This window comes from Spermophilus citellus (genome assembly GCF_964194105.1).
Source record: "Spermophilus citellus genome assembly, chromosome: 7".
NCBI lineage: Eukaryota > Metazoa > Chordata > Mammalia > Rodentia > Sciuridae > Spermophilus > Spermophilus citellus.
Genome location: NC_138188.1, coordinates 82,812,581 through 82,877,841, shown reverse-complemented (window position 1 = coordinate 82,877,841; position 65,261 = coordinate 82,812,581). Strand labels below are relative to the sequence as shown.

General features: G+C 36.8%; 1 protein-coding gene across 1 annotated transcript; it reads left to right on the top strand.

Annotated features, from left to right (window-relative positions):
* Positions 1-11,512: 11,512 nt before the first annotated feature.
* Positions 11,513-56,546, top strand: GABRR3 (gamma-aminobutyric acid type A receptor subunit rho3; the record flags this gene model as incomplete). Its single annotated transcript, XM_081301948.1, has 9 exons — positions 11,513-11,637; positions 21,341-21,453; positions 28,485-28,552; positions 30,458-30,681; positions 34,368-34,450; positions 35,723-35,863; positions 41,065-41,217; positions 51,299-51,495; positions 56,244-56,546. 9 exons carry the CDS (start codon positions 11,513-11,515, stop codon positions 56,544-56,546), a joined length of 1,407 nt encoding a protein of 468 aa, XP_081158074.1.
* Positions 56,547-65,261: the final 8,715 nt, after the last annotated feature.

Here is a 65,261-nt window from a genome sequence, read left to right as displayed (position 1 = left end):
CTTCCACATGTATTGAGCTACCTGATCAACTGAACATGAGGACAAATGTATATTATCATCCTCAATTTACATGAAAGAAATTAAAATACTGTCCTTTTAAATTAGCATAAAACATTCTTTTTTTCTTATTGTATTAAAAGATTTACTGGAAGATATTGTGGTATCGTTCAACTGCAAATGAAATTTTATAAAATAACAATTCTTTCAAAAGAATAATGTAAATGAATCTGATGTCCTGTTCTCTTTATCAGACTGCCTCCCTTAGAATAAAATATATATATAAATTATATATAACATCATATATGTAAATTATATATAAAAATTATATAACTATGTATATAATTATATAATTCATGTTTTACATATAACATATATAATTTATATTATACATATAATATATAATTTATATTATGTAAGGATATATAATTTATATTATATGTGATATAAATTTTATATATATACATATATGTGTATATATATATATATATACATATATATATATATATCCTTCCTTTCATTTTTCCAAGCCTGATGATATGAATAAATGAGATAATTTAAGTGAACACACTCTAAAATCTTTGAAATAACACTAAATATGAGCAATATTTCTTACTTCAATTCAAAATCTAAAGAAATAGTGATGAATGCATGAATAATTTCAATAGTTTAGCTCTCAAAATGAGGGCCAGGACTTCTTGCCTCAGAATCACCTAGGATGCTTTTTGAAAACTGCAGAATTTATGTCCCGTCCATAATCTGCTATATTCAATACACATAGGCGCATATTTAAAGAAGCTTGAGAATGACAGAGTCATATGAAACCAACTCTATATCACTTACTTCTCTCCTACTTAACATACTAGTTGTAAATTTTGCCTAGACAATTTACTCAAAGTATGTGAGTTAACATAACAAACACTTTTAAGAACTCAAGATGTATCCAATGGATTGCTTTTACTACACTGTAGTAGGGATAAAATACAGAACTGTTCAACATAAATAAAATACCTGCCACAGTCTTGAACCCCAAGAAGGGAAGAGAAATATTTTTTAGAAAAGAATTTGATATAGTTTTGTTAATTATTTGAATATTCATAGCCAATTTCCCTAGACTTGCATCTGGTGATGAATTGGAAGAATTTGATATACTTCCAATTTTTTCATGAACATATTTGTTTTCAGACCTCAAACTCTAGGATTTTTTGTAGTACCACTTTAGACATTTTTTAATACCTTTATTTTATTTGTTTATTTTTATGTGGTGCTGAGGATTGAACCCAGCGTCTCGAATGTGCTAGATGAGCGCTCTACCGCTGAGCCATTACCCCAGCCCCTAGACAGTTGTTTTTAACCTACAAAAACAATAAATAATCAAGAATCATCTAAAACTTCTATTTTCCTTTTCAACCAGTATTTTTAAGACAGGAAGGAAGGAAGGAAGAAAACTATAGGTCAATATCCTCATAAGCATAAAGGCTGAAATCTTCAAGAAAATACAAGCAAAATGAATCCAAGAACACATCAAAAAGATTATTCACCATGTTCAAGTGGGAATCATCCCAGGGATTCAAGATGGCACAATATACATAAATCAATAAATATGATACATCATATCAACAGATTGAAGGGTAAAAACTATGTTTTCTCAATACACAAGAAAAGAATTTGACAAAATTCAATATTTCTTTAGGATAAAAGCTCTTAATAAATTAGGTGTGGAAGAAATGTTACTCAACACAATAAAAACTAAATATAAAAAGTCCATCTTACTGAACTGGGAAAAGCTGAAAGTTTTCTCTGTAAAATTTGGAAGAAAACGATGTTCACTTCCACCACTTTCATTTAACATACTACTAGAAGCTTGAACCAGAGCAATCAGATGAGAGAAAGAAGTACAATCAGGCTAGAGAAAGGAATACAGGTATCCAAATTGAAAAGGCAAATGTTGTGAAAGTTTTCATAAGCATGATCTTAAACAGAGAAAACACCAAAAAGTCCATCAAGATCTAATAAGAAATAATAATTTGTCAAAAATTTATAAATTTATTTTTTCTTTGTAGTGAATTTTCTGAAAAATAAATCAAGAAAGCAAGCACATTTATAATAACTACCAAGAAAATAAAATACCTAGGAATATATTTACCAAAAGAGGTAAAAATTTTCTACAATAAAACTATAAAGTATTGATTAAACATGTTGAAGAGAACACACACACACACACAAGATATCCCACATTCATGAACTGGAAGAATCAACATTATTAAATGTCCATACTACCCTAAATGATCTACAGACTCAGTGCAATAACTATCAAAATAACAATGACATTGATCATAAACTAGAAAAGCAATTCTGAAATTTATATTTTGTGACATATAGTCAATGCCATCTTGGTAAAAAGAATTAAGCAAGTGACATTGCACTACTTTACTTCAAAGTATACTAAAAAGCTATAGTGATCAAAACAATGTGGTATTGGCATGAAATCAGACACATAAGACCGGTGGAACAAAAAGGATAGCCCTATAAGTGAACTCACTCATCTGCAGTCAAGCAAGCTAAGAACATGTGCTGGGGAAAGGAGAATATCTTCAACAGACGCTTCTGAGAAAATTAAACATCCACATGCAGAAGAATAAAACTAAACCACTATCTCTCACCATATGCAAAGTCAACAAAAATGATTTAAGCTTTTAAATTAAGACCTTAATCTATGAAAGTACCAAAAGAAAATGAAAGGGAAATACTTTAAGACTTTGAAATGGCAAAGACTTTTTATCATTATTTAAATAGGACCCTGAAAGCACAGAAAACAAAAGCAAAAATTAGCAAATGGAATAACATAAAGCTACAAAAGTTTTGCACAGCAAATAATACAATCAACAGAGCAAAGGGAAAGCCTACAGAATGTGAAAAGACTTTTGCAAACTATAGATTTGACTAGGGGTCAATAACCAAAATATATAAGAAACACAATCAATAGTGAAAAAAAATCTGATTTTTTAAATGGGCAATAAATCTAATTAGATATTTCTCAAAAGAACAGTCACATGAAAAAGTGGTCAGCATCACTAATCATTGTCTAAATAGAAATCAAAACCGCAATTTAACCTCACTCTAATTAGAATGGCTATGATCAAAAAGGCTCCCCCAAAATACAAATTCTTATGAGAATGTATATAAAGGGGAAAACTTATGCACTGTTAGTTAATATGAAAATTAGTTGTGTCATTATGAAGCACAGTATGGAGGGTAATATGGTTTGGATATGAGGTGACCCCAAAACCTCCTGTTAATGCGGGAATAAATAATCAGAGATGAAATAATTGGATTAGAAGAGCTCTAATCAAATCAGTCCATCCTAGTTTGAATGGACTGACAGGGTGGTAACACTAGACAGGCAGTTGTAGCTAGAAGAGGTGGGTACTGTAGGCATACCCTGAGAGGGTTGTTCTTCCTATGGAATATCTCCCCCACCCCTTCCCTGCCCCCTCTCTTTCTCCTTCCTGGTTACACCATGAGCTAAGCATCTTTCTTCTGCTGGGTTCTTCCCTCGTGATATGCTGCTTCATCTTGGGCCCAGAGCAATGGAGTTGTTCATCTATGGACTGAAACCTCTGATACCATGAGCCTCAAATGAATTCTTCCTCCTGTAAGTTGTTCCTGTCAGGTGTTTTGGTCACAGTGATGCAAAAGTTAATTGAAACAGAAATTGGTACCCAGAGCAAGGTTATTCCTGTGAGTAACATGACCATGTGGTTCAGAGGCCTTTGGAATTTTTGGCAAGTTGGAAAAGTTTTAGAATGTTGTAAGCAGAAATTAATGGGTGATTCTTATAGGAGCTCAAGAGACCAGAATGCTGTAGTTATATCGACTGTGCTCATGAGGTTTCAGAGGGAAATGAGCACTCTAGTTGGAACCAGACTGTAGACCACTTGTGTTATATTCTGGCAAAGAACTTGGCTACATTTTGCCCAGCTCCTGAGATTTTATGTAAAGCTGAATTTAAAAGTAATGGACTAATTAAGCTGGCAGAGAAAATTTCAAGGCAGCACTCAGTCCGTGAAACGGATGTTGCTGGCAGGTTTTAGACAAATTAGTTATAGGAAATGGGAGCAGAAAATAGAATGAATTAAAGGATTTTAAAAACCTTCAGTTTGGCTGAGAAAGTCCATGTAAAGCTGGAGCCAAGCCAAAGCTTGTTGAAAAGATTACATCCCCAAAAGAGATATTCTGTACTTTTCACAGAGACAACAGGAAAGATGGCTTAAGGGCATCTCAGGAATTTGCCAGACCACATCCACCACAGGATCAAGAGTGCAGAATGAAAGCTCTTTTGAGACAAGATCATGGGGGTGCTCTTCTTGTATGGGGTTGGGGATTAGGAAGTTGTTTCACCATGCTGAACTGTGCAGAAACTCAGGCTGATGCAGCCATGATTTCAGAGGGACAAATATTGTGCTAGCTGATAGCAGAATTGGTGACAATCACATGGTGCTTATTCTGCAAGAATGCAGGATGCTTGGATGAAGGGGTCATGGAGGCTTTCACCAAGATTGAAAGGAAGGCCTTTTAAAGGAAGGCAAAGTGTGGCAATGCTGGTGTTCCTGGAGGCTGCCTAAGAGGACAATGTATGGAATCATGAAGATGAAGCCAAAGCTTGTTCAGGCTTTCTATTTCTCCTGACTTAGCCTTAGTCAGTTGTGTTGTATGTGTTTTCATTTCAATTTGACCTTAAGTGCAGGTCTACTGATAATAAATTCCTTTAGGTTTTGTTTGGGAAAGTTTTTGTCTTTCATTCACTTTTAAAGGATAATTTTGCTGGTTATAGTATCATTTCTTGGTAGTTTGCTTCTTTCAGTCCTTTCAATATGTCATTTCATTGTCCTGGCCCGCAAATTTTCTGCTGAGATATCCACCGATAGTATTACAGTTTTCCTCCTATGGAGTAAGTTGCTTTTCTACTGATGCTTTAAGTATTTTTATCCTTAAACTTTGACACATTGAATGTAATTTCCTTTAAGTTGATCTTTTTTTTTTTTTTGACCATGAATCTGGATTTATTTTCACAATACCAAAATATTTGAGAAGTTTCAGCCATTATTTCTTCAAATAAGCTTTCTGCCCCTTTATTTGTGTGTTCTCCTTAAAATCCATAATTATATTTTTTATTTCATGGTGTTCTATATTTCAAAGAAGGAGGAGGAGGAGGAGGAGGAGGAGGAGGAGGAGGAGGAGGAGGAGAAGTAGTAGTAGCAGTAGTTTTGAAGCAAAAAAACACAAAAGCAACCAGACATGGTGGCACACAGCCTATAATCTCAGATTTGGGAGGCTGAGACAGGAGGGGCTCAAATTCAAGGCCAGCCTTTGCAACTTAGCAAGGCCCTGAATAACTTACTGAGACCCTGTCTCAAAATAAAACAGCTAGGAGATTCAATCCGCAGTACAACACACACACACACACACACACACACACACACACACATACACACAAATACACAAGCAAGACTTGAAAAGCAAGGGATTAAAGATGACCTTAAACTTTAAAGATGAATGACATTGGTAGTTAAGATTGATCATTTTAATTATTGTATTTTCAATGTACCAGACTTATAGTCACATTAATTCTGACAATAATTGTGAGGTAAATCCTAATATTATCAATCTGATTGAGCTATAAAGTAACAGACTCAAAGAATAATATTAGGTCATCATCAATATTCACACAACTAATAAATGTAAGAATAAGAATTTTTCCCAGGATATTTAATATCAAAGATCAGATTCTTGACTAGTATGTTTTACTGCCTCCTCAAAGTTCTCAAAAATGACCTGTCTACCTGCTTAATGAATCAGAAAAGCAAGTTTTAAAAGCTTTCTAAAAATCCTACAGAAAGTGACACATCCTCTCTCAGAGCCAAGTTTCCTATAGCCTTACCAAATGCCATTAAAATATTACTTATATGGGTACTTTATTTGGATAGAAAGCTTATTTTTCCTGTTTTCACCTCTATCTCTTAGTATTCCAAGAAATAAAGGACATCTCTTAGGTCTACGTAAGAAACCAAAATTAAATATATACTTAATGTTCATAGAAACTGATAAACATCATTAGTCAGTCAAGATAAAGTTGCATTTTCCTCATAACAGCTGAAATTGTAGAGTCATAGAATATCAATATGGAAGGAGCTTTGGGTATCATTTAGACTAACCCCACTCCCATCCTTCTCTCTTTTATATACCATAATTTTTATTTCTTTCCTGGGCCATTTGGAATTACATAATTAATTTTTTTGTGTGTGTTGTTAATTACAAACAATTCATCATTCAATTTTTTTTTCCTTTCATAAGGAAGACAGTACTTTGACAACACTGAGATCTGTATGGAACTATGTAGCCTCTTCTTCCATCTAGTGGTGATAGTGTACTATTACCCTTTAAGTGGCCTCTGCTTCCATCTAGTGGTTATACTGCACTATTACACCACGAAGAAAATTGCTGGGCTTCAGTGCCATGCACTCACTTTCCTCTAAAAGGGAGCAAGATTCTTCCATGTACCCATGCCTATCACAGCGGATTCTCTATCTCAGGAATGGTGTGAAGGGAATGAAAATAGAATGATAGAATGGAGTGATGCTGTACTGGAGCTCCAGGAATGCTAGGAACCAGAAGAGAAAACAGGAGTGCTGTGTGAGGCGGTCTTTTGGGTGAATAGAGAATTCCCCCTACTGTATGTACTTGTCAGATTCAATTATATTTCCAACATACCAAAGGAAGTAAATTTTTTAAAAATCAAAGCAAATGGACTGATCACTTAATGTCTCTAAAGTCTTAGTTCATTCACACTGTTGGCCCTTCATATCCACAGCTTCCTTTCTATGGATTCAACCAACCCTAGATCCAAAATTTTCAGAAAACAATTGCATCTGTACTGAACATGTACAGACATTTTTTTCATCATTATTTCCTAAACATTACTGTATAACAACTATTTACATGTATACTTTACAGTGTATGTACATTGTACTGGGCCTTATAAGTAATCTAGGAATGATTTAAAGTATGTTAGGCTATGGGTGCAGATTATATGCAATTGCTATGAGGAGGAGAAGTAGTAGTAGTAGTTTTGAAGCAAAAACAAAACACACAAAAGCACCCAGACATGGTGGCACACAGCTTATAATGTGTGCTGTGTAAGCATCCTTGGATTTTAGCATCCTCAGTTGTCCTAGAAACTATTCTCCACTAATACCATGGATGGCAGATAAGAGATAGAAGGATGGGGGAAGGGTTAGTCTAAATGATTTCCAAAGTCCCTTCTATTTCAATATTTTATGACTACAATTTCAGCTCAATGTATTTTGCCTACATGACATCCTGAAGCCATATTGGGAAACTTCTGGGAGCTTGGGATTTGTTTAGATTAGACATATTTAAGAAAGGTTAAATAAAACTTCAGTTGTTTTGTTTCTTTCACTTCCCTTTTTAGGTATAATAATAACTACATATTCTGAAATGAATATCAAAACCATGCTATTCCAAGTTTTCTCTTTGGCTCCTTGCAAAAAAAAAAAATTCAAACTGCCTGACATCACCAGAGTGGAAGAAGAGTGAACAGGAGGCAATTTGTGCAAGGGAGAGTGTAAGCTATTACAAAATTCTCCAGGGATCCTATGACTCATGTTGTTTCCTGGTAGTTACCGCTTTCTAATTTTGACAGATGTGGTTTTCTGCTTTTTTCCTTAAGAAGCTTACTGGGCTTGCAAAGGAGAGTACTAACGGGATAAGGTTAAGGAGCCAACTCAGCAGCAACAGAGACAGATGCTTTGTTGTAATTGAACTAAAACTGTAAGACCATCTATGAGCCAACTCTTTCTAATTTAAGACATTGCCTTATTTTATTGTTACACAAATCATTTTCCACATAAAATTAATCACCAAAAACATAAACTGCTTTTGTTTCTTCCTTAATGCTAATATTCATATAAGTAGTTGGCACAGAAAATGTCATTCAATAAAAAGGTCAGAAAAATCCTCATCACTGATTTGTCTCTACTACGCATAAGGAGACACCCAGGACATCCTATCAGAATTGAAGTGAAGAGGCATATGATCTCTCGAATATTTCTGAAAACAATTGCCCCCAAAGCTCCACTGAGTTCTGTAATGCAGACAGCTACTACTTTAGAGGTTCGTTCTTTTAGGTGAAGCTGTTGCTTCTAGGAGTTCCTTCTTAATGTCTTGCTTATTCTTTATCAACTACTAATGTTTCATCAAAGATAGTTTTAAGATGGTAGGTTGTAGAATTTTGATGAGAAAGATATGTTAAGCACGGATTGACCTGTCAGTCAGAATTTCCCCAACTGGGTATTCTGAAGGAGCACTTCTGTAAAAATATTAGTAACTATTGTGAATTTTTTTCAAGGGGGATTTGAGGTAAAGTAAGTTAGAGAAACACAGAATTAAACAGGGTTTTTCCTATAGTCTTTACTATATTAACATTCATTCATTATTCAACAAATATTTATTAAACACTGACTTTATGCCAAAGATGGTTATAAGTGCTTGTGATACCCCAGAGAATAAAACAGACAAATATCATTTCCTTATAGAACTCACATTCTAGCAAGACGAGACAGACTGAACAATATATTTCATTTTACACATATACATATATTTTATTGTATATATAACATATATTTTACTGTATAGGTATACATATATTTTATTATATATGTTATATAGTAATATAAATGCATATATTATATATATACATATGTATTATATAAAACATGCTAAGTGAGGTCTAAAAGAGACTAGTAACACATGTTTGAGAAGGAAAAGAAGTATATTGATTTTTTCAAAGGGTGACCAGAATATGTTTCAAATAAATAAATGACATTTGAGCAAAGGTTCAAATTTGTTAGGGGAATTTATAATACAGATAATCTGGATGATAAGAGTTGGAATTTTGAGATAAGAGCCAAGACTAATGATATAAAACTGGGAACACTTGGTATTTAGATGATTTTGGTTTGGGTTTTCTAAGATGTGATTTCTTTACCATTCTTTTTCATTTGGATTTTATATTTAATTGGCCAAGAATTGTATGTGTGGCCTGCAATGTGATGTTTTGATAATTGCATCTATTGCAGAATGATTACAGGAAGCTAATATATATATCACCTCATGTTCTTAACCATTTTTGTAGTGAAAATATTTAAAATCTGCTCTTTTAGCAATTTTGAAATATGCAATACACTATAATTAACTACGGTTGCTGTGATGTGCAATATACTTTGTGAGCTTAATGTTCCTAACGGAAACTTTTAAGTCTATAAAGACTTGATGATCACTAAGGGATTGAGTTGCTAGACAAGACAAGCACCCAAGAGCTTATGGCCACTCCAGTGTTATAAGATCTGACATAAAAGGGAGAAATTGATAATCAGACTGAACGAAAATAATCAGAGAGGGAGGAAAACAAGAGTAGAGAATCCCAGAAGTCAGATGAAGAAAGCATTTCAAGATGTGGAGAGAGACTAGGTGTGTCAGTGGTCCCAAAAGATGGAGCAAGATAGGGATGGAGCATAGGTTTGTGAACTTACATCCTCCTTGTTACTAAAAAACAAGAGCACTTTCACTGTACCACATAATGAGAACTGTGCCTCTTTGATAGGGAAATAAAATGTATAGCACTCCACTAACTCATTTAGCACAGAACACTTTCCACACAACATCTCCAGGATAGCCAAGAACTTCTCTGGGAAGTGCTGGTACAGATCATGGGTACTCAGGGCAAACAGCAGATCTAAGTATTGGGGCCAAGGAGCCAGAGCCCCGGATCCCATCAGAATACTGAAGTGGAAGATATTGAAAACAAACTCTGAATGAGATGTTACCACAGTGTAATTCTCTATCCTCCAAAATGACAGTAGTTAAGACCAGCAACTGTTCTTATTGTCCTTCCATTGACCCAACAAAGAAGAAGAATGCTTACTGACAGAGAAATACATGAAAAATTGTCCAAAACTCTCTAGCTATTGAGGAAATTAAAATATTGAGCAAATAAATTCAACAGCCATTGGGGGGGGGGAACTACAACAACCATTGGATTGGTTAACATTTAAAAACCTGATAACGCCAATGTGGGGAAAAAAAGGGTTTTAAGAAATTTCATTTAGGCTTGGGTTGTGGCACAGAGGTAGAGTGCTCGCCTCACACGTGTGAGACCCTGGGTTTGATCCTCAGCACCACATAGAAATAAATAAGTGAAATAAAAGTATTGTGTCCAACTACAATTAAAAAATAAATATTTTTAAAAATTTTGAGAAATTCCTTCACAACACTGTATTCTGGGAAGAAAATGACATTCTTCCTAAATCCTAGTGAACAAGTCATTTATTACTTACACTGCTCACCTTGTGGTATTCCAGTTGGAGAAATTTAATTTTACTGACATATGCATTCACTGGTACTTTGCATTACATGCAGGGAATATTTCCAGAGAATATTTCTGCTTGATGTGGGCAAGTATCTTTAGAAATGCATACGTACATAAATTAATAGTAACAGTATGTGCTTTGCACACTGCTCAGGACTAAGTCATTTCTTATTTATTAGGTTGCTTACTATGCTGAACCTTAAATTGAACCACTTTTGGGGGGTAGGGTGCTGGGGATTAACTCAGACTCAGGGGTACTTACTCAACCACTGAGCCACATCCCCAGCCCCATTTTGTATTTTATTTAGAGATAGGGTCTCACTGAGTTGCTTAGCCCCTCACTTTTGCTGAGGCTGGCTTTGAACTCCCAATCCTCCTGACTCAGCCTTCTGAGCCACTGGGATTACAGATGTTCACCTCCATGCCTGGCTAAATTGAACCACTTTTGTTCTCAAATATTGAATAGGCCATCATCTTAAAATATGATTGTTTACCTGGCAAAAGTAATAATTTAATATTTTGTTTGTGCTACAGCAGTCTGTATGCTTTGGGGAAGAAAAGGATTCCTTTCTGGATTAAAATGAGTCATAGGGTTAAAAAAACAGTCTTGAAATGTGTAATTAAGATTAATGATCATATTTTTCTCATATTAAGCATATTACTTTACAGAGTCATTAAATTTATTCAAATGATATTGCATTGGATTAAGAGGATTAATGCCTACCCTCACTTCTTTGTCTACCCAGGACTGCAGCCCAGAGTTTATTGAATAGGGAAGGGATAAAGCATCTCACTAAGAACCCTCCCTGCAAAGAGGGACTAAAGGTTGTAAACCGAAAATGAAAAATCTGCCTTGTTTTCTTTAAATTTCAGATGATCTAGGCAGACATGAGCCTGTAAATGATGTGACTCTATCTAATCTACTGAAACTAGGACAGTATTGAAGGCAGTGGCTCCTTTTTTTTTTTTTTAACTTGGCATGCTATCTATTTTTTTAAAGACACATGAAGAAGAAATCTCAATAACAATACTAGCTGCATCCACCTGCATTCCTTTCTTCTGGAAGAGATGGTCCTCGCTTCCCAGTTGATCTTCTTCACCTGCATCTGGATCACATTGATATCAAATGCTTTTGCTGCTTCTCACACCAAGAAGACCTCCCACCAGTGTTCCACTTCAGGGAAACACACCCGGTAAGACTCCATAGTTTAGTCCATGCAAGTATTTTCTGGTTTTTCTTATCAGCTGCTTCAGGCCTATTGGAAATCCAGAAACATATCTTTAATGGAAATATATCTTTGTGGTAGTGTCTATCTCTGAAAATAGCATTCACTCATCCAAATAAGTCCCACCCCCCTGGTAGACATCAGAAAGAGAAAAATCCTGCATCTCTGCTGGAGTTTGTATGATTATTTATAACCAATTTTTGGAGAATATCATTAAATGGTTCATGTAGGGATCCTCTTTCAGAAAACGTATTTCTTCCATGAGTAATACATTTATTATTAATAATGACATTTAATGTTTCTTCAGATTTTTTTTTAGTAGAAAATAGTCTAAGTGGCAACTTCTTTTAATGTCAAGTACTATCATATAGAATCATATATTGAGATGGTATCAAAAGGCATTAAGGCCATGTGTTGTCTTTGGAGAATAGTTTCCACACATTAAAAATACCCTCCAAAATATCAACACATCACCATTGTTATTTTGCCATAAATAACTCCAAGAGTTTTCTGGATATGTGATGAGGAAGGTACTTATCTGTTCCGGTGACCAACCCATCACTCACTACTTGCTGGGACTTTGCAGATTTTAGCACTACAGTTCCAAGAATCCCTTCAGACTGGTACCTGAAAATATTGGTCACTCTATTACCCATACATGCTTAAAAACCAAGGAATGTCTTTGGGAAGGTCTCCCCTTTTTACAAAATTTTGAAAAAAGACCCAGAAGGAGAAAGTGAGGGAAGAAGAGGAGTAATATCCTCCAGTCAATTCTGGCAGTCAATGAAGTGACCAAAGTTTCAGCCAGATTGCCCTCACACCTTGAATATTTATAAAAAATATTCACCAGAAGATTAAGAAATAGAATACAGGATTGTAACACTTGTCTTCTGAAATTTTAATGGACCAACATTGAAAGGGAAGAGTGACTGGAGTCCTGACCTCCTGCTCTGCTCTTAAAAATCAAGGCCTTCCTCCCACATTTTCTTTCCATTCTCCCAGACTCCCGATTTGAAATGAGGTAAGGTCTTGTACAGTTTAACCACTTCAGAGCCTTCTCTGGGGGCAATTAGAAAAGAAAATATTTGGGAACTATAGTATTCTACCACCAAACTAAGCGGTTTTTTTTTTTTCCAGATTACTTATACAACTCATGTAGTATATTTTATCTAATTTTAAAATAAATGAAGACTGCTTAAATATCATGCGCCATTTAAACTGTGGGGGATTTGTCCAATCTGGAGAGTAAATGTTTAGACAAGAAGAAAGATTGTTACAGAAGCTAATCCACTGTCGTGGCCCACTGTCAATGGCAGAAACTAAGGACAGTATTGAAGGCAGTGTCTCTGCAGAAAAATCTGCTCACTGTCCTTTTTAGGTGTCTTTTAAGGACAGTAAGGGAACATAAATTCTCTGTGGCAGGGTGGAAATTTTTCTCTTCTGTTAAGTGCCTCGTTTTAGATCCCATTAAAAGGAAGAGAAAATTTTACAGACTATGCAAGCCAGATTTCCTCCAGAGGAACCCCCCACCTCCGGGTTTCTGCTACAAGAGGTCTAACATGTTTGTTTTCGCTTCTTTATATCCCGAATGAAATGCCCCTGTGAGCCACAAACTAGAATACAATTCATTAAAATTTATATCTGCTTCTTTTGTTCTTCAAAGAAAAATCCTGTAGGGCACTGGGGACTGAGTAAACCAGAAGTAGCCACTTAGAATGAAACCAGGCACTTTCCCTGAGTGAATAATTCAGCCAGCCAATTTCTGAGCTGTCACTCAGGATCTCTTGTGCAGATTCTAAAGCATTTGACAAAAAATACATAAATTACTATACAGGGTAGTTTCTAGAGAAAAGAGCCCAAGATTTATTATGTGAGGGTTTTTCCCCAACATCCAACCTGATTACCAACAAATAAGAAATGAATGAATTAATAATCTACCCCTTCATAATGCAAAGGAACTAACAGAGTGAACATGAAAGGAAGTCATGGTCTTCCTTTGAAAATTATGTAGTGCATTTTTATCCCTCACTTTGAATTTATACACATCATCTTGAACCTACTTTCATGCAATCTAGCCCTTAAGTGCTTTGTTATTAACTATTTTCATTCGGAATATAACCTTATTTGTTATATGAACATTCACTTTTTTTTAATTTTTTATTGATTATTTAAAGCATTACATAGCTCATGATATATCATCTTTCATACATTAGACTCAAATTGTGTTTTGAACTCCCATTTTCACCCCAAATATAGATTGCAGAATCACATCTGTTACATATTCACATTTTTACATAATGCCATATTAGTGTCTGTTGTATTCTGCTACCTTTCCTATCCCCTACTATCCCCCCTCCCCTCCCCTCCCCTCCCATCTTCCCTCTCTATCTCCCCTGCTGTTGTTCAATTCTCTCCCTTTTTTTTCCCTCCCCCTTGCCCCTCATAGCCTCTTATAATTTTATGTATCCTTGAAGGTCTCCTACCATTTCCATATGCTTTCCCTTCTCTCTCCGTTTCTCTCCCCCCATTCGTCTTTGTTTACTGTAGTCTTTTCCACATGCTCTTCCTTCCTGTTCTGTTCTTAGTTGTTCTCTTTATATCAAAGCAGACATTTGGCATTTGTTTTTTAGGGCTTGGCTAGCTTCACTTAGCATAATCTGCTCTAATGCCATCCATTTCCCTGCAAATTCTATGATTTTGTCATTTCTTAGTGCTGCATAATATTCCATTGTGTATAGATGCCACATTTTTTTTTATCCATTCACTTTTCTTAATCTAAAGATTTCTTTTAAAATCTTTGCTTCAAAAATGTCCTTTATTTCTTAAAAACAAAGCAGGGAAGAACGTGAACAAAGAAAGTTTTGGCAAACGAAAATGTCCCTCTTTTGCCTGAGGAGAAAATCTGGCTCCCTAGTAATGCAGAAAGGAGGAGATACATAGACTCATTGAATACATAGTCTTTCTTTCAACAATCTTATTGAGTGACATTCACATGAAGTGCTGCGTTGGGGTTGTGGATACCATGGGAATGACACACTGACCCTGGCCTTAAGAATAATCAGCAGAGCACTAGAATCTGTGCCACCAAGCTTGATAAATTTTCATAAAATTTGTATGTTGTTTAAAAAAATTATTAAAAATTAAGTTGTATAAATTTATAATTAAATAAGTTATTCTTAATTCAAAGGCAATAAATATTTAACTCACCACTTCCTAATTACTAAATTTGGCTATCATCTAAGGTCTTGAGATTATTTAGGCTTAGTATATCTCTATGGTAGAATTACTTCAATATGCCATACCATATCATCTTATGCCATACTGGATTAGTCTATAATATGCTAGTCCATAGTATTCCATGCCATATTGTTATGTATGTACTATAACAGGGGCAATCTCTGTCTTGAAGTTTAGTAATTTGTGGAAGTATTCTACTTCGTGGAAATAAAAAAAATCATTTGATGTAAATAAACACTACAAATCAAGGCTTTATTAAACCTGGAGAGACACTTGTTAAACAACTATCAACATCTTCCTAAACCCACTGTAAAAGTCAGTAAGGACCTAGAGATTGCAAATTCAAGTGCAACTGCAAGCAAGTAAGACTGAAGAGAGAAGCAGAAACTCCGATTGCAGGATATATGCTCTTCTGAGGTGTGTCTCATCAGGTTCAGGCTCCTCTTATAAGAGAATTTGAGCACAGTGTTACCAGATATTCTGATTTTTCAAAGGAAACAGGAGTCCCAGTTTTCATATGAGATTTTCTAATTTAATACATCATGGGAGATATCCAAAATATGTCTGCAGACTAGCTCTTAATCTGGTCCAATTTTCTCATTTTGCAAATAAGGAAACTGAGGCCTCACCACTGAACTTGTGAGCTGACAGAGACCTAAGGGAGATATAGGAACTGCTGTGTTTCAACTGGAGCATTTTTCCTGGTTGGCTCTTTCACATAAACATTCATCTGCATAGGTTTTTCCTTTTTAAAAAATTGACTATTACAAAGCTCATGACAAATCATATTTCATAGATTAGAATCAAAAAAAATAAATAAATGTAAATAAATGATTTTAAAAAATGGACTATTGAATAAAGTCAAGTATGTATTCTCAGAGTTCAGGTGTTCAGGAGCCCTTACATAAGGCCATAAGAGTCACTCTATTTAATGTGCCATGTCCTCTCTAAGGCACCTCACAAGCATCAGAGGCCTGGAAATAAACATTGGATCCATAATTATGAAGATTTTCTTAATCAAACATTGAACCAACTGATTTTTTCACTACTTTTACTTTATTCCTTGGATTTGCATCTATCACTCTAATAAACTTTTTTGTTATATTTTGTATTTTTCTAAAGAAAAATAATGTCTATAAAATTATTTTAAAGTTTGCCTATATGCTTACAACAATAAACTGCGCTTCAGTGTGCACTGGTTCATATCAAAGTGAGAAAAAATAACCATGTTAACAATAGGACATACTTCTAGAATGACAAGAAGAGTGATAAGGTAAGCGATTCTATAGAGAAGGTCCAACTTGGTCTACATCATTTATAAATCATTACACAAATAACACTATAACAGTAATGGGTTTTTGCATGGAAAAGTACCAAAATAATCTCCATATGCTTCTCTTTTCTAAATTGACGTTCAATCTTAATTCATATACCTGGTTAAAGTTACATCATAGAAAGTATTTTATATTTTCTTAAATTAAGCATTTTCCACATTGCTTCATAGATAATCTAATATTTTTCAATACTTCATATTACTAATTGGAATTAAAGAATGAGAATTAACTCCTTCAGTATTGAACATTTATTTTCAGCTTTGCACTGCTATAAGTAACAGCAATAAATATTTGCACTCATGTTTTTATTTCCTCTACTAATAAAAATTATAATTTTTCTGGAATTGAATTACTGAGTCAAAGCATATAAAATATCTTTATGGCTTCTGAGATTAAATTCTAAAAGAGTTTTCCAATAATTATCCTCCCACCTTCAAGGTTTAAATACTCCCATTTCATCATATCCTCATCAGTATAGGGCACTAACATTATTTTTTGTCTTCTATGCATTAGTAAGTATAAAATAGTAGTTGTAGTTTTAATTGGTGTCTCACTGTTAACCTTTTCAATTAAACTTTTAAATATACTTGTTAATTACAACCTCCCTTGGGTAAATAGTCTATTCATGTGAGGCCTAGTTGTTTTTAAGTTCTGATTCTAGTGGACTAATCAAATATACAGGTCTCCAAACTCTTGGGAAAACAGTTCTGTAAAGCATCCAACAAAGTGTGACTCAATTAATATGAGATTTTTTTCCTTTCATTAATGAGACTCTAAAGCATCAGAATGAGTTAGGTGTTTTTGTTTTCTGTCAACCAATTCCAGTACTTTAAAAATATTTCCCTAGTATGTCTTCTTCAAAGACCTTCTTAGTTCCCCTGAGACTTAACACTAAGTCCTAAGTCAGAGGAAAACCTCAACTATTACCAAGATGTACACCTCTGTCTCTCTAACAATGTTCACAGCACTTTGTGGGCTAAGGCAAAGACTAAGAATGCTGATGTACCCATCTTCCATCAATTGAGATTTCTTTGTTTGATCCCCTCAGGACTTCTGGAAGAGCCTTTTCTCAGACAGAAGTTATTCAATAGCTTTCTCTCAGTAACTATGAAAACTGAAGTCATTTCTTCTAGAATGGGGAAGAGGTCAGAAGGTACACAGAATGGTTTAAAATATTGCATACCTGGAATAAGACTAGAAAGTTCTGGGCTGAACCTTATGCTCTGCACATATAAGTAACAGAAATAAATATTTGCTGTTCAGTAAACATATTTGCTTCTTTTTTGTTTTGTTTCTTTCTTTATTTCATTAACTTTTTAATGTATTTTGATAAGCCAGAGGCCTTTAAACCAGGCATCTATATTCCTGAGGTTTATCTCTATGGGAGCATGCAGGCTACCTGAGAGACAGGTGGACATGCATAGTTTTTAAACAGTTTAACTTTCTTTTGACCTTTTTGCTAAAACTCCACCTGAAAACTCAGCTGTCTTTAGTGATTACTCTGTCCAACTTTAAAAAGTTAAAGTGTACCTCTCTCTCTTCCTAGATCCTACTCTGTGCATTGCCCAAGTGTGTAATAACTTCCTGGGTTAAAGAGACATTCCCCCCATCCAAAAAGTAAAGGGATGACTGTATGATGCATCCTTTTCCAAACTAGATGATTTACAATTTTTTTGCTTTCAACAAAACTAGAGAGAAAGAACCTAATTAATTTGTTAGTTAAAACCCATTAAAAATGACTGTTGATATTTAATACAATGTGAATTTGAAAAACATGTCAGAAGAAATTTAAATAATTGTTACATTGCTAAGACAACATTTAAAATATTAAATTCCATATACTTACATATATATGAACAAATGTTTTCAAAATTTCATCTATTAAAAATAAAAAATAGAAACAAAATTCTTGATAAACCCAGTTTCATTCTAGCAATAAGTAACATCTATTTACTTATACATAAAATAATTAGGAAAAAATATACCATCATTTCATAAACAAATGTGTTTCCACTAAAATTTCGTTCTTAATTTTAATAAGAATCGATATTTACTTCAGCCATGCTTTGCTTCGTTTTTGATGGTTATAGAAAACAAAATAAAACAAAAAGCTAATTTCAATCTACACACAGTTTTCTTAAGAAGACATATTATGGGGCGGTTAAAATTCTATGGAGAAGCCGGGTACAATGACACATACCTATAATTCCAGCAGATCAGAAGGCAGAAGCAGAAGGATCTCAAGTTCAAAGCCATCCTCAAAAACTTAGGGAGGCTCTAAGCAACTTAGTGAGACCCTGTCTCAAAAAGGGGGACTTGGGGCTGAGGGTGTGACTCAGTGATAAAGTGCCCTGGGTTTCATAAAGCCCCCTGTGTTCAATCTCTGGTATTTACATACGTACATACATACATAAATAAATTTCTACGGGGGAAATAAGATGGAAAGACAAGTTTGAAGAAAAGAAAGAGTAATCACTAATTATAGAAACACTATAAAATTTCTAATATTTTAAATAAGAGTTTGCTTATATATTTTTAAGTATTTCAAATTCATTGGCTACATTTAAATGATGAATATAAGTTTTCTCTTATTCATAAATATTTAAGTAATTTTAAAACTTATGACAGAAAAACTGAAGAGGTCTATTTAAGTATATGTGGAGAAGCAGGTAATCTCCAAAATTCCTTTAGAGGGTAGGTATACAAGCACCAAATTCCTTTTTGGGAAATAGATGAGATTTAAAAAATGGTAAAAATAGATAAAAATAGATAAATATGGAACATATTTATCAGAAGAGCCCTTAGGTCAAAAACAGATGCCTGTGTTTTCAAGTGTTGCCAAGAGAGCATTTCACAACAGTCTCTGTGTTCAGTGTTCTTGGAATTCTTAATTAAAATTTATCCTTTTCAATCTCATGGAGAGATAAGTTTTATAAAAGGTACATTAGTGACATGTCATTTAATAGTATTATTAAAATATTATTAGCAAAGGAGTAATTTTCTTAAGTTGACAAAGTTACATTTCCATTTTTCTTAAAATAATAGCAAATAAGTAGCTTTTATTAAATGTTCACTATTTTCTAGGGCAGTGGCTCTCCTGAGAAATTGCTATAATGCAAATTCTCATATTCAAAAGCTATTGAATCAAAAACTGTGGGCATCAGGCCCAGGAAACCAGATGTTTTGGATGCATGCCAAAGAAGATAATATTTACAAAACATCTGCCATGATGCCTTGAACATAGTAGGCATTTAATAAAACCCAGCTGCTATTACTTTTTAAATAAATAGTTCATTTTAGCTCCCTAGAAGATTTTTTCTAGTTTAGCTTCTTGAAAGAAATAGTTCTATGTGTTCCATTATTCATAAGATAAAATGTCTTGACATATTTAGAGTCAAACTTAATGCCTTCTACCAACATCAGATTTTTTTCCTCCCAGTTTCTTTATTCCTATCATTAGAAAAAGTATGTCTGTAGACCTCAGAGGTTTCCAGAAATTGCCCCATTGAAAGACCACACTGGATGATCTCAGGAGGCCACATGCCCAGACACATCTCTTCAACTGCTCACAAACTGAAATTCTCCCCCATCAAAGTAATTTTACTGAGTTAGAAAATTGTCTCCAGCTGGGCATGGTGGCGCAGGCCTGGAATTCCAGCCTTTCAGGAGGCTGAGGCAGGAGGATTCCAAGTTTGAAGCCAGCCTCAACAACTTAGCAAGACCTTGTCTGTAAATAAAAATAAAAAGAGCTGGGGGTATAGCTCAGTGTTGAACACCCTGGTTTCAATTACAGGCACAAAAAAAATTTTAAATCCCCAGTACCCCCCAAAATAAATAAATAAATAAATTGCCTCTAGCAGTCTAGAGTCAAAATTGACCTTGATTGCTTAAAGAAGATATCTGTTTATCCAGATGGATATTGGTAATTCAGAGTAACTAGATTCACCCAGAAGTCCCATGAGAGTCTTGCCTTACTGTGGCTGCAGACCACCATGATATTTTCTAGAAGGGGAATCTGAGGAGGGTCTCCTGCACAAGAAGACTGCAGCTCACAGAGGAGCTGGGCTCTCCCAGACACTGCCTCCACACTCACAGTGTCGCTGGGAAGCAGGTATCTCGGGGCAAAAGTGAGTCTGAGAATCCAGCAGTGTGCCCAAGTTCACAGACCCAGGGAGACAGGACTTTGTTCCCACATCAGGACACTTTCAGAGAGGCCATCGTCACCTTGCCTTTGCCCTAGAGAACTATGGTTAAAAATACACTTTATATCCTTAACAGTTTGGCTTGCATGGGTCCACGCATTACCATCCCTGTGTCCTAGAACCTCTGCAAGTCATTCTGCCAGGATTTCAGCCTGCTCCCAAATTTTTTTTTAATTTTGTCTTTGTAAAACATTTTTCTCATCAGTTTACAATTTTGCAATGCTTTTATTTTTTTTTTCACTGTTTTAATACAGAGACTGTTCAACTTCAGTAATCCCCAAAATTATGTAGTGACTTGGTTGTTTCCATGAAAGCCGATTTAGTTGTTCTGGGATGGGGGTCCATGAATATGAATGTGAATGTGAATTTTGACCACCTTCATCCAAGTAATTGAGATATCCCAAGACTATCAACCAGATTGTGAGAAACGTTGCCTATTTGGACATGAAATTTATAATCACTGTGTCATTTCAAGTGCTCCAAAATTTGGTTTATCATACCTGCTCCATCCTTACATAATAAAGAGTAAATATTGCTATTTGCATAATATGAACTCAGGAAATGAGATTTTATGTAATTATTTCAGAACAGGCTATGTTGAGCACAGATGGATAACACAAACAAAAATATCCAGAAGTTAGCCAGACGCAGTGGTACACCATTATGATCCCAGTGACTTGGGAGGTAGAGGCAGGAGCATCTCAAGTTCCAGGTCAGCCTCAGAAACTTAGTGAGAACCTCTGCAACTTAGCAAGACCCTGTCTCAAGAGAAAAAATAAAAAGGACTAGGAGATATAGCTCAACAGTAAAGTACCCCTGAGTTCAAGCTCTAATACCCCCACCAAATTCAAAAGCGTATATATCTCAAAAGTATTCTTTTTCTTTTGGGGGGGACAGCAAACAAGAAGCTAGAATGAGGAAGGATGACAGTACCAAAGTGAGGCCCCTGATATATAAGCAACTCCTCCACATAGAGGACCATGATTTTGCAATAAGACCTGGATTTGGAGGTGAGTATTATCTTTATAAAACTCATGTTAAAACTCATTGTACTGCTAAAATGGAGTTAAAAATTAGAAGCAATTAAGATCAAACATAAGACAATCAGTTAAAAAAATTACAATGACTTCTTTTGAATGAGAACAATTAGAAACTTATCCATTTTCACTTGAATGAAATCGACACAGGTCATTAAAATGGTTTGGAAATCATAGTCTAGAACATACTGTGTAATTTATTATCATTAATAACATTAATGATAGTAATAATGAGAATTACTAATCATATATTTATTACTTTTCTCAAAATAATAGGATTATAAAAAATATTTCAAAGTTACCATAAATGGTATATTTGTTGTTCGGTTTCAGTTTGGGGGGTGGGGGGAGAAGGGTACTGGGGATTGAAACCAGGAGCTTTACCACTGAGCTATACACCTAGCCCTTTTTCTTTCTTTCTTTATTTTTATTTTGAGACAGGCTCTCACTAAGTTGCTTAAGGCCTTGCTGAGATGTTGAGGCTGGCCTTGAACTTGCAATCCCCCTGTCTCAGTCTCCCAAGTGGCTGAGATTACAGTCACATGCCACCATGCCTGGCTCAATTTCAGTTTTCTAGGTGGGCCAAAAGCAGGACCTAATGGGGTAATTCAGTCCCCATAAGTGCTTTCTACTGTGCACACCATTGTAAATAAAATGTGTTTAATAAACAATGAATAAATACGTCTTGCCTCAATACCAGCTTACTTCTTTATGCACAATGTATAAATTCAATAACATGATGTTAATTATGAAATCTTGTTCAATATTCTTGTGAGCTAGAATGCCTGACTTTCATGGAAGAACTATAGTATATCAAATGCCATGGCTCCCTATGAACCAATTTTGCTGAACTATTGTTGCTGTTTGTCACTTTTAATGATTAAAATTGATAACTGAAAAAAAATAGGTAGTATGTTAAGCCCTGAAATGCACTGTTACTTCACTGTCACTGTGATCCTATGGAATAGGCACTATCATAACTCTTAATAATCCAGTGTGGAAACTGTGGCTTAGAGAGTTTGGGAGATTTGCTCAAGACCGTGGAAGTAGTAAGTGGTGGAAAAGATGCAGTGACAAGTCAGGGGAATGGGAGGAGGCCCTGGGAGAGGTGTGTGCTTGGATCAAACTGTATTCCCTTCAGATTCTTCCACATCACTGAGGGCACCAAGTTTTCCAGTAATGTGCAGGGTGTGGTGAAATCAACCAGTTAAAATTGAACTCTCGGAACCCAACTGATTCCCTTTTCATTGACCCAAAGACTCCACTCCAAAAATTCCTGAACTGACAACTTTCCAGACTCCTGGAAATCTGCAGCTAGAGCAGTGTAGATGAGGGGGAGAAGCAAGGTCCTCTGGCAGTAGAACAGAATAACTTTTGATGAATAACTAATAACTCACCATTCAAGTGGGGTAGAGGACATTTCATCCTCCTGTCATATTGTGTTTATGGCCAACAGACATGTAAATGCCCTTGATATATAATTTGTTAACAGGAATTTTTTTTAAGTATGTTAGGTAGTTGTATGTTGAGGGCTATTTTGTCATGTTTTGATTTTTTAAAAAAATTTTCTGGAATCCATTGGGTTGCAACACTAAGGACTTGAACTTAACTCCTTACATTGGAGACTCAAACTTTCCTGAACATCAGAATCCCATGAAGGGTCCTTACCATGCCCCACCCACAGCACTTCTGAAGCACTGGAACTGGGTGACTCCAACAATTTGCATTTCTAAAAAGTTGCTTGATGAGGCTGATTCTGCTGGTATGTGAATCACATTTTGAGAACCACTGCGTTAGATTATCAGCATCACATTAAATGTTAGTGAGTTTAATTTTTTTGTGTTTTGTTTTCTGTTCGTTTCTGACACTTATTAAATCCTAATTTAAGATTGTATAGGACTTGAAATTCACAAACTTAGAACTGTGTTCATTTTCTTTCCTCCTAGTATCTCTATCTCTATCTGTATCTATATCTCTTCCCCCTCCCCTCCTCCTTCCTTCCCTTATCCGTCTCCCTCTGCCTCTCTTTCTCTCCTTCACTATTTCTTAAATATATCATCTTTACCAAATTCCAAAGATATTTGAATTTTCCACTGTTCTCGATGGACTGTTTCTCACCCCATCAAATTTTCCCAAAGTTTGTATACTATGCCCTATAACTACCATTCAGGTGTTCTCTTCCTTGGTCTGTATGATTTTACGAAAACTTTGTGAAATATTTCTTCTATCATCACCAGAAACTCAGTTAAACTTGCCGGCTACTGGTCTCATTAGCCACTAGAGGGCGCCAGTGGCACGGGAATGGTTGCAACTGTCTCAGGCGCCACAGCTGGAAGCTCGACACGGTGGAAACGCCAATTCCAAAAGCTGCCCTAATTCCTAACAGGTAGTTCCTCAGTCAAATTACTTTCTATTCTAGAGGAAAGAGTTTCTGAAGGGATTACTTTAGGCCGCTGAAAGTCAGAGTCAGTGACAGAATCACTGTCCTTGAATGTGAACCTTGAAATAAGCAGCCCACAGACACCTGTCTCTCAAACTGGTACAAGGATCAGCTGTAGAATCACTCGGGAGTTCTCCTAAGTGCAGAAGCTCAGGCCCCAATTCAGGACTCCTGAATCAAAACTTGCATTGTAACAGGATCCCCTGGTGATTCACCTATGCTTGACAGTTTGAGACCTGCTGCTAGAGATTATTAAATGCCTAACCACCACTTTTATCTCAAAACATATGCCTTTACTCTCCATCACCTGTATCATCCCCAGCCCACAGAACAACATAAAATTAACCCTAAAGTTCCCCTTTGTTTGATCTGTTAAGATATTTTTAAGTGATAATGTATTTTTGAAATATTCTTTTCCTAAGGCTACTTTGCAAGGTTATTAAAAATGCAATCGAAATCTGCTACTTAGGGACAGGTGGCAAATCATCTGACAATTAAGAAATTTTTCTGACAATCATAGACTGGGGCTAAATGATGCTCAAATGGCTTATGTATTCAGTCAGTTCAGGCATAAAAAAATTCATAATTTTGGTCAGAAGCGTCAGTCTAGAAGCTCTGTGAAATACAGTTCTTAACTTTCTCTTGCCTCTGTTCCTCTTAACAGCTCCTTATACCAGTGACCCATTTCCATGTTCCCATATGATTGCCTTCCGTGGGGAAATCAGACTGCAGGATATAAAAGATGATCTTTAATTTCTCTTCTCTTTCTTTATACTTGTCCATAACACCAACACATGAACATACTTCTTCCCTCTTGATCTAAATGTAACTTCAGCACTTCCCTTGCCTTAATGTGTTTTCCTAATTAGCTTTAACATCAAAACCAGCTGCTGCAGCAGTGTTTTTTTTTTTTTACTTTTATAAAGCATTAGAAGATTAATTGACTCATTATGTGGAAACAGGAGGATATAAATTTAGGGGAGCTTTTTGTTTAACTTGGGTTATAAATTGCAGCTCATTTTCTTTATTTATGTTTTCCCTACCCATTACATCTCCCATAATTAAGGGTTTCTGTTTTAGTCTTCTAGATGACGATTTCTTTGTTTCCTCAAAGTGAAATCAATGCAGTCTCTAGATATTGGCTACTGAGTTGAAACAAAAGCAAACATTAAAAGCTGCCTGTATGGTCTCTGCCTGTCACGTAAGAGGACTGAGAGTCAGAAGGACTTGGTAATATCCCTGTCATTAACCAGCTTTGGTTTCAGGCAGGGTTGTAGGTGGCCTCTTAGTATAAGGTCCCTCATATGCCAAGTGGAGCTAAAAATGTTGCTATAATAACATGAGATAATATGTGACATAATGTATTTTAAATGAACCATGCAAATGAGATGTATTTAACCTGCGTTATTCCAGCCTGCATAAAAAGAAACAGATTGATTTTATAGCTTTATGTATATAAAAAGGTTTATAAATGTGTGTGTACCTAGTTAGTGATCCCAGGCAAGCAACGTCAGAATCAGAAAACTTGATATTTTTTCATTTTTATTATATTTTACATATAGGCTTAATAAAACTGCTTATAAAATTATCATTATTAATGCTGTTACATTTATCACTGATCTAAGAGTGAAAAGTTGTTTAAGCCATTTGGATGGGGATGCTAAGGAATTGACATGCATTTCTTCATGGAGTCTCACAACAACAGGCATATAAGGTATATATTTTTCCCTATTTTACAGATTAGTAAAACTGATATCTGCGGTATTAAGGGATTCACAGAAGTTTTGTTTAGCTTAGGCTTATTTGGCTACAACCCTCATTTGAATACATCTTTTACTGCCACTTTCTCTCTTCACTCAGCTGCATACCTGTAAAAGGAAGGATCTTGGGAATTTTATGTGGATCCAAAGTTCTATGTTTCTGCCTCTGGCCTTCACATCCCCCGACCCTCCATTTGGTCCTCAGGGAGCCAGAGCATAGATCTTAGACCAAGAAGTGAGTTGTCACTGGACATGGAGCTCATGGGAGATAGAAATGAGGGCAGGCAGTTCTGAGGACATGCATCTGCCTCAGAATTCTTCCCCAGGAGAACAGTGTAAATCTGGAGGGAGGAAAGAATAAACTATTCAGGAACTCATCTCTAATGGACAAGCCATGCCTTAGCTCCACTGTCAAACCAGCCTTCCAACAACCCAAGGACCCAATGCTTCACCCACACAGGCTTGTCTGTGTCCTTGAAGGCAGCTCAAACATTGTTCCCCGTTTGCATAAATAGTCATCAGCAGTGCTTTCATCATCTTTCTTGTGGCTGTGACCAAAGCATCTGACAAGAAAAACTTAGAGGATGAAAAGATTATTTGGAGCTCATGATTTCAGAGGTCTCAGGTCATAGAGGGCCAACTCCATCACTCTGGGCCAGAGGTTTGGCAACTCATACTGGGGGAGGGGCTCAGTAAAGGAAAGCTGCTCAGCTCATGGTAGGGTCGAGAAGCACAGAGAGAGGCCTCAGATGAGATTCTACAGTGATCATTACTCCTCAGGTTTTATAGGTGAGGAAACCAAGTTTAGAGATGTCACTTACTATATATCACATAACAATAGTGGAGCTAGGTTCAGATTCAAGTCTATGTGGCTTCAGTGCTGGATTTTTATCTAGGACATGCTGCTGCTTTCTAAGACCTTTCCAAATATTTCATTCCCTTGGAGTATTAGAATTAGTGGGAAGATTTACTTACTATGAAATACCAAGCAGAGCCAGAGACAAGATATTTTTATGAATTTTTATTCTGATACTCTACTAATTTGATAAAAAAGGTAAAAAAAAAGCCACCAAATCTGAATCCTATAAAGGAATAATATTCAGCTGTTTCCAAGTTAATACTCAATCCAAACTGACAAGTAAACAACATTATTTAGAGTTACCACTCGTATTATAAGAAATGATTGATTCAATCTAGCAGGAAGAAGTTGGAGGTTAAGATGCAAGTAAGGTATTCCTGAAGGTAGAGGCAAGAAGAGATTTCAGTGGCAGAGAAGTGGCTGGCATGCTGAAACCCTTCTAAGTGAGGAATGATAGTGGTTTTATGGATATATAAAACAAAAAAGCAAATATAGTGTCCATATAGTGAAGGTAACATTAGTCAATTACTAGGGGAGTCACAGAAGAGTGACATAAACTAGCAAGACAGCTTGTTTTACACAGTGGTATGTATTTAAAAGGCCATTGAATTTATGCATTCATACATCACATGTAGCACTTCCAAGTATTATTTAGCCTAGTAAGAAAGTTTCTTAGGCCTGATTTCTATTTTTTTTATTATTTATATATGAGAGAAAAATACATTACAATTCTTATTACACATATAGAGCACAATTTTTCGTATCTATGGTTGTATACAAAGTATATTCACACCAATTTGTGTCTTCATGCATGTACTTTGGATAATAATGATCATCACATTTGGCCATCATTTATAATCCCATGCCCCCTCCCTTCCCCTCCAACCCCTCTGCCTGATTTCTCCAAATCCCAGAACATTGACTAAAACAGCTAGCTGGGATTTCTCTATGCAGGATTTGTATTTTTCATCAATTATTTAAAGTGTTTTTAAACTCAAGACTATATAGGCAATAAGGTCGACAGTAGGTCATTACGAAAACAAAGTATATGAAGATTATATGTTTAAGTATAAAATTTGTGTTAACATATATATGCATCAAATTTCATACTTAAACCCAAATGATAAAGCTATTAGCATCAATGTTCCCTCACACAGAAAGTTAATTAATGCCAGAGTATCACCCAGTCTGGACTGTGTTATCCTTCAGTCTTTCTGTGCCCATGAACCTGACGCTAGGTGATCCCACTGCAACCAAGTCTCAGCAGTTCCCTGTACATAATTGCTGCAGTTCTGACTTTTGGTACAGTCTCTTCAAATGCATTCCGAGGATGTCTTCTTCTCCCCAGGTGCAGCCTTTTGTTGCTGATGATCTGTGAAGGGATCGATGTGTCTGAATCCACGGTGTCTATGCATAGCTTGGCACTGCCATCTGTGTGCTTCTAGTTTGCCAACCACTGTACAAGTAAAAGAGGCTGAGTTTTTCAGAAGGAGAGAAAAAACTTCAACACTGCCCAGAGTCAGTTACTCTACGATACTCCCTGGTTGTAAGATATGACCATGACCTTATAAAATGCATAATTTTTCATATGTTTTCAAAACATCAACCTTTCCACTACTAGCTAAAAATAAATAAATAAATAAATAAAATGAAAAATAAAACTGGGGACATCACTTCTATACTACAAAAGAAAAATATTGAGAGGTTCCCAAGCAAATGACAAAGGATTATTGGAATAACATTTGTTTGCTCGTATGCTTTTATTGTTATAATCGAATGTATAGTAATTCATTCAATAGAAAATGGGAAAAATTTTTGTTTCAAGAAACTCAAAAAATAATGTTGTTCATTTGCAACATATAAACAGTGTACACTCTCTGTTTTGACAGTTTCCAAAATGATTGGCATGCATTTCTCAACATTTTACCCATTGTTTTTTCTGTAGGGTCCCCAGTGCCAGTAGGTATAGATGTCCAGGTTGAAAGCATTGACAGCATTTCAGAAGTTAACATGGTAAGTTTCTGAAAGTATGAGATCAATAGTAGCAAAATCATTGGTGTTTTAATAAATCATTTGAGTTATACATACATTAATCTTTCCTACTCTGCTCAATAATAATAGGGTTGTAGTTATTTTGTCTGCTTCTACTCAGTTCTTTCTGCCTTTGATTACAATTCCCATTCCTTTCCTACTCTTCTTTTTCCTTCTAGTAGTTTTTCAGCAGTGAGGCACTGCAGAACATCATAATGTATTTAGTTATATAATATGAACTTGGAGCAATTTATTAGAAGGATAACCACGATGTATGTGCACTATGTCATCACAAAGGTGTGAGTTTACCCATAGAAAGACTACTGAACCAAGCTTCATAGGCTGCTTCCAGAAGTTTCAACTGATATTAATTTTGCTTATCTGTAAACAACAAAGGATTTTTTGACTCAGGAAACTAAAAAATTAAGAAAAGTGCTTCTATTTCCTTGTATTTCCTAGAAATACAGGAGAGATTATCACAATTTTATTTTGCAATGAAACAACCATATTATTTTCATGGAGTACTCTCTACCCACCACTGTCTCTAAAACTTGACACAGATCACTTGCTAATCTCAACCACCTTCCCTGTAGCCTCTCTCTGTCTCCTACACCGCTTGGCAGGCTTACTTTTTAAATCTTTGCCTCCCTTACTCCTGGTTTTCTCATTTTAGCCATTTTTAATGTTTTAATATCCTCTACTGTAATTTTTCCATTTTATTTTCCCTATTCCCAACTTAGAATTACCTTCCTTATCTACATAATGACAAGAATTATCTTCCTTATCTACATAATGACAAGAGCCATTTTTGTTTATATAGTTTTCAGGGTTTTACTCCAAGAACCCTCGTGACTTGGCGGCTAACTTCCATGCACAGGCCTACACTCCTTTTCCTCTTCTGTTTGTGTGTTAATGTAGTCTCAGGGTTTTGTTTAGCCCCTTTTTGTTTACTTATCTATGCTAAATGAAGAAATATTTGTAGTTGTAAACCTTCAGCCTCCATTTCTCTATTCTCACCTAATTGCTGGACTTCCTTATATCTGAATCATACTTTCCATTTCATTTATTTCTCCTCAGTTCCACTGCCTTTTCCACCATGCCCTATTGGTGCATTTCTTTTGTTTCTAGCAAGTGCAAGTGTATGACAAGGTCTCCACCAGGTACCCTAGTACGTAGTAAGATGCAGCTTCTAGCTATGCTTTGCATATAGTTTGCATTTTAATGTTGATCCTCCTGGACCTTAAGTATTAAGAAATTTCATTTTAAATGTCTTTAGATGGAGGCTGTTCCCTCTCATTGGCCCTGGAAACCAGGCCATGCTTTTCCCTGAATTCAGCCAGTCTTTGCCGAGGACCTCTGATAACTTGCTTTCCACTAGCTCTAATAGAGACTGTACCCAGGTTTTTGCACGACTATAGTTTATTCAATTTGGGAGATCTGCTTTATCAGAAATAACACAAAATTAGGAATACTAAAACAATTTGAAAAGTGGATATTTAGAATAAGCAATAAAATAATAAACAAAATAAGAAATCACAATAAAATAATAGACAAAATATTGAAGTTTTAGGTCCCTTTCATTTTCAGTCTCTTCAGGGGATTAGTCAGAATGCTCACATAAAATTGCTTCCCATTGATAACATGGTTTCCCTTCCCAGCATGAATACTCTATCACTCCAGGAACTCTCAGCATTCACTGAAGTCCATGTGAAGGAGAAGCTCACAAAACAAGCTCATTAGCTTCATCCTAAACCTACCTGAAAATATAATATATGTCAGTCGCCTTCAAGTCATCAACACCCATGGCAATCACTCCTGGAACCAAGAGTATGGATCCTGAGCCCCATTTCTACTGTTTTTGATTGGTCTCCTTTTCTCTCTGCCTAGGACTTTACAATGACTTTTTACCTGAGGCATTACTGGAAAGATGAGAGGCTCTCCTTTCCTAGCAAAACAAATAAAAGCATGACCTTTGACCACAGATTGATCAAAAAGATTTGGGTGCCTGACATCTTTTTCGTCCATTCTAAAAGATCCTTCATCCATGATACGACTGTGGAGAACTTCATGCTGCGCGTCGACCCTGATGGAAACGTCCTCTTCAGTGTCAGGTAAGGAGGGCTCTCAGTTGCCTTTGCTTCCCTGGACCACAGGCATCCACACGGAAGCTGGTGGGCCTCACTTCTGACTACACTGACCACACTGCTGTCGGTTTAATGGTGATGAGGCACAAGAGAAGGTGCCATGTTCTCTGGTTCTAACACCCAGATTTTAAAAGATCAGTTTCCTATTCTAACTATAGCCATTCCGGGTATATGGGTATATGTTGATTGTACAAATAGACTGAAACTGACCTTTAGAAATACTTAAAAATCTGGTTTACAATTTTCTAGGTATGCAAATCTGCTATTTCTCTTCACCAGCTTCACCCCACCTCTCTACACCAAACGGTGTTTGAATCTCGAGCTAGTTAAATAATTGTGTTCTTCATTTTTCGCGAGAAGGCATAGTCATCATCCAAGTTAATATTAATTTGTTTATTTCCTTTTCCTCTTTTTTATTTACTTTAGTTTCCTCTTTTTTGTTCTACTACTATGTATTCATAGCCCTCCACCTTTAATGTTCCATATGTTTTTTAACCAAATGAGTCCTCTACATACTGAGTGAAGTATTCTAAAAATGTTTAGTAAATCTGTGCCATTCAACTTTTTTAAAAGTCCTAGAAGTCTCAGAAGTTTCTGTAGTAGCCTGGAAAAGTGACATCCTAAAAGATTTCCATCTCTTTATTTCTGGAACCTGTGAAGGTTACCTTTTATGGCAAACACACACACACACACACACACACACACACACACACACACACACCCTTGTAGATGTGATTAAATTAAAGATCTTAAAACAGGAAGATTATCCTGGATTGTCTGGTTGGCACTTGAATGCAACCATAAGTATCTTTAAAATAGAAAGGCGGAGAAAAGTTGATAGACTCAGGAAAGCTGCAAACAAGATGACCACAGCCAGGGAATACAGATGGCTCCCAGAAGTTGTTAGATGAATGGATTTCTCCCCCAGAACTTCTAAGGGAACAAGAATTTTCTGATACCTTAATTTTGGCCTAGTGGTACTGACCTCAGACTTCTGGCCTCAAGAAGTGTGACAGAATAAATTTCTATTGTTTTAAACCACCAAGTGTGTTTTAATTTCGTACAGTAGCAACAGAAAACTATTATAGGTTCTCTTGCCTATTAAAAAATCTTGTACAAAGGAACTGTTGCTTGCCATTTTATAAAGGTTGTCAATGTTTTTCTAAGTGAAATTAATGAAAAGTACTATTTTTGATGGGACTTTTAAATCAGGAGTAACAGAAGACTTAGGTTCATGCCTATGATCACATGTCTGTGATCCCAGCCATTTGGGAGGCTGAGGCAGGAAGATCACAAGTTCAAACCCAGCCTCAGCAACTTAATGAAGCCCTAAGCAATGCACTGAGACCCTGTCTCAAAATAAAACAAAAAGGGCTGGGAATATGGCTCAGTGGTAAAGCACCCCTGAGTTCAATCCCTAGAACCAAAAAAAAAAAAAGACTCAAAAATGTTAAAGTCAGTTCTCACTAGGAATTGAAGGCAGAACAACAATATTTGGTCAAAGAATCAAGTGTCTTAATTTGTTTTGATGAGGGGACGACTGGTAAATGATTAACTCACTGGATTTTTCTTACCTTTCATATTCTAAGCAAAGATTTGGCTCTTGACTATCTCCTGCAAGGTAATCTCTAATCCCTTGGAATATTTTACCGGATAAAAGTATTTTTTTTGTTGTTTAGCTATAGTCTGTGGGTCAAGTCAGATAATCCTACACTCACAATGTGACTTGTGGGGGTTCTGAGGGATATATGGTATCTGTGTATCCTCTGGTGGGCTAGAGACTAAAGTCAGCCATGTAGGTAGTTAACCATGGCTCTATGACCAACTCTCAATTAAAACTATGGACACTGTATTAGTCATTTAGCATCACTGTGACCAAAATACCAGACAAGAATGACTTAGAGGAGGAAAAGGCTATCTGGCTCAGTTCAGTCCATGGTGAGCCGACTCCATTGCTATGGGCCCAAGGTGAGGCAGAACATTATATAGAGGAAGGGCCTGCTGAGGAGGCTGCTCCAGGCACAGTGGCCAGGAAGCAGAAAGAGCAGGGGGAAAGGGCTGCAGGAAAGATGATTCCTTCCAGTGTACATCCCCTGTGACCCTTCCCCTCCGTTCTATAGTTCCCCAGCTGCCTACAGTTACCACCCAGTTAGTCTATTCAAACTAGGATGGATTGATTAGGTTACAGCTCTCGTAATTCAATCTTTTCACCTCTGAACTTTACTGCATTAACATAATTGGGGAAACACCTAGTATCCAAACCATAATAGACACAGGCTCAGATGACCTTCCCTGGTTTGTCACACACCATTGCTGAGGGAATGAAGACCTGTCTACATGACTCCACTAGAAGAGAACAACTGGAAACTTGCTCCTGATTTCCCCTGGACCCTGCCCTGTGCTCATTTCCTATTGTTTATTTTAATTCTTTGATCGTAGTAAAGGGAACCATGAGCACAAGAACTTTGCTGAGTTCTGTGAGTCTAATGAGTGGTTGACCTTGAGGGTGGTCTTGGATATCCCCAAACTCAGGAAGACTTAAAATTGTTGTTGGCACAGCTCTTCCAGCCAAGAACAGAGCCAATCCAAGCTCAGAGTCCGATTACCTGGTTCCAGGCTTGGTTCTGACATTGCCTAGCCACCTTAAATCCTTGCTCATTAATTTCTTTATGTGTACTATGTAGGAGATGGACGGGAAGACCTCACAGGTCCCTTCCAGCTTTAAAACACTGGGAATGCACCAGAATGAATGTATTTCACTTACATAAAGCTGTCCAGCTCTTCCCTAGCTTGGTGTTTTGGTGTATGACTTTGACAGTAGAATTCAGCCACAGAAGATAAAATAATTCTACTCCTCTGATTATCTCAGGAGCACCCTGGGTGGGAGCATCTGTTGCCCTTTGTTTTTTGTTTTTTTGTTTGTTTGTTTGTTTGTTTGTTTTTTGCAGACTTGCTTGGAGGCCTTTATGAACCTCTGATCTGCTATTCTGGGTAGCAAAGTTTCTACTTTGAGGCAAGATCATAGTACAGCAGCTTCTGCCTGAAGCCAGGAAAATCTAGGAGGATACAAAAATTGAAAAAAATAAACCTCATCAGCATGCAAGCCTTTTTGCTTAATAGCACCTGAATTATGCATTGTGCATATAGATCTATGACTAAACATGCTCCAGGCTTTTCCCCTCACTACTGGAAAGAGAATGTCCTCAACTACATTTGCTTTGTGAAGGAAACCTTTACCTGTAGATTTGTTGTTACTACTATTCCAACCCTTTACGACTAGAGACTACTTAAGTTTTGGTCTTTCAAAGAGCAGAAAATATTTAAATCTATTTAGAAATGTCTCACTTTGAAGTGTATTTTTCTGAAAACATCAGCACCAGAAAACACTGAGGGGGATGACCAGGAGATGATGAAATCAGAAGCAGTTGTGAGAGCAGGAACACACTCATCAATCCGTGTCTTAAGCAATTATCATCCATCCTCCTGGTTTGCTTCCTTGTGCATTATTTGGACAAAAGATAGTAACGCCCATTTTCCATTATTCTTGAAAGGCACACAAAACAGGCGAACTATAAGGAAGCTTCAATGTTGCGTGCTAATTTGACCATATGGTTAAATGATCTGCAGTTCTCTTTTTCTCATTCCTTTTATAGGATAACAGTTTCGGCCATGTGCTTAATGGATTTCAGCAGGTTTCCTCTTGACACTCAAAATTGTTCTCTTGAACTGGAAAGCTGTAAGTCTTATTTCCTGATACAGTGAGGCCATATCATCTGAACACAACATCACATGCTTGCACAGAAATAAGTATGGTTTTAGCAAGCGTTTAAACATCTTGGTGTGTTTTTCCAAAGTGGTGGGAATTTTGTTTTGTTTTGTTTTGCTTTTGCTTTTACTAGCAATGATGGCAGTTTATCTTTCAAATGAGAAGATTCAGAGGAAAAAAATGCTTTCATCATTACTTGTTTGTTGCAGTTTCCACAATGCTTATAAAGCTTCCTAAAAAGGTATATTCTTCTAACATTATTATGTAGGATGACACACACTTTCCACATCTGGAAAGCTCTGGAATTTTATTCTTAAATCTAGTCACAATCCTCCATTAAGTGTACGGGTTTCCCCAGGAAAACCCCACTCTAGACGTAGACCTCTAATCAAAGTTCTGTAAAAGGAATGCTTATCCAGCTCCTTGTCATTTACTTTGACCCAACAGCTATTTTTGATAAGACATCTTAAAAATTGACTGCAATTTTTCATAATGTGACCAAAATACTGGGATAGACAATGTATGTCTCCTACATATACATTCTTTCCCAGATCTATTAGAAAACTTTCTATAACAAAATGTGATTCTAGAAGAAAATTTCTTATAGGCTATGTTTATTTTTTAATTTCTTTTTTTTTAATGGTACCAGGAATTGAACCTAGGGGTGCTTAATCACTGAGCCACATCTTCCACCCTTTTTTATATTTTTCTAGAGACAGGGTCTCACTGAGTTTCTTAGGGCCAAGTTGCTGAGGTTGGCTTTGAACTTGCAATTCTCCCGCCTCAGCTTCCTGAGCCGCTGGTGTTACAGGCGTGTACCACTGGGCCCTGCTCATTTTAGAATTTCATCCATGAGAGGTGCAGAATTAAAAAATCATGAGATCCTGGATCAACCCTGACACTGTGAAGCAATGCTATGGTGTCTATCTGAGGTGACATCTGGCTTCATTTTGTGAGAGAAGGCACCTAATGGGGGAGCAGCTATTTGGAGAGTTTTAACCAGACAAGCTTGTGGGCATCAGACAAGCTTCCACACACTACTATTCATCAAGTTCTAATTTTTCAAGGATTCTTTTTTCTTTTTAGAGGAGTGGCTATGATCAGTCTATTAGCAAATGCTTGTCTACACCTAAAATATATATGTCATTGGACCAGGCACTCGTGTAACAAAACATGATTATAGGCCTCGCATAACTTCTAAGAGCTTTTTGCAGTTACAGGAATGGTATTGTCTTGTTTCAGATGCCTACAGTGAGGAGGATCTAATGCTCTACTGGAGATATGGGAACAAGTCCTTAAATACTGAAGGGCATATTTCCCTTTCTCAGTTCTTCATTGAGGAGTTCAGCACATCCAGTGGATTAGCTTTCTATAGCAGCACAGGTACAGCATTTTATGTGACCAATTCATCAGCATTTATTGAGCCCCTATTCTTTGCTAAGTACCACAACATATGAAGAAACCTGAATCCAAGCAAATGTCCTATTTGGCCAAAAATATCACCCAGCTGACTGCCTCTACTGTTCTAATACACCATTTCTCACCCCTCATTCAGACACCTCTAACCTCATGCCTTGCTTCCTCTCTGCCACCTCCATTCTATTCTCAGTACAGCAGAGTGATCTTTTGAAACATAAAGATCATAGTTCTTTCCTGCTCAAAAACTTCAGTGTTTTTCATCACATTTAAAAACCAGATTCAAGCTTCTCAACATGGTCTACCTCCTGCCTGCTGCTCTGACCTCACCCAATGTCAAAACAGTGAATAGAATATTGCAATATTTCATGCTAAAAATGTGATATATATAAAGTATAAAAATCCATTTATATTATTTCCTGCACTGTGTAGATAGATATAGATATAACATATATAATAATGGTAATGATATTTCTTAAGATTTGAAGCAAAAGTATCCACAAATATAATCCAGCTCTTCTCTTTAAAAGAAAAGGTTAAATTTCACTTCCATATTCTAACTCCCCCCTGCCCCACCAAGATACTCCATTGACTCTACTATCCCTCTATTTGTACTTGTTAACCTTTTGAGCCTTGCCAGGTAGGCTCAACACTAGTTGATTTTTTTTTTTTTCCTTCTGGTCATGTTTTGGAGTCTGTCAAAATTCAGACAAACTACTTACACTGGAAATTTTACTTCTTACAAAGATGCTTTGAAGTGTTTTAAAATAAATTAAAAATTCTTAACATTCAAGAAATAGAATTTTGGTTCCTCAGAAAATTGAGAAACAATAGAATTAGGGTTGAATGTACAGTTGTACGTGGCATGAGATGGAGAATTATTCATAATCAATTTTTAAAAATTCAAAAAGCGTTTTACAAAAGACTATATACATGTAATGCATTCTCATGTTTGTTATTGAAGAAAGGATTAAGCACATGTGTGTGCTTGTATATGTGTGTATTTTAAATGTCTACAGATTTAATCAAAGATATATCTGAGGAGTGGGTATAGATTGGGGAGATTTTTTAATTTTATTTTAGCACTTTGTATTTTTTCATTTTGCTAATATGTACACATTTTAATGAGAAGGATTAAAATGGATTCTAAGGGTCAGAAAAGATACAAGAGTAAGCATTTTGGAAGTTATATTCAAATATTAAATTAATAATCATAACTGAGTTCCCTTCATCAAAACTATTCCCGAGGTTTCAGAAAGATCATATTTAGACATTTATTTCAGTTCACAAATATGTGATAATTCTGACTCATATTATCTATGAATTTTTTAACACGGTCTCCTGAAAGTCAAACTCAAGTGTCATTCCCAGATTAGTATCCTGTCTAAATATATAAGCTTCATCAAAAATATTTTTGACACTTTTTTTCATTTCTATCATTTACAACCATCAACTGTACCCACTACTCTCAAATCATCTATACAGAAAAACTCTGGTTAGAAGAGCTAGAATTATAGTTATGGAATCTTAGTTTACATTTTACAGCTGAACCACAGGGTCCTCACTTTTTTCCTTGGCTTCACTTTCAATGCTCTCATTGCCACTATACAAAAAAAAAAAAAAAAAAAATACTATCTGGCAACATTAACAAGTGGATGAGGGCTTCTGCCCCTCAGCTCTTTCGATGTGCCTGCAGATGATGTACTCTGGATAGACAAAGAAAAAAGAAATGGCACCTGCCCCAATGGATTAATTTTCATAGCATAATGCATTTGCTGAAAGTGTCTGTACTGAGCAGAGGCTACCCAAGCTCAAACCCCAAGCACTTATTAGCAATGTGACCTTGGATGAGTTGCTTCATCTCTCTAACCCTCAATTTCCTCATCTCTAAATGGGTTTCATAATACTCTCTACCTCATAAGGTTGTGAGGATACATGAATTTATACACCGAAACAACTTGGAGTACTATTTATTTCTGAGATGGTGAATTCTCAATAAATATTAGTCAGCAGGCAATATCACCTCACTATCTTCATCAACATCATGATCTTTTGAATACAGTCTAGGGCTTTAGTGTCAAAGGCCATTGAAGGTAATAGTTTTCTGGGTATAAAAACTTGCTTTGTCTTGGTATTTACTTACTCCTCCAATACTGCCTCTCTGTTTCATTTTCCTGGCTGCCAATTCTCCAGCCATTTTCTCTTTTTCTCTAATTTCTTTTTTTCTACAGTGTGGCAGTTGAATGGACCCCCACACACAATCCAAAATTTGGTTCAGATGTCAAACTGATGATGCCATGCATGTTATAAATGATATGAAAAAAATTCTTATTCACATAATGGATTTTCTAGAAAGAGCAGCACAGGCTCCCAAGCAGGTCTAAAAATGTGTTGAGAGAACAGAGAGGCATGGCTGGGTTTTATGGAGGTTTGGGAGTAGAGCTAAGCAGGGGTTCCCTTTCATGTGTCAGGACTGCGTGTTTGAACTTCTCAAAGATACACACAAAGAGTGCACTTGGGCTTTTTTTTTTTTCATTAGGAAGTAGAAGTAGGGCTTCAGAGCTCTCAGCACTCCAACATCAACCTGGAGTCAGACTCTATTACATTACTCAAAATGATGGCTCCACACTGTTTCAAGGTAGCACTACTTTTCCTGGTAGGTAAAGGAATTTCTACTGGTCTAGATTTAACCACAATACCATTTCCAATCTTCTACAAGACAAAGTAGCATTTCTCCTTTCTGGTTACACCCACCCCAATCTCAGAAACTAGATAATCATTCTCCAGAAAAGTATGAATAAAGGAATGATACAAGATGGGGATATAGTTCAGCGATAGAGCACTTCCTCTGCATGCACAAGGCCCTGGGTTCAGTCCATAACTTCAGAAAGATTGCAGTTTCCTAAATTTATTTCAAGACTTAATAATAAACTGCCAACCACTTAGTTGGTCTCTGTGTCTGTGGGTTCTATCTTAATGGATTTAACCCACCTTAGGTAGCAAATATTTTATAAAGGACTTCTATGCTGAACCTATACAGAATTTTTGTCATTGTTATTCTATAAACAATACAATATAACAACTATTTATATAGTACTTAAATTATTAGGCATCACAAATAATTTAGATATGATTTAAAGCACACTGCAGCATGTGCATAGGTTATCACAATTTTATGTGAGGGACTTGAGCTTCCAGAGATTTTTATGTCCCAGGGGGTCTTGGAACCAAGGACAGATGATTGCAGATGTTTATATTCCCAAGGAATGATTATACAGTTATTATGACTTTCTTTATGAATTACTTTAATAGGTATTCCTTATTGCTTTTAACCTCACAGTAATTATATGAAATTATCAGGGTAAATGTGATGTTATTGTACTCTACAGTCACAATTTAAACTCTCAATTGCACACAATAATAAAGTGAGGGACGCATATGAGATAATGTATAGCTCCAAAAAATGTATATTTTAACCTTATAATGAACTGAGAGTATCTTTCATTACCCCTGGAAATGAAATTGTTTGGTGTTCTTGAATCGTATGTTTCTTCTTTTTTTCCAAGAAGGAAACTTTATTAGGTTGGCACCTTCTAGAATATCAGGCTTATTTCTCTTTTCTATATTCAAAGACAAACTCAATCAAATATCCATCTTTAGGTTACAGATACTTTAAATAAAAAATATTGATAATCATATGTTTCTTAAAGCATATACATCAACTGACAATGAAAGTGAAAAATAGAATGTGGTTGAGAAAGAGAGAGAGAGAGAGTTAGAGAGAAAAGGATAATGAGCACTTAAGGATAGGAGACTAGGAGAAGAGCCTGCCAATTCCGTGTGGGTTAGTTTGGTCTATATTTTAGACCTCATACCTAAATGTTTGTCAGATCGGTCCAAAAGGTGCCATCTTGAGTTTTCTACAAAAATCATTACTAAAACTAGTAGAAAGGTTCTCTAACTTTTCAATACCTCTGATTTTGTTTTATAATTTATAACCTATAGCCTCTGTTTTTAATAATTTCAATGGAAATAAACTGCATTTATCATAGAAAAACTAATCTTACCGCTTATTCATAGCAAGTGTATTTTCATGCTTATTCACTTCATCATTCATTGCTTTGTTTTTAGTAAAGATTAAAAGGTTGGCATCACAGTTATTGTGAAATAAAGCAAGGTAATATAAGCTGGAAACATGTGAGTGAGAAAGAAAAAAGCAAAGCAAGGTAAAGAATTGAATAAAATCTGATGTGTGGTCATGTAAGAATGGTGCTCAGAGAAGTCCTACATATGATTCCCCCCACACACAAAAGAAATGGCTCTATACTTCCTTCTGATCTGTGTGAAAAGGGAAACCTGAACAAAATATTTGTGTGGATATGACAACAATTTGTTCTGTTAATCAGACCAATAACAAATACTACCAATAGAGTCTATAACTTCAACAACATGAAAAGAACATTATCTTTTGGTTTATTTTTTGCAGATTTATCACAGTCACATTATGGTGTCCATGAGTCTTTAAAGTAATGAAAATAACTTAGAGATGGCCTTCTCTCTCCTATTTTAATTTCTAGATGTCTAGATTCCAAGTTAGAATGCAATGACCTAGTACCTACTGTGAAGTTTTTCTTTTAGATAAAATGTTCTCTTCATTTGTTATAGCTAATGAAGAGTTTGGTGACTATTACATGCAAGCATCAATCATGCGTTGAAGACTGTCCTTCTTGTAAAAACACAGCAAGTATAATATATTATCTTTAAAGGCCACCTCACATAATATAATTACCATTCATCCCTGAACTGCAGAGACAAATAATTAAGCATGCTGGGACTGGGATTGTGACTCTGGTAGAGTGCTCATCTAGCACGTGTGAGGCACTGGGTTCGATCCTCAGCACCACATAAAAATAAATTAAATAAAGGTATTGTGCCCACTTACAAATAAAAAATAATAATAATTAAGCATGCTGAAGTTTAGGTCATGGAACAAACATTAGTGGAGTGCTAGGCTCACTCAGGTTCCAGCTAGGGCTGGAAAAAGAGTTGCACTTATCCAGCTTCATATCCTCTAAGAGCTTTGAGTTTCGAGAAGCAGATCACATCACCAAGTGTAGTGTGGCCAGAAGGAAGCCTGTTCTAATGGAAACTTTGGCTCTTTTTTGTAGGTTGGTACTATAGACTTTTCATCAACTTTGTGCTAAGGAGGCACATTTTCTTCTTTGTGCTAAAAACCTATTTTCCAGCCATGTTGATGGTGATGCTTTCCTGGGTTTCATTCTGGATTGACCGAAGAGCTGTTCCTGCAAGAGTGTCCCTGGGTAAATAAAGCTTTCCACATCTTGTAAAATGCTAGTAAGGGAGAAAGGCCAGGAGGTAAATATAAACAGTACTGCATGGAGGGGGAAGAGAATGGTGGTTTAGTGGGGATGCTTAGCTATGCACATTAAGATTACAGTATTTACTTTGCCAGCATCTAGTGCAAATTGAAATTATAATTGGGCTCCTTTCTTGGGAACAGAGACTTTAGGGATGAAGCCTGTGCTGTTGATCCATCTCTGAATAATGGTAAGGAAAGAAGGTGAATTATGAATCATAAACAGTCTTACTTCAAAAGGCTCTCTTTTCCCTTCAAAGAATCCCTCTCCCTTACCTGTGGTCATTTAGCTTTGCATGAAAAACCCTTACATCATAAAAGAAAGAAACTTTAAGCTAATTCACATTATGTTGTTAGTATCTTAAAAATTTTCTGGGGGAGGTGCAGAGAATGCTTGAAGTTGGGAATGTGAGTGCTGATTAGAAATATGGGCTTAACTCAAAGGCCAAAGTCAGAAGCATCCACAGTGGAATAATAGGTGCTGTAGCACACTAGTTGGCATGAGATCTCAGGTGGAGAGACAGTGCCAGCCTCATTAAGTCACCACACAGGGGTGATTATCTACTCCATCTAGTATTTTATATGCCCCTGTCACACACACTGATTTATGGGAACGATTTCAGACCCACTTAGCGGTTATAGAGTCCTTACAAAGTGGAAGGTGCCAAGCTAAGCACTTAGATGACATGTTACTTAATGAGAACTGGAGTGAATCCCACTTGCTTTCTTGACTGGTTCAGGGCAGAGCTCCCTCATTTCATCTAATTTTGTTCTTTCACCTGTAATGCTCTATCTAGAGGGAAGACTGTGGTAAGTGCTTCACAATCATTGCAATTATCACACAATTCATTCCAGAAAGGATGGTTTTGAAGTTAATGTTCACAAATTATATGCATACTTCCAAAGATCATTTGAAAGACATAAATTATTAATATTAATAATTTGTTCACCTCTTTCCCTTATTAAAAGCTTCAATCTGCAAGCATTTGAGGTTTGCATATCTGCAAGGAAAACATAACATCTGAATGAGTAATTGAATTATTTTGACTCTGTCTTCACATCAGAGCATCTGTGTCCTGACCTCAGTACTGCAGCAGGGCAGCATAAACCCAAACAGGAGATGAGGGGCACATTTCTAGCCCTAAAGCCAGGATGAAAAAGGCACTCTGAAAGGTTAAGAACATGATTTTCAGTGAGATTCCTCAAGTTGACTCCTGATCTTAACACTATGAGAATGACAGCTATAAGAGCCAGTTCTGGGGCAGGTTGAAATGAATGGAGAACATGGACACACTACTTTTAAGTTGTTCTAGAAATTCTATGCTTTTTACATCCACATCTGACCACTTAGAATTAGAAAATTCTATGCAGATTTATGTAAAATAGTATACAAATAAAAATGTACCCCGCCCTTATTAAAATAGAACAGGCATTCCTATAATACTGCATCTTCTCCAGGCTTAAGATTCTTACCACCCTAAATTTTTTCTCAGCGATATTTTGCCCTGTGTTTTACTCTGTCTTCCAAATGCTCTGACACTCAATGCCCTGAAAGTCCCCGAGACTACCTCTGCCCACTCCACTTGCCTTTTCTCAGCTGGTTCACCGTCTCTGCAAAATTTGACTTTATTAAACATTCTTTCCAAGTCCAGAACCAAGGACAGTGGTCAAGAGTTCGGCCTCATCTTTTTCATCTGCAAAATGAGATTATTATTAATACTTCCAAAGGTCACTCAGATAATTTAAATGGGAGAATTAGTATCAACTGTCTAGCTTGATGCCTGGTCCTTTGTATTGGATGAAAATTACCAGGCAAACAATACATTTGTTTTCCGTGCTCTGGTTTTTCTCCTCCTGCAGATATATTTCTCTTTCCTACTTTTTACTTCTTCCTTTTACTCCTTAATTGTGAGTAACTCTCTCTCAAAGATTTGCTCATTTTGGAGTTTCCTATCAAATCCTTTTGGTCCCCAATTACTACCCTTATGAATGTAAATTACAAATCTGTGTCCTTGTGTCAGATCTTTCTCTCAAGTTCCAGATGAGTATTTCCAAGTTCCTGCTGGATTTCACCTTCAGGTTCAAAGGGAGCTCAGCATCTTCAGAAATGAACAAACTACTGCCTCTTCCCACCTCATTTTCATTTCCTTTCTTTTCTTTTCATTCTGTCAAGGGGCCCACAATTCACTGAGTCTTTTATCTTTGAAGCCTCAATTTCCTTCTTAGTCTTCAGCAATGGTTCTCAAACTCTGGTGTTAGGACTTAATTTATACTCTTAAAAATTCTTGAATACCCAAGAGAATTATATCTAACATTCTTAGCCATAATAGATTTAAAAACAGAAATATACATACATATATATATACACATACATATATGTATAAATTTATACATGCATATGTATAAATTTAAGGATAGCAATAATAAAGTCATTACAAGTTAACATGATAAAATATTGTATAAAAATAATTTTTAAACAAAAAAAATAGTGTAGCATTGTTTTATATTTTTGCAAACATTTAACATCTGGCTCTAGGGCAACTGAATTCTTATCCTTGCTTCTGTTGCAGGACTGGAGCCTTCAGGAAACTGAGCTAGTGCAAAAGACTCCCCTTGGAATTTTGATTCTTGTGATCATGTCAGGAAGATTTTAGATGTGTCACTCAGAGTAACAGGCAATGAGTTTATTGAAGGGATAGAAAAAAGTAAAGGGATACTCTGAAGGAAGAGAATGGGTCCTCTCAGAGAAGAGACAACAGTGTACCTCTCCTGCTCTCCAGTTTTATTGTGGATCTCAGATAATTTTCCAGAAAGTCTCACCCAGGTTCTTGACTGACAGCAGAATGACATCAGACTTTCAAGTCCCTACTACCCTGACAACTCTCAGTGACTTTAGCCCATGCTGACTGGTTCTAGTTGGATTCTTAGCCATACATTCTTACAGATTTATGGTTAGAAGAATTTATCTTTATCTCCCTGAGTTACAGGATCTAATCTCTGAAAAGGATCACAAACTCACATATATTTCCCCCTTCAGGTTAACTTGGATTTTTGTTTTTGTTTTTGTTTGTTTGTTTTTATAGTAACAGGCATGAGTTTATTAGAAGGAACTGGAAAGGGGAAAAGAGGGCACTCTCAAGAGAGAGAAGTGGCTCCTCTTAGAGTGGCAAACTCCACTGCATCTCTCCTGTCCTTCAGTTTTATTGGGATTCCTAGGGAAGTTTCCAAAGAGTCCCACCAAGTTTCACCTCTTGACTTAACTGAAAGCATAGAAATTGCATGGATCACCTCAAAGAGGATGGTATGGTGCTCAGAGTTGGGAGGTTTAAGGAAATTGGGTCCCCTGTTTTATTTTATAATTTGAACAGCCCTCAGCAAGCTTTCTTTGTGAGAGTTTAGATTTTTTTTGAGAGAGAGAGAGAGATTTTTAATATTTATTTATTTTTTTTAGTTTTCAGTGGACACAACATCTTTATTTGTATGTGGTGCTGAGGATCGAACCCGGGCCACACGCATGCCAGGCAAGCGCGCTACCGCTTGAGCCACATCCCCAGCCCAAGAGAGTTTAGATATTTTGATTGTCAGAATGCTTGGGAGTTGTGATAACTTTGGTGATAAAGGAGGGTCCAGGCCACCTCGTAGAGTGGGACATGATCTTGAAACAATATTTTTCTTAAGTGGATGTAATTTTGACTGAGGGAGATTTTAACACCCCTGGGCCCATTTTCCAGGTGTTTGCCTTATTCTTAAGGCTCCCCATGGATTTTAGTCACCCTTCATTGTCCTTTCCTTGCTTACCCACTCATGGCTGATGAGCTACTTAACATTACTCCCCTAGAGGACTCAAATTCCTAAATTCTTTTACAGTGTTTAGGTGTTGATTGGATCAAGCTATTTCCTGCTGGGACAGGGTAAAGTTGGGAGGGAAGTGACCCTAAATTCTAGTTCTCTATCAGTGGGGCATAAACATTAAGAGTATTTAGCACTAAGGCAGTCCAAAAGTCCAAGCTGGTAGCAGGTGAATAACTGGACAAAGCATACATAGGGCAGAGCTCATGCTTAGAGGTGAATTAGAGTTCCCACCAATGTGAGTCTTGAGTGAGGTCCCAGGATGTTCTACTCATCTGGAGATAAAGATGAGAGACTAAGAGGAAGAAAAAAAATATCTCCTCACCCTAATGGGCATTGAGGTTCAAAATCTTATAATTGCTGGCCTTCATATTCTACAAAAGCATCCCCTTTGCCAAGAACCTTTACAGTTGCCAGTGGGTAAGATTTGCCTGCACCCCCCTCCCCAAAAAGACCAAGGGTAAAAGCCTCAATTCTTAAACCTAAGGGCTATGACATCTGAGTTTCAATCAAGAAATCTTTTGGTCCTCACTAGAGTGTGCTGTAGCCAAAAATAAATAAATAAATAATGTCAAGATGTTTCTGATAGTCACTAAGAATCTGAAGCGGAAAATACAGGTTCAGAAGAGACTAATGAAGAGGGTAGCCAGGAAATAATCAGCGTAATACGCAATAACCAGGCAGCAAACACCAAACATTACACTAGTGCAAACACCGAATGCACAAAGCTGAGACAGTTGAGGAGGGCCCTTCTTCATCCTGATTCTTGCTATCATGCCAGAAAGATTTCAGGTGTGCCTTTCAGAGTAGAGGCATGAGTTTATTAGAAGGGATGAGTAAGGGGAAAGGGGGACATTCTCAAGAGAGAGAGTGGGTCCTCTCAGAAGAAGGAACCAGCTTTCATTTTAGTATACATAATTATTTCACATATATTTCTTGTTTCATCAACCAGACTGTTTTACAGTGTGCATTCAAGAGCCATAATTTAATAAAATTAACTCTTTTTGCTGTGAGTGCTGGGAGGTGGAAAATACAGTGACAACTGGGTCAGCTTGGTGCTGCAGACTTGGTTCACACTGAGGCAACCAGCTGTGTTACTCCCACAGATCCTGCACCATCAGTGCAAATGTCAACCTAGGGAAAACAGCAAACAGTGTCTTGGTGATATTGTCATATTCATTTTTACTAACCAGAGTCCCTGAAAAAGTCTTGGAAACCCCAAGGGGTCAACAGAACTGTAGCTCTGAAGTGTCTAAACCTTTGTGGTTTTCAAATCAGCTTAGCATCTGTTTTCTGTTTATCCTGTTTTAACCAGTGCTGTGACCTTTGCTGACTTCCCCCTGGAATGTTCCAACAGAGGACTTCCTGCCTAGGGTCATCTTTCAAGAGAATAAGGAGGAGGAGAAATCCAGCCCTTGCTCTTTGAGACACATGGGGATTAGTGTGCTCTGGAGGAAAGGACACCTTTTACTAATTTACACTAAGCTGTAGCATAGGCCTCCTAATTGCCTATATTATTTCACCTCCTGTTCTTCTTGATCCAGGTCAAACCTCCTACCAGAATAATATCTCCAAAATGCAAATGTGATCACACTAATACACCCCCATTCCAAAGTGCTAATGAGGTAAAGACTCTCAGCTTGGAATCCAAGGTGCCCTGAGAGTTTCCAGATTCAAAACACTTGGTTTAATTTGAATTTTAGATAAGTACCAAATAATGTTGCTAAATTGGAAGCCCTCTCCTTTTCCAATATGCTTAAACTAAAGCTTTAGCCAATTGGGATATTGAATGTTCTCAAACAGGTGTCATTTCTTAGTGCATTTGTTATGGCTATCTCTCCACCTAGAATGTACTCCCTACTTCTCTGTCCCTCCATCAAAATCCTGTCATCTCCGTGCAGCCAGAAGTGTTTGACGATGGCTTCAAGCACACATGATCATCCTCATTTTTGAACAACTTGGCATTTTGTGTTTTCCCCTATCTGTGGGCAGGGGTTAACTGTCTTGTCTCCTCCATTAGTAGAGCTCCTGATGGACAGGGATCACTGTGCCATCCTTTTATCCCTGCAGTGACTAGCACAGAGTCTATACATAATTTACATTAATATATAGCTGTTATGTCACCAGCATTTACCCCACAGTGATTTAAATAATTGTTTTTAGTTACTAACTGGAAATAATGAAGGATGATTCATTTTCTGGAGAAGATCCACATTTGTCAAGTTTCAAGTATAGAACAATAGAAGCTGAACCGCTTGGAAGTATCAATTGTGATTAGGCAATTCTCATGAGAGACAATAGCTATCATAATTTGGAATGTGTGATGAGTCAGAAATATTATGCTTCTCAAGTTGTTGTGGTGAAGAGAGAACGTGAGGTGATTATAAAGTTATTCAAGGCTATTTTCAGACTCATCAAGGAGGAGCAGGACTATCATATATCTTCTTATTCCACCTCCCTACTCCTTGCCTCATTTCCATCACTCTTGCTTGCCCCTGCACAAAGTTATTATGCCATTTTCTATACTATGTATTACATAATGGGGCCTTTACTGGGAAACAGATGTGGTAGACAAAGACAATCGATGTTTTCAGGCATATAGTCCCTTATAGAGAAAAATGTTTTCTAACAGAGGATATGCCATTTACCTAGAAAAGTGAATATTTTGGGAATGGGACAACACCAATTCATTTAACCATCATGGAGATGGCCAGGACTTCTGATAGTCACTGGATTCTGGTACTGCCTTTGAGGGCAAATGGTTATTAGTGTCTAGCCATAGAGTGTTTGAATATCCTGTCTGTCTTCCTTTCTCTTCTTTGTATTTTCTTTCACCCTAGACCTGTAAGGAACATGTTTTCACTTGTTTGAAGGTAAATGGAGATAATATCTCCCTTCAAAATAACTACCCACAGTACAGCTACTGAAGGGGTACACAACCTCAGTAGTTCTAGGAGAGAAGCCTGTCTGCTTTACTGCTCTCACACTGGTCAACAAACCTCTCCACGACACATGACTAAAAATGGCCAGTGAAACACAAAGATGAATAATTCTCCTGGACTGTCCTTAATTCACCCCATGCATATCCTTAAAAGTTAATATGATGAAGCTGTAAGGGCTCAGGGGAGATAAATGGCCAGACTAAATATTTTCTCATAACACCTTCCTAACTATGCATAGCAATATCAGTAGATGGGAAGATAATTTTCTAATCTCAACACATGACCTTTCTTTGACTAAATGGTCACTTCATATAATTCAAAACTCCTTTATTGGGATGTTAACTTTAATGGATCTGTAAGGAATACTGTTTGTCAAGATTAATGTATTTCCAGGGGGTGGTTCAAGACATAATAGGTGTGCTTAATGTAGCTTTATAGTCCTGACTTCAAGTTCTATTGCTTTAGGAATTTATATATGAGTTTTCACATCATTCAACCCCTTACCCAACAATCACTCCTCTCTACTTTCTTATTCTTTTTTTTATTCACTTGTTCGTTTTAAACAAGGAAAACCTAGTACACTGGGTTTGAAATGAATAAAGCTATCGTGAATTAGTTAATGAAAACTATGGATAGTTTATTGCTCTCTGGCCAACATAAATAATGCAACTCTTTTTTATGAGCCCAGTACTCATCAAATCCAAATACATGGCAAGCATTTTTGCCATGTACATGTGTGTCTTTGTTCCAAACCCTTATTTTATCTACGCCCATATTTTTGTCTATTGAAAAAAAAATTGAAGCTGAGTATGGTGACTCAGTCCTGTAATCCTAGTCACACAGGAGGGAGGACAGCAAGCTTAAGACCAGCCTGAGCAACATAGGGAAACCCTGTCTCAAAATTTAAAAAATAAATAGAAAAGGCTGGGGATATGGCTCATTGAGAGTGCTTGACTAACACGCACAAGATAAGACCCTGGGTTTGATCCTCAATACTGAAGGAAAAAAAAATTGAAGTTTTAACTTCCATATCTTAAAAAAACAGAGCAGATATTTAAAGTTGCTTTGCATGTAAAAAAGTATAGGTTCACAGTGGCTTGGGGAGCTGAGGCAGGAAGATGGCATGTTCAAAGCCAGCCTTAGCAACTTAGTGAGGCCCTAAACAACCCAGCAAGGTTTTGCTTCTAAGTAAAGAAATATAAGTAAGGGCTGTGGATATGGCTCATTGGCTAAGCACCCCTAGGTTTAATCCCCAGTACAAAAAAAAAAGAAAAGCTTAGGTTCAGCACTCAGAGGGAAAGATCTGAATTCTTACAAAATTTGAGCTACTTAACTACTCTTAGCTCATATTCCTTTTTTTAATAAAAATATTTTTAGTTGCAGATGGACATAATACCTTTAATGTGTTTATTTAGTTTTTTTTTTTTTTTTTAATGTGGTGCTGGGGATCAAGCCCAATGCCTCATGTATGCTAGGCAAGTGCTTTACCACTGAGCCACAACTCCAGCCCTCATATTTTTTTTCTGCAACATGTGGCTACTTAATACTTACCTCGATGTGTGGTAGCTAAACATTTAATTAAAGCAAACAGTTTTTAGGCAATAATCTTGGCTTCAGTTATCCCTGTAATGTTAATAAAAAATTTTCACATCTCTACATTTCTATAACAAATATTTTTTAGGCCAGAGAATGCAAACAATATACACTCATGTAAAGATTGTTGATTTTACCATTGTTGATGGGAAACCTGGAACTCAGTGAGACAGTGGCCTGTCTTTAATGTTAAGAGCTAGAATAACACTTAGGTTTCTTATTCTGGAGTTCAGATCAATGTCAAGGTGAGATTCTGGGTCCTCCCATGGTGGCTGTCAAATTACAGGATTGTACTGGTCTTGATTATACAAACTAAAAACTTCATTTGAAATTGAATGGCTCTATAGAGTTTTCATTGTTTTTGATATGGGCTCGCTCAGATGGGAACCTCACAGCAGTACTGTAGAAAGGACAGAGGTGTGTTGGTGAAAGCTGTCCACACGCTGTGTCTGAACATTTAGGAATAAATCATGGTGCTCTTCCTGCTGTTCGGGACTCTTCACAACTTTGAAAAATCATTAAGGATTCCATTTGCACCTCCCTAGTGGGAAGTTAAGAAATAAAATCATACCAGCCAGTGTACATTTCAAATATTTACAATACTATGCTTTTTTCTCTAGGCAGTACTCTTGCAATAACCTTCTGAGAAATTAGGGTAGACATGGAAGGGCCCTTCTCAAAGCCAGGATTTTGTTAAAGAAGTCTCAGAGTCACTTCTTCCTCCATCGCCCTCCAGAACTCTGGTCTCTTCACCTCTGATTCTCATGCAAGAGAACAAAGAAGGGAACAGAAAGGGGATACCCCAAAAAAGGAGATGAAGGGAAGAGAAGGAAGGTGGAATGCAGAAGAGGGAAATAATTGGACTGGCACTTAGCAGTTTCTCGGTAAATGTTTACAGTGGGCTGAATCTCCGCTAGCACATGTATACTCAGTTGAACTGTAGTTTCATTAACAGTGAACAAAGAAAATCATGATGGATTTTGAGTATTTTCTATGAAAGAACATTATGGAGAACAGTAATCCTTAATGCTACGAAACATCATTAAAAAAGAAATGAGTTCAGAGCTGGGGTTGTGGCTCAGCAATAGAATGCTCGCCTAGCATGTGCGAGGCACTGGATTCAATCCTCAGCACCACATAAAAATAAATAAATAAATGTCCAACTACAACCCCCCCAAAAAAAAATAACAAAAAGAAATAAATAAAAAGAAATGAGCTCCCCTGTAGCATGAAAGAGTAAAGGTGGGCATGAAGACAATTTCTTTAATAGGAAAAGTTGTGAAATAATGGGAAAGGTTAGTGGGAATGACTTTGGGATTTCTTTCTCAGAGCACATTTTTACCTATCTGGGATGATTAGAAGTAGTCCATCTGAGGGCAGGAGGAAGATATGCCTTGCTCTGTGTTTCTAGATGAAAGAAAGGACACATGGTAGGCAATAGGGGTGAGGGCAAGGAAAAGATGTGGAAATAGCCAATGAGAGCTTCTTGAGCTACCAGATTAAAATGCAGAGATCCATCCCTCCCATTGCTAATCTCCAGACTGATATTGTTCTAGAAAGGCACCAGCTGGGTGGAGCCACCACCAAATCCAGGAAATGAATGACTGTGTCACTAAGCTTGTCCTTATTCTTGAATGGCAGGAATCACCACAGTGCTGACCATGTCCACCATCATCACTGGCGTGAGTGCCTCCATGCCCCAGGTGTCCTACATCAAGGCTGTGGATGTGTACTTGTGGGTCAGCTCCCTCTTTGTGTTTCTGTCAGTCATTGAGTATGCAGCTGTGAATTACCTCACCACTTTGGAAGAGCGAAAGCAATTCAAGAACAGAAGGAAGGTACTGTCTTGCTTTGACTATCAGATCCCTTTGCAATGTGGGAAACCCTATCCCCTTCTATCACCCTCTCCCAACAGAACTACAAGCCCTTGTATTAAGTCTATGTGCCTTGGCAAGTTGTCAGATTTACAGGAGAGTGACAATTTAATTTTGAACTTTAATCTCTGTTCTGCTTTGACTGGTTTCCTCAGCATCCTCATTCACTTTATGGGGAGTTTTTGTGCACAGAGGATTTCTCTGAGTGTGCCCCTCTCCCCTGACTGTACCCTTTGAAAAAAAGAGATTGTTGCACAAACCACAGCCTCTGAAGTGGATGATGATGATGATGATAGCTAACATAGCATAAATGGTCATAATATATCGACATAATGCCAACTTTCTAACACATATTATGTAATTTAATTCTACTAGTAACCCCAAGAGGTCAGTATTTTATAACCCTCATTTCACAGAGGCAGAATAAGTGCAGGCAAGGTCACACATATTAAGGGGAATCAGGGTTTGCTTCTGAATCTGTTTGACTCCATATGCTATCCTTTCAAACAATGAATGGTATTTCTCTCCACCAAGAGATGGAATATATTTTTCTCTTCCTTTCAATCAGAAAAGTGCTAGAGCAAAGATGGAAGTTTTCCCCCCACCAAATCCTAGGAATAAGGTGCCTTGTGGGCTGTATGTATTATTGTGTGTTTGTGTGTCTGTGTATGTGTGTGTTTGTGTGTGTGAGTGAGAAAGGGGTGAGGGAGGGAGATTGCTTTATAAATGTGGATAGATTTCTCTCTGGTTTATTTCACAAGGATTTGGACATCAGTTCCCTGTTCTTGTGAGAACTAACATAAAATATTGTATTTCAAATCCTAACTAGTAAGATTCATTCCTTTGCTAGCCTATTTAAGAGACTGTGTGTATGTGTACATTCATATATATGTTATTATTTTTACTTCAGAATATTATTTAATAACTTTTGGATTTCTTACTGAGCATTTTGTACTTTCAGAGTGCTTTTACATCATCTTCCTGATCTGAAAGTTCATATCCATTCCCCAATGTGGGTCTCACAGGGATTCTTGTCTCTATTTTATAAATGAAGAAGAGTTTCAGTGAAGTAAAGTTATTTGCCAGAAGGCTCAGGGTAAACCGAGCTGCCATTGCAATTCAGATTTCCTGGGCTGCTGACTTCATTCTTTCATTTTATATCTCTTGAGTCAAAGTTCTAATAAGAGCTGATTTTGCTTTATTGCAGATGCTACAGTTTCTTTTGTTGACAGCATGGGGCCATGTGTCACACACACACACACACACACACACACACACACACACACACGCATGGTGAGGTGTTATGCAGGTGTGAGGAAACCGGGAGCTTTTAGATTAACCACGTGCCACAGTGGTGTGTACACATCACCTGCAGCATTCTTGTCAAGACTCTGACCCAACAGGTCTGGGCATAACCTGAGAATCTGCATTTTTAACAAGTTCCAGGTGATATTGATGCTGTTGGTCCATTAGCCATACCCAGAATAGCAATGATTTGGATAATCTGTGAAGTAAGCAGTGATGGGAAAAAATGTGTAAAGATGGAAAGAATTTTGTTTTTGTTTTGTTTCAATTTGGAAAGTTGTAAACCCAAGAAATAGGCATTGAAGTAATTTTGGCCAACCTCATCTAGTCCTTTGTCTCCAAAATATCCATGTTTCCCTGTTGTCACCTGCCACACAACGTGCATTTTCATGCTACCTGGCTTTTTTTTTCCATTTGATAATATCATACAGAATTTTCTTAAGTATGAAAATGAAGAGATTCTTTTGAGTTAATAAGCATTTTAATGCTTTAATTATTTTTAATGTTTTTAAAAATTGTTTAATTATGGTAAAATACACATAATTTACAAGTTCCCATCTCTTTTTGAACAGGGTTGTACTAATTTACTCAAGCTGGACTTGAGCTTGTGATCTTCCTGACTCAGTCTACCAAGTAGCTGGGGTTACAGTACATGCACTACCATGCCCAACATGGAATTTCCCATCTTAATTATTTTAAAATGTATAGTTTGGTAGTGTCTATTCCTGTTGTTGCATAATCAATCTCCAAAGATTTTTCTAATGAACTGAAACTTCCCTTAAAGAACTCCTCATTTTTATCTCCCCAAACCCCCTGGAAACCACCATTCTAAGCATTCTCCCCTTAAAGGTACAGTTATCCCAAAGAAATTTTCTTACTTACCATCATAGACCCATGGGAGGAAATGAAGAAGTGATCTAGATTTAGAAGAAAGGATGCCAGACAGAATTCTATCAGTTCCCAGCTTTGTGTTCTAGGCTGACTCGTTTATCTCACAGAGCTGTTGTGAAGGTCAAATGATATAATGAATGGGTATGAAATCTCAGTAAACTATAAAGTGCACGTGAATGTTCTTACTACAATTGGTGTTAAGAGCATATAGTTTAAAGGAGCAAGAGTTTTCATAAGGATAGTAGATAAAGGCTGCTTGAGATGAGAGGATTTTGAAGGAGTAGGCTGCCCTAGAGAGGAGGTAGAAGCATATGTCTACAGGTTTAGGGGCTAAAGTGGAATTGAAACCAGCTTCAAAGAAAGAGCAAGATGTGAGAGTCATACATTTGGCTACTATGTCACCTTAGTTTTTGATAACATAGTTTGTTGAATGTTGCTTAGATCAGAGAGCAGGGCTCACTAATATTTATTTCATCACTGAATTAAAAGTACTTACTCTTTTCATCACTAGCAAAGCTAAACAATTTAGGGTTCCCCCTGTTGGGTCTGTCTCCTTTTACATCATTTCCGAAAACAGACCTGGTACAAATGTGGATCCCAAAGTGCAGACTCAAAAGGGTCTGAGTCACACATGCCAGCTCCTTTCCCCAGACATCGAGTGGGGAATGGTTGAGGGATGGTGAGAAAGGCCTTAGAATGTTGGGCCAGTGGAGATCCTCCCCATGAAATCATGAAGTCAGGCAAAGCTCCTTCTTACCACCACCATCACCACCACCACCACCTCTGCTGCTCTCACACCTGTTAGATATCAAGAACTCAGAGAACAGCAAGGACCATGGAAAAATTATCTCTAGTATTGGTCTTTGTCCGGTAAAGAGAAAGGAAGGCACTTTTTTCTTATCCCTTACCCAAATGTTTTCCTAATTCCAGGACCTAGAACTCAGTCTAAAATAGTCATATATATATATATATATATATATATATATATATATATATATATATATATATATATATTATAGCTTATATGACATATGCCTTAGCTATGTGCTTATCTATAGCCTGAAATGAAAAATGAGAGACCAGTTCTAAAACTCCTTCTATTGGACAAGTGACTTATAAACTTGTGAAAAATAGCAGCCCTGTTGGAAAGTTGGTAAAGACTACAAGCTTTAATCAATTACATGTTAGATTATCATAATAGAGAAAGAAAATGACACCCTTGTTCTTCCAAGATTTGTCTTCTTTTATCACACTAATGACAATTTTGTTCAGCTAAAAAAGCAATCTGCTAGTATGATGACTCAGCAGTGTTCTGGATGGCTAGGGAAACCACTGGCGAAGCTGTTCATAGTTTTTCCATGCTCAGATCAATAGTTGAATATATTATTAATATTATTGACTACCTAAAGTCATTATTCAGTCTTGATCTCATTGCATGGTTATTTTGTCCATTTTCATTTTATTATGGAAAATATTTACAATTAAAAGAAAAAGGGACAACCCCACTCAAAGTATGGGTCCCTGATTAGTTCACTGACTACACAACATAGCCTTCGTGTCTTTTGAATTCAGTAAAACGTTAGGTTTTTATAAACCAAATACATATCTTGAAAGGACTTACTCTGCAGCCTCTGATATCAACTCTGAATAATTTTGTCTAGAGTAGCCTCTCCATCTTTGCTCATTTTTCAACTTTCCTATAGATCAAGAAGTGATTTTGTCTTCTCAAAAAACAATTACTAACCACTGCTTCCTAGATATTATCCTATACTAGTGAGCACAACTATCTCCCTCAGAGTAAAACCTTAAAGAAAAATTTCAGTTCAGATTCAATCAGATACAAAAGCCAGATGCAATCAGAATTTGTTCCTTAAAAAAAAAAAAGTCAACTTCATGTTTATTGGGCTGTATTAGCATCATTTATAAGAAAAAATAGAAGACCAGACTAATTTGCATTTTTAAGATAAATGGATGATATGTTCTGTTTGGGGACAAAAATCACACTGACTGGGCATACTGCTATATTCTCTCTCAAGAGGAAAAATAAGTTGAAAAGCAAATCCAATCGCCTTACATTGATGTTCTGATAAATCATATTCAACTTTAACTCACAAACTTATGTTAAACGATTCGTACTATTCCAAGAAAAAAGAAAAGAAAGAAAGAGGAAAATATGCACAAGGAGTAATAGTCTAGCAGGCCAGGACTAAATTAGAAAACATTGGCATTATGGTAGTGTGACATTTACTTGTATGATGCTCAACTACCTCTATGGGAATAAATTTAAATTTCCTTACTAAACCAGTATGTGCAAGTCTGCAAGACAGTGTTTTCCATTTATTATTAAAATGACTTGTAGTCAGATGCAAGAAGCAAAGGTAGAATTCTATTCTTTATTACAGGCAAAGCATTCTTAGCTATAGAAACTATTTTAAAAATCTCATTTACATTTTTACTATAATTCCTATTCATAAAACTATATTCCTGACCTACTAAAAAAAAGTCTTTTCTGACAGATTTCTGGAATATATAATAGTGATGCAGTTGAAGCCATGGCTTTCGATGGTTGTTACCATGACAGTGAGACTGACATGGATCAGACTTCCTTTTCTTTACACTCAGAAGAGGGCTCCTTGAGAGGACGATCCACAGGCAGCCCCAGCACAGATTTATCTCGCATAAAGAGAAGAAAATCCCTGGGAGGTAACATCGGTAGAATCATCCTGGACAACAACCATGCCATTGACACCTATTCTAGAATTTTATTTCCCATTGTATATATAATATTTAATTTGATTTACTGGGGTATATATGTATAAAGAGAAGCCTCGCTTTTTATTTTTCTCTCCCTTTTTGGGGGGTTGGGGTAGGCATTGGGGGTCCAAGCCAGGGTACTGCACATAAGAGGCAAGTGCCACACCACTGAACCACATCCCCAGTGCAAATAGGAATTTCTAATGTACAAAATCTGTATTGGAATCAGAATATGTTTAAAAAGCAAACCTGTTGAACATGAATTGGACCATACTAACTTGACCTAGGAGAGGGTCAGTTATGTCTCCTGGCCTAAAGAAGATTTAAAAATGGACTGATTTACGTCTAGGAAAGAGTTCAAAGTCCTAGGAGAATTTTGAAACAGTAATGAGAGTGACAGGCAATTGTATTTTGGAAAAAACATTTCCATAGGGAAGGGCTTTGTAACTATTTCATCTGGACCATTCTTCTCTCTCAATGAGAATGTCCTTTATTCAACCGGAGAATAAAGTTGGCCTGTGACATTAATTCAAGGATAAATTTTTATTTCTTAGTATCCGCCAAGTGACAGATTACCTGACAAAGCTATATTCCCCTAGGGAAGGACATCCACATCAAGCCAGGAGTCCTGTGAAAGACTTCCTTCTCTTACCTCTAGCTACTGAGATTCATATATTATTGAGTCCAAAATGTGGAAAAAATATAAACTTCACTCAATCTTCACTCCTCATGTTAATACTTCCATCACCAATAACAGGATCTAACGTTTTTTAGATGAGGTATAGCTTTTATAGCTTTTTTGAGGTCTTTGATTGATGACTCTTTTTTAAAATATATACTTTTTTTTTACTTGTAGTTGGACACATACCTTCATTTTATTTATTTATTTATTTTTATGCAGTGCTGAGGATCGAACCCAGCCCCTTGCATGTACTAGGTGAGCGCTCTGCCACTGAGCTACAATCCCAGCCCCTGATGACTCTTTTTAAATCAAATGTTGATTGACGACCAACATGTGACAGACCCTTTATTCAGTGTTATATTCATCAAATATGAAATTACCTATTCTTTCCATCCCTGAGCACTCAGACTAGCAGGAATAATAATGAATTGGCATAGTAGATGCTGATATGGTGGGAGGTACACTGTGCTGGGTCTGCAAAGTGAAGGCTGAAAGAAGAAAAGAACATCTATAAAGGAATGTGGATCTCAAGTTATCAACAACAGCAGATGCTTTCAGATATCACATTGAGGGAGAAGACTGAATGGAATGTATGTATCCATTAGTAATCTTCAGTAACTTGGTTGAGCCAAGTAAATCAGGTCAAGTGAGTATTAAAGAAATGTTAAGTAGAAAAACCTCCAATAATCGTGTTTTGCAGATGGGAGATATCATGCTTCTGTATTGAGCATTTTGTGGAGAAGACATGGTTTAGAGAAGAGCTCTTGGCAAGAAATGCGACTATGTCCCCTTCCTATTTTGGCTGCTAGAATTGAACTTGGAGAAATAAACTGCTGTATTACTTTCAGTAATACTGAAATACTGGAGTTTATTTCTCCATAAAATAAAACAAAATTATTGAATTATTTTATGCCAGGTGAGGAAACAAACAACTTCCTGCTTGTTGATCAACAACATTAGTTTGGGGTCTCTATCGTTACATGGGGAGGATTTTTTTTAAAAAATTGGCTTCCTCCTGGTGCAAAAGATTAAAGGGAAAATTCTCTCTATTATGACTTTCCTCATGGGCAGGATAATTCTTAGATACTTCATTCTACTTTCTTAATACAATTTTTCCATTATCAAAATTTCCTAAGCATTATATTTTTCTAAGCTGTCATCCAAGATTAAACTAATATAATTTATTTAAACCCTTCTCCATTTAATTGTAGACTGTAAATAAATTTTAAGAACTACTTAATTGCTTTTAAGCTTGATTTAATAGGGATAGTATTGTTGTAGGATTATATTTTCATAATACAGCACAGATTAATATCCTGGGTGGTTGGCAATTTGTAGGTATTTTTCAACAGAGTGCTGAGTTGGATTATGTTTCTTATTTTGACAAGTTCTGTGTATAATTGATGAGAAAGAGAGAGAGAGAGAGAGAGAGAGAGAGAGAGAGAGAGAGAACATGAATCAACAAATGAGTAGAAAAATCTATACTGTTCTCTTCCTCTGATTTCCTGGTTCTTCAAACATTGCTGGTGTTCATCTATTTTGAAGTACAACATTTAAAATGTTTAATGAAGCCCCCAGGCATATTCACTTTACTATTTTACACCAAATGCATCACTGCATACATTTGGCAGTCCAGGCTAGAGAAGGGCTCCATCAGAATACATATGCATTCTTCTTGAGAAGCACTGATAAATAATTGTTGGCCAATCAAATGTAACTTTTGTTAATATCTAGTAATGCAGGCATTGCATTTTCCAGTAATAAATATGTTGACTGCTCCAGAGAATTATTACAGCATTCAGAATGAGATTCCAGGATTTTACCTGCTTTCTTCTTCTCCTCAAATTGGTGGTTTTGAAGACAGAACTGTTTCTATTTGCCTCCTCTCTCCTAGGAAGCAGCAAGATTTCTGCTTTCATTTCTATTGTAGGAATGAAACCACGGTTACCTGGAAAATATATAAATGATCGAAATCATACAATAGATACCTCCTGTTAATTTTCACTTCATATACTGATCACAATCCTGAACAGACTGTACATGATTGTTCACTGATGGATAATCCTGGATAAAATGTGAGGATTTGGGAAAATAAGCTGCTTTCTAAGATTAAGAAAAAGCCAGCCAGCTTGTAAACTACCTAAATATAGAAATGGGCTATTTTATAAAGACTGCTCTAGAAAACCTATACTTTTAACTTAGTTTTGTTGCTTTTATTCTGATTAGAATAACCAATAGTATCATTATTTTAAAAATTAAAAATGCCAGTTGGCAAAAAATAATAAAATCCACCCAGAGTTAAAGTTAATATTTTAAAGTACATTCGTAAGAGGTTTCCCTTGCATAACTTAAGATTTTTTCCAAAGGAATAATTTTGTACATATATTTCAATTTACTAATTTAAACACTTGCTTTGTAATAAACCCTACATTGTCTGTTGGGGATGCTGTAACAAAATATGGACATGGTCCCTGCATACACAATTTAAATCCTATTGAAGAATATGTCTAAATTATGCAATTTGAAGCCAAATATTCTACCCTGTATTATAAACAACTTTCTTTGCCTTCATTCCTACAAACTAATTTTCATATACTGAGTAGTAGTTTGGTGAATGGATACACCAGAATTTACTTAACCCATCTCCACCTGTGGACATGAGTGTTATTCCCTATTTTGTGTTATAATGTGCTGCAATTTTGTAACATAAAGATTATTCAAAAGCAAAATTATTTGATTAACAAATGAAATGTCTAACCATATTCAAATTTCAGACTTATTTGTAAGAATTCCTATGTGCCCCTAGAACCTGATTCTCCCTTGTCTACCCAGAAGTTCTGGAGTATAGATTTCTGCAAGAAGAAACCTTTCCTATTTTGAGTTCATTTTTGTCTCCAAGCAGCTGGAATTCCCTCAACCCGACCCTACTTAATTCCCACCCTCCCAAGAAAACTGGCATTCCCTTTTTATAATGAAAGTTTTGGCACCATATAAAATGCTGATATTAAAGCAGCCTTCTTCCTTCCTTAACAGATGCTGCCTCTACAAAGCCCTTGCCATGTTTCAAATAGAAGACTAAGTGGGAATACAAATATTTACATATAAGTTGCCACAAAAATCATAATTTGTGAACTTGCAGATAGGTTAGCCTTCATATCTACCTTTTCTTATGATGCCACTCATAAGCTTGTTCAGATCACACACACACAAACACATTCACACACCCTGTACATGTTTAATTTTTTTAACATGGAGATTAATGAGGAACGAAATTATAGATAATTATTTAATCATTGTTAAGGTAAACATTCCAGTGAAATCAAATAATACTCTCAAAGAAGCAATAGGAAGGTGCTATTTCAACTACAGTTCTGTACCTGGGGCAGCTGTTAATTCCTAGCAGGGCCTTAGGCAAAGCCGTCAATGTTTTACTCCAATTATCTCACTTATGGAACTGAGCCACCTTCTCTTTTCCTTTCCCTGTAAGCATTGCATTAAAACACTCTCTCATTCTATAAAGTTTTGCTTAATTTCAAAGTCATATCACCTTCCAACTGCAATTTGATTTCCCTAAATATAACAAGGCACTTAGACACTTTTCTCTCTTTTAATGAAATTTAAAGACAAAACACACTAGTTATTTAAGGAGAAGATTTTTCTTCAGGATGTTGCAATAGGAAGGACATATGTTAATGAGTAAATCTCAGAGAAAAGGAAGGGATCCAGGAGTTTCAAAGAGGCAGGAAAAAGTGCCACCTTCTCTCTGAGAAAGCAGAGAAGTAGTCTTATCTTAGAATATATAAGAGCAGGGTGTTCATTTCTCAGAATACAAAATTGTGTGGCACTTCTTGACCTCTGCTACATTCCAGACACATAGGGGTCATGTGAAATTCAACATATGCCAAAGGTAGTCTTCCATTTCAATTTTTTTGCCAAATCATAATGATTTTTTGGTTTACAATGAGGCCAAGGATAAAGGAGATATTTCACAAAGCAGAGAAAAACTATAATACTATTCTTTTCAATACATTGACACTTAATTTGTTGTCTCAAACATTGAACTAAATTTTATTATCAGGTCATTTTCAGGATGTGATAGCACTTTTAATCCTAGGACCAATGCAATTTATTATATAAATTATTTTCTATAAGAATGCTTCAGGCTGGGTATGGTGGTACATGCCTGTAATCCCAGTGGTTTTGGAGCCTAGGCAGGAGGATCTCGAGTTCAAAGCCAGCTTCAGCAAAAGTGAGACTCTAAGCAACTCAGTGAGACCCTGTCTCTAAATAAAAATACAAAATAAAGTTCAGTGGTTGAATGCTCCTGAGTTCATTCCCTGGAACCCAAAAACTGAAGCAGAAGAAGAAAAAAAAGAATGCTTTGCTGCTAGTTGACCACCCCTTGCCTTAGGCAATCAAAAGTAGTTGAATTTATAATGTAAATAACAACTATTTTAAAACACATTTTCTATTTTGAAATAAAGACTTCCTAGAGTTTAATGAACAAGTTTCACTTCTTTAAAAGTGACTTATAGGTTCCAACAGTTTCAAAATTAACTAACTCAAGAAGTCATCCCGAGAAAGGAAGGAAGAGTCTGTACTTATTCTTCTTATTTCATCAGAGAACATTAATGCAGGTGTTTCAAGTGTTTTGCACTTCACAAAGGCGCTATAAACACAAAGCCACACATCAAATAAAATTTTAGAGCAATCACACTACCCCAAAATAACTTAAAATATATTTTGTTAATTAGGTTGTGCCTTGAATGAGATCATCTTTAAATTAAATCATGGACAAATGAGGAGGGAGCCTCAGAACCTACTGAATAATTTGAAAATAAATGTACAGTTCAGGTTGACAGAAGAGAAAGAGAAGGATTTTTGAAAATTAACTCTAATATTTGAATATGATTTATAGAGATAATATGAATTAGAAGTAGGAAGACCCATAAGGCAAAGGAAAGATAGGAATAGAAACTAGAAAAGTGATTGGTTCACAAAATGAACTCCTTAAAGTCCTATAGTGTATATCTTGGAAGAAGACTTAGATTTGAATGTAAAATGAATTTTATGTGATTATTTTGGATAATGTCCTGATCTAGACTAGTGTAATCTCATGATTATTGTTCATTTGTGTGAAGGATGATGGTGTGTGCATCTGGGAAATCAAAGAATTATTTGTATGTTGGTCATCAAATAATTGATACAATATTCCATCTTGACTGAAATTCAAGATATTCTTATTACTTGGTTAATATTACCATTTACTCCTTTTATGTAATGAGTTGTACTGATGTAATTCCTGGTAGGTTCTGTTTGATTAATATGGGCTATATAGTTATTATATTGCTGAACAATGTTTTATATGAAATAATCTGAACATAATAGGGGTATACTCAGTAAATGGCTTTATTTTTCACTAATCACTGTCAAATGTGCTCTGTTGGCTCTTTGTCCTCAGTTTCTTGCTGACATCTTAGGCAGATCCCATTGCTTTTGTTATTGAATATTGATCGCTTAAACAATGACATACATAAATGCAATCACATGTATAAATACACATTTATAAATACATAAATACATGTTAGCTTTCCATCACCTCAACAAAATATCAAACATGTATAAGATTAAAAGGAGGAAAAGTTTATTTTGGATCACAATTTCAGAGGTTTCAGTCCATGGTCATTTAGTTCTGTTTTTCCTGGGTCTTGATGAGGTGGACCACCAAGGTGTGACAGCCCAGTACAGGAAAAGTGCTCACCCCCTGGCAGCCAGGAAGGAAGAGGAGGAGGAGGAGGAGGAAGAAGAAGAAGAAGAAGAAGAAGAAGAAGAAGAAGAAGAGGAGGAGGAGGAGGAGGAGGAGGAGGAGGAAGAGGAGGAGGAGGAGGAGGAGGAGGAGGAGGAGGAGGAGGAGGAGAGAGGGGAAGGGAAAGGAAGAAATGAGGAGGCACAAAGGTCTGCCCCTAGTGACCTACTTCCTCCAACTAAGTCCCACAGCCTAAAGGTTGCACCACCATTTAATAGCCAATAGGCTGGCAACCAAACTTTAGCATATGAACTTTGGGGTGCATTTCAGATTCGAAACACTATAATCCTTACATACAAAATACTTTGATAAAAGGGATTTGTTTTCAGGTATAAAGCCTAGTCTGATTCAAATTTGTTTTCCCTTAAGCTCAGGCCTCAACTTTGGACTGAGGAATTGTCATTGGGACAAGGTAGAATCTGCACTTGATACATAATTCTCCTTTCTCCTTCTCAGTGTATGAAGCAGATTAGAGAAAAAAAAAAAAAGGCAAGGTTTTTTTTTCTTCAGTATTTTAGCTCCCAGTTTGCTAATGCCCTTTGAGTGGCAGACAGGGAAAGTTTCACCAGCATGCAACAACAAGTGTAGTGACATAGGATCCAACTTTTGGGGTTTAATGCTCTGCAGCCACCATCCTGAAATTCTTAATCTTTGAGTTTGTTTTGTAAGTGAATGAACAGGGAGTATGTACAGGGAATGGCACATGCAGTTCTACCTACAGTTCCACTATAGGATTGTTCCAGTTTTTGCTTCATTGCCTGCCCCTATCATACATTTACCCAATGCCACTGCTGCCCTCTGTGTCTGGTGGGACCAGGGCATAGATGTAGGGAGGGTTAAGATTGTACACATATCACTCCTGGGGCTGGTCATAGTAGTGGCCAACTCCCTCCTGGGCTGGCAGCACCAAAGTGTTTTGGGAGAGAGACCTACTGGAGAAAACTCTTTCCTACCCTATACTCAGGTAATTTGTTTACCCTGACTAGGAGGTTGCCATCTCTTGAAGCATTTGCTGTGGGTTGGTATGTGGCTAGTTGGTCAAGAAGACTGATTTTCCAATCCCTGGAAAGTACACAGCAGTATAGTGTCAGTGGTCAGCAGCAGGGCATTTCCATAGAGCACCCGGTCAATAGTTCAGGAGCACTGTCGCAGTCTGGCTGGACACAAAGTCACGAGCCACTCAAGCAGGAACAAACTTTATTTCCAAAACTCCCGCAAATGCCACGCACAAGGCCTTCTCCGGGGACACACTACACCAGTTGGAAATCTCTCCTCCGGAATTCCCTCCTACCGCACTTCCCCAACCAATGGGAACTCTCTGGGAGTCCCAGGAGAGCTCCAAAGTAGCAGGCCTAGGCAGACAGCAGGGGTCTAAACTCCAATTGAATTCGCATCTTAATGTAATCATTATCATCTCAATGGCTTGCTGGCGTCATCTTTCAACCAAAAATGCCAAGCTTCATTCCTACTTGGCTATGGCTCTCAGCAGAGCACTATGCACCAAGTGGCACTGCAAGGCCCTGGGGGCCTGTAGATGTCTGCACTCACTTTAGAACATGAGGAATAGAGTATGACATTTAATAGCAATAAAAAACACCACCACAAAAGAATAGGTTATATTTAGTATAAAAAATGCAAATAAGATCCATATTCTCCATATTATCACTTTGCACAGGATCCCACAAATTTTGTTGGCTCTGATGACCCTGATGCAGGTGAAAATTCTTTTGGAGGTCTACATGGGTTCATTAAAATTAACCTTGGAATCTCTGATTGATCTTGTGTGACCCCATTTCTCCTTTCCTGTCCAGGCCATGGCCTCCTAACGCTTGGCTTTATTCACCTGCTATACCATTCTCTTTGGTCAGGTAATTTCTTAATGGTCCAAGCCCAACTATTTTCCACACTCAAGGATCTTCGATAATATCCATGTTAGAGCAGCCTGCTGCTTTCTGCATTTCTCCTCTGAATGCAGTTTGTGAGGGTAATCTCTCAAGGGCTCAAGATGTGTGCTCAGCAGAGGAGTACTCACCTAGCATGCAAGTGCACAAGGCTTTCAATTTGAGCCCCAGCATTGAGGGGGGTAGGGAAACCAAAAGACAAAAACCCTGCTTCAAAGCCAGGCTGCCTGGATTAAGTTTGTTGTTCTACCCCCATGTCTGTGACTTTTGGTTGACTACTGAGTGTCTTGGTGTCTCCATTTCCTCAAATGCAGAAAAAATATACTTATAAATCCTCCGCACAGGCTTTTGTGTGGATTAATCTTTGAATACAAGATGTTTTTAAAAGGCC